This window comes from Mytilus edulis, chromosome 11 (genome assembly GCF_963676685.1).
Source record: "Mytilus edulis chromosome 11, xbMytEdul2.2, whole genome shotgun sequence".
NCBI classification, from domain to species: domain Eukaryota; kingdom Metazoa; phylum Mollusca; class Bivalvia; order Mytilida; family Mytilidae; genus Mytilus; species Mytilus edulis.
Genome location: NC_092354.1, coordinates 73672752 through 73742090, shown reverse-complemented (window position 1 = coordinate 73742090; position 69339 = coordinate 73672752). Strand labels below are relative to the sequence as shown.

General features: G+C 32.8%; 1 long non-coding RNA gene and 1 pseudogene across 1 annotated transcript; both read right to left on the bottom strand.

The window, feature by feature from the left end:
• Positions 1-35144: 35144 nt before the first annotated feature.
• On the bottom strand, positions 35145-48138 carry LOC139494575 (ficolin-1-like; annotated as a pseudogene).
• A 172-nt stretch (positions 48139-48310) lies between these two features.
• LOC139494980 (uncharacterized) lies at positions 48311-54092 on the bottom strand. The gene is made up of 3 exons (XR_011657228.1): positions 53999-54092; positions 53650-53721; positions 48311-48439 (listed from the first exon to the last, which is right to left on the bottom strand). It is a non-coding gene; the product is annotated as an uncharacterized lncRNA (long non-coding RNA).
• Positions 54093-69339: the final 15247 nt, after the last annotated feature.

Sequence of the window (69339 nt, the reverse complement as noted above, 5' to 3'; positions counted from 1 at the left end):
TTTTGAGTCTTTAATCTCACATTAAAAAATTAAATTATAATCCATATACAGATCATAAAAACAGTGACCATGGTACTTAAATTTTTAACTAGAGAAGTACATGTATATGAAGGAAACTATAAGTATATAAACATCTATAATATTGCAAAAATAATAAACAATTTAAAGTCTTGTTACATTTTTAACATATATGTGCCTATTCAATCATATTATCTAAAGTATGGATAATTCCAGTCATAATTGTTTTGATCTGATATCCAACTACCTTGAGTATTTCTATTTCTCTTAATATTAAGTGCTTCATATAATGCATATTTGAGGTGTGTGACAAACACTTTGGTTCCTTCAAAGTTGAGGTGTACCTTGTCAAAATTTAGAAAACTATAGTTTGCATTGCCTCTGTACCCCCAAGGAAGAATTATCACAAAAGTGTATGTACTTTTTATGCATGAATATGTGCTGCAAGATTATATTGCATTCTTGTATTTTTTGGTTCAAGATATAAGAGTCTCCTCGACATATTCCCAATGAGACTACTATAGAAGCAGATGGCCATTTTACATGTATGCTATCAACTAGGGAAGCGAATTCTCCACAGGCGTTCTCCATGTTTTCTTTGTTTCTTACATCATTTGTGAAGATGTGCAAGGCTATACAATCAAATACCTCAGTACAAGATTTAATATATGATTTGGTTTTTTCAATTGTGTAACATAACTGTTTTGATTACTGAGTAGCTTCTAATAAACTCATTTGTTCTTATTGGTCTTAGGTGAGAGTTTCCTAACAATGAAATCTTTCTTTGTGTGTTTTGTTTGTTGATGTTACCTCTTTTATTGGTTTGTTTATCTATACTCTGCCTTGTGTGATCAGGTTTTTTTTGTTGTTTGACTACTTTGGCCTGAAATTCTGTTTTGTGTGTTGCCTTTTGGTGAATTACCTACAGAATTTTTGTTTTGTGTGTTGCCCTTTGGCGAGTTTACTACTGGTGTAAATGTATCATTGTGCTCATTTTTTTCATTAAAATTGGTACAAAGATTTTCATCACTATTACAAATTTTATCAGATACCTTTTTAACATCAATATTTGTACATAATTTTTCTTTTTCTAACAATTCAAATTTGTTTTAAACTTTGCATGCATAGTTTGGTTTAGTTGTATTTTCTGATAACGCGTGCATGGTATCATTTATATCTACAAGCTTGCTCTAAGGTTCTTCAGATGACGTTTTGATTTGATTGCGTAATTTTTGAACTTGTTGTACGACTCCGTCCATTTTCTTCCTATCTTTTTGGTAAGTCTTGTGTTGCATTCTTAATTATAGGGATCATCATACAGCTTTTCTCTACTAGCTCGTAGAGTGATGGCTCTTGTAGTGAATTAAGTACTTTAATGTCTTTTTGAATTTGATCTAGCTTCACAGAAGTTTGTTTTACTTTTTTACCCATTTCTAATAATGAAGCATCACTTTGTGCTCTATCTTCATTTGAGTGACTTAACATTGTTATGATTGTTGCAAGTTTTTCTTTTAGAATTTGCTCTATGTTGTTTACTTTCTCTATGGTTGCTGTCAAGTCACTTTCACGATTAAGCAAGTCTCTATTTAATTATTGATTGATGTTACTTATGATTCTTGAAATCTGCTAGCTACACTGTCTAGATATGAACCATCCGGTTGATTGTCTATGGATGTCTGACATGAAGCGTTGGTGGTCGATGTATTTTTTGTTGTTTTCCAACTTTTGAATAAAATCTTCAGGTATAACAACGCATTTTCGGCGCGTGTATTTGCTTTGTGTTGAGCTTAAAGTAAAAAGGATATAAGGTGAAAAGTTTGTACATGAGTGATGAGTCCATTTGTTACAAGAATTACAGGTTATCATGCTTGAGTCGTCTTGGGTATGGCATGTCTTGGCAAGCTGAAATACTCTTTTAAGCTCTGTTTGCTGTGACTGAAGGTCATCATGCTGTTTTAGTGGAGCTGTGTTATTGTTATTGTCAGTGTTGATTGAGATAACGGTGTTCTCGAGGTCATCCTGACATTCCAGTTCTGATATGTTGGAATCTGTGTCAGAATCTATAAGCTCAGATGTTGAATTACTCGTTATAACAGAGTTAATATTATGATTTCTTGAATTTTCTGATTAATCATTTACGATTTCTGTTGACAATGATGTATCACAATTACAGCATGTATGTTGGTATTCTTTGACATTTTTCCTTTTCCCAAGGTCGTCATACACTGGTGTTGTTGTGCATTTGAAGGAGTAAGGTGACAGGAAGTCAAGGGCACTATTGATGTCAGGGAAGCCTTTATATATTTGTCCCTGGAATTTATCTACACTTCTACTACACAGGCTCCAGGAGGTGAAAATGCACGTAGTATGGCCTTTGGCAACAGCGTAAAAGTTTTTTCTCACTCAACTAGATTTTTTTATTTCTGAATTTGCCATTTTCCATTTATATTACAGTGGACAGGACCACGAATCACGATACAAAGTTTATGGTGTCGATAATGGTGATGTGCTTGCTTTTCTGATGCACTTCGTACGTGTTATTTCTTACAAACCCTTTACATATATGTAGCTGAATGTTTGTATGTTGATTTGGTTCATGTTTAAACCTAATTTGGCTGGTTCTTTGTGTATTTTTGGCTTATTAAATGCTCATTTTTAAAAATATTTTGTTGGAGCTAAAAATATGCTGGGGGCCGCCATTAGCTTCGGTTTCGTGTCGTGTATTTGGTCTTGCACATCGATGTCAACATGCACCTGAACAGAATGTACACATATTTAGTGTGTTTGTTTGAAAAAGCAATGACGAGTTCAGTTGTGAATATTTGACTGGATTAATACACTTTATCGATTTGTCCGCCATTACTGGACATCACATAGGTTCCCGTAAAATATTGACGTCATAATACAAAATATCTGACGCCGCAATGGAAAAGTGATTGTTGTATGACGTCAATAGTTCAAGCGATACCGATTCTCGGGTCAGCCGGGAATAGCGATAAGCTGTATTATAATTCTCTTTAATATCTTTTATAAGTGAAATTGTTCACGTTAACTAATGCCTCATTTAGAAATAAACGGTTATTGTTTTGTTTTTATCGGATTTCAGTGTACGACAGGAAAACAAATTATGTCAATAAAACTATACAAGCAACTATTAGCAATCAAAAATAAAATGTATATCAGTAAAAGATGTAATGCCTTACCGTTACTGCTTTGTCTATTGGTAAATTCAAGAGTATAAACAATTCTCTTTATCGTTTACTTTGACAGATATGTGACACAACAAAGTTTTCAGGAAACCGTTATAGATTAAAAATTTCTAAATATATTATGTTAAATATCTAACCACCCGTAGAAGCGCACGAGTAAACTTGATCAATAATTTGTTTTAACTTTAGAAAATATATGCGGATCTGTACGTAAAAGGTGAAGATTTAAATCTTATTGGTTAAAAGCTAGTTGCACTTAATATCATGCAAGAAAAAATAAAGATAAATCAAGTTTATACTACTGGATATATACGTAAATGGAAATTGATTAGAGAGTTAGCCGACCATCCATAATGATAAACACAAAATTTACTATAGCAACGTGTAAACAAGTTTCACCTGATTATTTACAATATTGGATCAATAAATATATTTATTGCTAGTTACGCGATATAAACTCTTTTGCTTTTGAACTGATCACTTTCATTTATATGTAAATATTGCGTATTTCTCACAACTTTATCATTTATATGTTCTGTTATTAATGTTTTAATGTATTGTTCATGATTATATAATTCATGTAATCTCTGTAAAGAGGAAATAAAGATATGAATGAATGAATGAATAAAAAAAAGGATCAATACCCAGCCTATAAAGACTTACGAGACACTGTATATACAAATAAAAGCTATAACAGTTATACTGAAGGAAAATGTTTTTATAAAAAGGCATAGTCATGCATTACATTATTTAAAAATCATTAAATATGTACACACAATTATAAAATATCTATTCATGAATGCTTCAAAATAATTTTATAGAACTTACTAATAAAAATCCATAATAAATACATAAGAAGTATAATTACAGTTTAGTTCGCTTTAAAACGCCACTAGGGTAAAGGTTATAAAAAAAAATCAGTAAGAATTCAGTTATAGTTCAGTAAAAATTTTAGTAAAATTTACAGTAAAAATACAAAAAAGGAAATTTAAATCAATACATTAAGTTTAAACAATATTATATAAATTTTTTACGTCTCATAAAACATTTATGGAGTGTATTAGCCAAAAGTGGTTGGATTTCATCACATTTCATTAAAGATGTAAACTTGTGTGCAGTTGTTAATATTTCAAAATTGTCAATCAACTGTTAAGCATTTTGAAAAAGTTCAAATTTAATGTCCGAAAAGAGCGGACAGTTCATCATAAAGTGTTTTTCATTTTCTACGGTTGAATGGTCACATAGTTTACATAATCGTTCATTCAAGGGTATCTGCGGTCTTGAATATCGTCCCGTTTCAATAGCCAATGGCAACACTCCACTTCTGAAAAGTGTCATTGTTCGTCTTACGGAACGTGGGATGTTACGCTGTATGTATTGTTCAGTTTTAACATTTTCTTTGTGTAAGCGATAAGTTCGTAGTTTATTTCCGTTTGGCTGATTTCTGTCATTAAAAAGTTCTGATAAAAATTCATCATTATCTAGAATTGTCAGTTTGTCTTTAATTAGATGTACTGCTGTTTTTAATGATATTTGAGTGTTATTGACTAAATCTGCACATTCAAAGGAGTTTATAAAACCGGTCACTTGCTTGTGCCATCCTTTCCGACGTCTTGAGGCCCAGTCCGACACCGTTGAAATAGGTCTAGTATCGTCTGTGCGTTTCAGCCTACATAATAGACGGATGCATGACAGTTTTTGTTTATTGAAACACGTTATCAGTCCTAAATCGCCACGTACTGCGGAGTTTGATGTTCGTTTTCCTACAGCTAGAAATAATTTGCAGGCTTTGGTTTGAACGTTTACACTGTTAATCACACCATATTGTTTTGTTCCCCATATACCACTTGCATAGAATAGGATAGGCTCAACTGTTGATTCATACAGCTTGAAGAAAACACGCTGAGTCACACCTCCACTACTTATAAATTTTCCGTATATGGCGCCTAGTGCACGACTAGCCGACTTGGCCAATTCTCCAACAGCTTTTTGCATGTTCAAATGTTCATCCAGCCAAAGGCCTAGGTACTTATATGAATCAGCATATCCGATGTTGGTATATTAGAGCACGTAAATAAATAGTTACTACGACTAATTGATGGGTTTCTAAAATGGACAATCTGCGTTTTGCCTGCATTAATATGAAGTTTCCATTCATTACACCAAGATGTTATTACGTCCAACATTTGTTGTAGTTTCGATTCGTCAGGTGCAATAAGCGCAATGTCATCTGTGTAAAGCAAAATACTCATGATAATGTCATCTATTTTGATACCACACTGTAGATCGTTAATTCGTTGGGTTAAGTCATTTATATAGACGACAAAAAGGTTCGGAGAAATCAAACAGCCTTGTTTAAGTCCGGCGTCAACATTAAACCATCGAGTGAACTGATAATTTACTCTAACTGTACAAGATACGTTGTCATATAGCGACTGTAAAGCTGACATAAATTTTCGTCGTATGCCTGCATTTGAAAGTTTATACCAAAGTAGGTTTCTTTGAACCGTATCGAATGCCTTATGCATGTCCACAAAGCAAACGAAAAACCGTTCTGTTCGTCACAGAGAATATCATTAACATCTAGCCATGATGAGAGTCTTCCGTTTAAAACATGACAATAAATTTTACTCGGAACAGAAGTAAGTGTTATTCCTCGGTTATTCAGAGGCTTGTTTCTCGTGTCTGATCCACATTTGAAAATCGGATTTATTATTCCCTTTGTCCATTGATCCGGCACTTTCCCAAGTTCGAAGCACCCATTGCATATTAAGTGCAAAAGATCTATTGCTGTTGGGTTTTCAGAACTTCAGCAGGAATTTCATCAAAACCAGTAGCCTTACGAAGCTTTGCTCGTTCTACTGCAACAAGAATTTCTTCGCGTGAAACTGGTTCGTTCAGCTCTGTGACATCTGGTTGATTTTCTCTGGTTTCGTTGTCATAAGCTGGAGGTCTGACATTTGCATTAACACTAAATAATTGTTCAAAGTCATATTTCCATTTTCCTAGACATACGTCTTTATCTGTTTTCACTATTCCTTCATCGTCTATAATTGATCATGGTATACTTTGGTTACGTTCATTGGACATGCCTAGTTTGCCAATAGATTTCGAAAAATCTCTTTGGTTTGACGCCATAAGTTTTTCTTCGAGTCTGTTCTGCTTTTCAAGTAGGTGTTTCCGCTTAAATTTCCGGTTAAGTCTGTCAAATGTTTTCATTTCGGAGCAGTAGTTGGCTTTTAGACTTTTCTTTTGACGACCTGGACCTGTACATTTGAGCCACATTTTCTCGAGTGAACACACTTTTTTCCACTGGTTTTGCAGTAGTCGTTCCAATATGGCTTATATCTCGATTTACCGTACCTGTTGAAATCTGGTTTCGGTTTCATTTTAGGAAGTTTATTATCCATTTCATCCTTCAACAATACACACAATTCGTCAAATGCTGACTGAACGTTGTTTTCGACGTTGATTGCATTTTCAATACGGTTTATAGCTTCGTTTATTCGATCTCTAATAGCATTATCCAAGAGAAAATTATCAGGAATATTATTCATCCTGTATTTTCCAGAATTTGACGTTGTTTCGTCGATAGTATGTGTATTTCTCTCAATACATACTTTAGGGACTCTTATTTTACAAAGTGATATTGAATGATCCGGAATTTTTTCCGGGTTGTAATTCACTTGATTAATTATGTCTATCAGTTTCAACACTTTAAAATCTAAAAAATCATTGAATTGCTCATGCGGTACACGCATATAATCCACAACGGATTTGCCTTGTGGCGATATATAGGTAAAAACATTAAATCCAATTCTTCCGTTTAACATTGCGAAATTTATATTCGTGAAGAAATCAATAAAAAGATCACCGTTATAATTTTCATTCACATCAATTACTGACCTAGGGCTTATTTCATCAACTCCTTCTATGTAATCCGATTTATTTCCACAGCGAGAATTGAAATCACCGCATATCACAATATTTTCGATCGATTGATTACAGTAAACCTGGTTATCGAGCGTTGTTATGTCGTAAAATTCGAATAAATCGTTCTTTAAAAAGGCACCAACACCACCTGATCCACGTTGAGCATTTATGTGCAAATTTTCACGAATATTTCCAATCCACGTATAGCCGTCGATGATTGGTTTCTCTGATCCTTTAAGGAAAGTTTCACAGACAGTAAATATATCGCAGTCTGTGTTTTGAAGCACAAGTTTCCGAAATCGAGCGTTGTCATTATCTTTTATCGACCATCCGCGACAGTTCCATACTCCACACCGCAATCTGTCCTATTGGCGTTTTTGAACGAGTCTGTTTCCGACAAAGACCAACTCATTTTCTTTTCCGATTTTTTTTTAGTAAAGTCCTGGCGTTGCCCTGGAACATTTTTGTTTCTACTGGTAGATCATTGTCAATATATACTTTTTTATAAGCTGGGTTATTCTTTAAGTTACGTTTGTTTATGAAAATGTCCTTTTTCTGTTCGTTGTCTTCAAGTTGGACTACCACTACTCCATTAAATCTTTCGTTTCCATTCTTTCGGGTCACTTTCTGAATTTTAACATTTGGAATAGAAAGACCGTCTCTGAATAAAGTTTGTATCTTGTTCATTGTAACTTCTGCATCGCCGATTTCGACATTCCAGTCGAATAGCTATAATAATCTTTTAATTATCAAATCGCATTCGTGTATGAGGCACGGACTATTCGATTTTCGTGTGGAGAGGAGTTCATTGACAAATGGTCGTGGCTCCTACGAGTACTGAGACTTGAAAATTGCTAATCAGAGGATTGATTGTACCAAAATATCAAGAAATGTGACAAATACTTGGTTTCATTGTGAATAACATAAAAAATATTTTATTCTATCATTAAAATTTAGAACAAAAAAACAAAAGCACTGAAAAAACATTATCACTCACACATCTTATTGATATTTATAATACAGTCATTTAGATGGGATATTTTGGTGCACATATTTCTGAAGAAAACAGAAATATTTACAACATAATTAAAAAAAAAACACCAGTTTTTGACATTCTTTATCTTTTAACATATTTTATATTGATTGTTCTCATTTTCCAATACTCTGTAATAATATGGGTTTTTTTTTATAAACAAATATACTACTTTTTTAATATATAAAATATAACCCATGCATCACAAGAAACAATTAAATTGGACATCTGTTAATTGTTACTTGTTTGGACCTAAAAGCGGTAATATCGAAATAAAAAAAATAACCTAATTACAGAAATTTTACAATTATTTAGTTTATGTACAGCATATTTGAAAACAACAATAAAAAATATAGGTCACCGATGAGTTAAAAAAGATATTTCAAATCTAATGCGAAAAAATGGCATTTTTGCACCAGAGCTTTTTCAATGATATAAACATTTTAAAAGTCATCTGGGGCTAAACTGAATCAATTTTGTGGGTTGTTTTTTGTACCATATCATAAAGTAATAACTAAAAAATAAATGTTTAATTTTTTTCTGAAATTTTTGTATCCACGAGCCACCTTAAGGATGTTTGCTCCTCTACTTTTTGATTTTTCGCCAGATTTTCAGAATCCTCTGGTTTTATCCATGTATTAACATTTAAAAAATTTGCCCACTTACCCCTACTTTTCTTTTCGTATTTTTATTACATATCATTTAAAAAGCCATATTTCAAAATCTGTTATACTTTCATAGTTTTTTAAACAAAAAAAGTGTCAATGTTACGTGAAAGAAAAATCTTGAGAGAATTATTTCCCGCAAAATTTTCAACGGCTTATGTCTCGATAACAAGCACACGGACCCTCCATTTTTTCTACTTTTTTAGTTTCTTTATTTATATACTTTCAATTTATAACAGTCTTTTAAAAAGCTTGATATTTTTAAACAGAGTAGCGAACATCCTTAAGGTGGTACCTTACACTTTTACTAAAATCAATTTGGCTCGTTTAATTTTCATAAAATTTTTAAAAGTATTTACTTTGACCTTTTGACAAAAATATAAAAAATTCAAAAAATTTTAACCAACCATTTTACACTGGTTATGTAGCAGTTTGACAAACACTAATTTTGACCATTGAGAAGCTTAAAATTCTCTTAACAACGCAACGTAATTAAACATATATATTATACATTAATTAAGTGACTCATTTAAAATAATTTTTCATTCAGTATGTTATGCAAAGTACAAATATGATATAATGAAACATTTTTTTATCTTCATTACTCAAGAGCCAAATAAATAAAGATTGTTCGTCCATTTGCTTCTTGTATTAAAACGGTTTTACCGCATCATTACATAATTACATTCTTTTCTGAAATTTTCATATTGAGATTATAATATTAAGGAATACTGAGTGTCAAACCATTTCTCCCATTATACATTTAGTTCAAAAGTTACGGCCCAGGACACTATTAGTATAAATTTTCCAGCACCGTCTTATATTTCATGTATTTAGTCTTATTTTGAATATTTCCTGACAAGTGACAGTAATATATTTGCGAAGTTGATAAGGAAGCCCGTTCCAGCGACACATCCATGATACCTTAATACAGGAAGTGACACACCCCATCTCAGGTTTGGTGACCAGTACAGTAAACACACATGTTTATTCGTGGTCACCTCTAAATAAAAGCGAGACCCTGGTATATATGCCATATATATACATGCAATACATTTTAGCAAACATATTGAAAACCCTGATGGCAAACCACAAACCAAAAGTCATGCATGTATGCCATAGGACTAGTTAACTGTTTAATCATCAAATATATGCATGTTGTCTAGTCTAGTAAGGTAGCTATTTTTACTAAATATTACACCAATATTAATGCATTTATCATCAATGTTCATTATTTTGATTTGCCCCCCCCCCTTTTTTTTGGAAAAATTTGGTTGATTATATAGAGAATCACTGAAGCATGACGAGAGAGGCCCCCCTCTTAAGGCGGTCAATGGGCCCCCACTTATGAAAAATTCTGCATCCGCAACTGCATTGGCACTCATACCACATCTTCTTAAATCTATTAATAATAAGCATATATACATGTACATGTATAAATCTTTATGATTTGGTAAACCTAGACTGGAGGAAAAAATTTGACGCTCAGTCATTCCCGAGGTTTGCCAAATATGCGGCAATATCTAGTAATAAATGGTTTGGTCCAGTAAAATATCATCAATTACTGAAATAAATTACCAGTGGAGATTTGAGACTTTTGAAATAGTCATATAATGTATTAGACTTCTAAAACACTGACTGGACCAGAAATGCTTTAACAATTACTAGAGTAAAGACCAGTGAGGTCCAAAAAACCTTCAGAACCTCTAGATGCTTAAAATTAACAACTTTTCTCCAGTATCTCAGCCATATGCACACCTGTATACTGTAATTAGATATATATATAGTCCGTCGGAAGGGGACGGGGACGATAAATGGCTGACCCGTGTTAAGAGAGAGCCCGTTAAAAACACCCTTGTAGATTTCGAAAAAGAGCAGGCTAATGCCGCTACAAGGCAGCACTGGCACCCGCAAAGTGGAAAGGGATTAATATAAGTTGCAAAAATATGTTTAAACTAAACTAATTAGATATGAGAATATGTGGTATGAGTGCCAATTAGACAACTCTCAATCCAAGTCCCATTATAGGTCAAAGTACGGTCTTCAACATGAAGCCTTGGTTCACACATAACAACAAGCTATAAAGGACCCCAAAAATGACTAGTGTAAAACCATTCAAACAAGAAAACCAACGGCCTAACCTATATAAATAAATGAGAAATGAGAAACACTTATAAACCACATCAACAAATGACAACCACCGAACATCAGGTTCCTGACTTGTGACAGGTGCTGACAAATAGTTATAGGAAGATGTGGTGTGAGTGCCAATGAGACAACCCTCCATCCAAATAAAAATTTAAAAAAAAGTAAACCATTATCATGATTATAGGTCAATGTACGGCCTTCAACACGGAGCCTTGGCTCACACCGAACAACAAGCTATAAAGGGCCCCAAAATTACTAGTGTAAAACCATTCAAACGGAAAAAACCAACGGTCTAATCTATATAAATAAAACGAGAAACGAGAAATGTATAGTATACTTCTTATATATACCTATGTTGTGAATATCTGTGTCATTTGGTCTCATGTGGAGAGCTGTCTCATAAAGAATATAAATTAAAAAAAAATAGAGAACAATGGACAAACAAATAATATAATAAAGAATAAAGAAAGATTAAAAAAATATAAAGAATAAATGTTGTCTGCTAATCTGTATGGAATAGAAAAATATACGGCTGCTAAACTATAAGAAATAAAGAACTATGGGCTGTAAAATTATATAAAAAAGAATACAAACAAATATGAATAGTATGCTGTAATATTTCTCTTTACTTATCCTTTTAGTTGTTGTGCACGTGAAGGAATTATGACTGTGCAGAGAAACCAGAACCGGTTTGAACCGAGTAAAATAAGCAGATACTGGCTCTGTAGGTGGGCGGCTCAGGCTTAGTATACGGTCCTATCAAACAATTTTGATCTCTATTATATTCCTCTACATAAAACTGTGCTAGAGATAACAAAATGCGAAAGAAGAGAATAGGTCAGGACGAGTACAGAAACGATAAAAGTTGTCTTTATAAATTTTTTCAACCGTATAGAAGCTAAATTCGTTTACTGTACTAATATATTTATCCACAACACAATTTAGCCTGTTAACAAAACATTTGTCTCTATCCAATGTATCCTCATTTCCCGGTAGTCCAAATTTCCCTCGCTTTATCACAAGACCTATACCTATTGTATTCATTGTTAAATTGCATGAAATATTTGCCACTGGACGTTCAGCAACCAACTACTTTTTACGTTTAATTCTTAACTACGGGGTTAGGTTGAATAAAGCTATAAGAGAGAGACTAAAGGTTAAACTGAAATGAACATTATGGACCAGTTTTGTTTATTTATTAATAGCGAAGACTCGCTTTCAACATTTGCAAACAATGTAGGTGGCAATTTCAAAGTGCGGCTGCCCAAACGCTATACGTTAGATGGATCGTGGGAATGTGCATTATTGGAGGTGTCGTTCATATCGGAATTAGAAGCCTCAACGAGACGTATGCATTTCTGTTCCGATTTCGTGCACCAGTCGTACGTGAGGAAAACGGCTCTCCCTATTCTCCAGTCGATACGGTTATTGAATGAAGATATCACGGAAGTGACGTTTGAGAAACCAATCTATTTTCTGGTCACCAGGAATGAATTGTATCACATCGAATTTGTGTTGAGAGACGATCATTTGCAAATATGTCGTATAAAAGATGACCACGTATTTCTCTTACTACATTTTCGCAGGAAGAATCTATAAGAGGAAACTACACATTCATATTTAGGACATTACGAATATGTTTAATTGCAATATTTGCCGTAAAGTATATGTGTGGCCGCACGATCTTCAAAGACATATGAGAAGTAAGCATTCTTCCGATGAGTCACTATACCACCCAGATGTTACCCAGCAGCAGCAGGAGGCTTTCGTGTTTAGACACCATTTTACCATAATCGTGTCCGGTCCCACCTCCTGCGAAAAAAAACATTTTATGAAAGATGTGCTTCAACACATAAAAAGACTGTGTAGTCCTAGTCCAGAAAGAATTGTTTGGTTGTATAAAAGGTGGCAACCTCTTTACCAGGCAGAAGCTAGCGAACAATAGCTGCTAGCGAACAATAAGCCAGCGAACAATAAGGCGATATATCGAGAAACCAAAAAACAGAATAAGACAAAAACGGCCGTTAAATACAAAAATATTTAAAAAGGCAGAAAATCAGTTAAAATATAGCAATTTAAACTCAATTTTGAAATGGTTTTTATCCAATCTATTGATTTAACAAGTCGCATAACTTTTTAGGCTAATATTCAGTACCACAATAACTATGCATCTATCAACGGATTATTTGTAGGTGTAGGGCCACCTATGCACCCTCTTCAATTTAGAACGTAAAAGTAGTCCTACCCTGTAAAATATAGCACCTTTTATGTCATTGTTTAATCTAGAGCTCAAAATTTGAAAAAAATGTCACGGGGTATGACTATATAGGTCTTGTAGAGGAGAAACAGGCGCTTCTTTTGCGCTAGGTATCGAAGGGTGCTATGTTCAAAAATCTGAAACTAGAGCTCAAAATTTGAAAAAAATGTCAAAAAATTAGGGGGGTCGGTCTATTCCAGGGCTTCTAGAGAAAAATAATGAGTGGTGTCACGGGTAATGACTATATAGGTCTTGTAGAGGAGAAACAGGCACTTCTTTTGCGTTAGGTATCGAAGGGCGCTATGTTCAAAAATCTGAAACTAAAGCTCAAAATTTGAAAAAAATGTCAAAAAATTAGGGGGGTCGGCCTATTCCAGGAGTTCTAGAGAAAAATAATGAGGGGTGTCACGGGGTATGACTATATAGGTCTTGTAGAAGAGAAACAGGCGCTTCTTTTGCGCTAGGTATCGAAGGGCGCTATGTTCAAAAATCTGAAACTAGAGCTCAAAATTTGAAAAAAATGTCAAAAAAATGAGGGTAGGGTCGGCCTATTCTAGAACTTTTAGAGAAAAATAATGAGGGGTGTCACGGGGAATGAGTATATAGGTCTTGTAGAGGAGAAACAGGTGCTTCTTTTGCGTTAGGTATCGAAGGGCGCTATGTTCAAAAATCTGAAACTAGAGCTCAAAATTTGAAAAAAATGTCAAAAAATTAGGGGGGTCGGCCTATTCTAGGACTTCTAGAGAAAAATAATGAGGGGTGTCACGGGGTATGACTATATAGGTCTTCTAGAGGAGAAACGGGCGCTTCCTTTGCACTAGGTAACGATGGGCGCTATGTTCAAAAATCTGAAACTAGAGCTCAAAATTCGAAAAAAATGTCCATAAAATGGGGGTAGGGTCGGCCTATTCCAGGAGTTCTAGAGGAAAAATAATGAGGGGTGACACGGGGTATGACTATATAGGTCTGGTAGAAGAGAAACAGGCGCTTCTTTTGCGCTAGGTATCGAAGGGCGCTATGTTCAAAAATCTGAAACTAGAGCTCAAAATTTGAAAAAAATGTCAAAAAATTAGGGGGGTCGGCCTATTCTAGGACTTCTAGAGAAAAATAATTAGGGGTGTCACGGGGTATGACTATATAGGTCTTCTAGAGGAGAAACGGGTGCTTCCTTTGCACTAGGTAACGATGGGCGCTATGTTCAAAAATCTGAAACTAGAGCTCAAATGTCGAAAAAAATGTCCCAAAAATGGGGGTAGGGTCGGCCTATTCCAGGAGTTCTAGAGAAAAATAATGAGGGATGTCACGGGGTAGGACTATATAGGTCTTGTAGATGAGAAACAGGCACTACTTTTGCGCTAGGTATCGAAGGGCGCTATGTTCAAAAATCTGAGACTAGAGCTCAAAATTTGAAAAAAATGTCAAAAAATTAGGGGGGTCGGTCTATTCCAGGGCTTCTAGAGAAAAATAATGAGGGGTGTCACGGGGAATGACTATATAGGTCTTGTTGAGGAGAAACATGCACTTCTTTTGCGCTAGGTATCGAAGGGCGCTATGTTCAAAAATCTGAAACTAGAGCTCAAAATTTGAAAAAAATGTCAAAAAAATGGGGGTAGGGTCGGCCTATTCTAGAACTTCTAGAGAAAAATAATGAGGGGTGTCACGGGGAATGAGTATATAGGTCTTGTAGAGGAGAAACAGGTGCTTCTTTTGCGTTAGGTATCGAAGGGCGCTATGTTCAAAAATCTGAGACTAGAGCTCAAAATTTGAAAAAAATGTCAAAAAATTAGGGGGGTTGGCCTATTCTAGGACTTCTAGAGAAAAATAATGAGGGGTGTCACGGGAAATGACTATATAGGTCTTGTAGAGGAGAAACAGGCACTTCTTTTGCGCTAGGTATCGAAGGGCGCTATGTTCAAAAATCTGAAACTAGAGCTCAAAATTTGAAAAAAATGTCCAAAAAATTAGGGGGGTCGGCCTATTCTAGGACTTCTAGAGAAAAATAATGAGGGGTGTCACGGGGTATGACTATATAGGTCTTGTACAGGAGAAACAGGCGCTTCTTTTGCACTAGGTAACGAAGGGCGCTATGTTAAAAAATCTGAAACTAGAGCTAAAATTTCGAAAAAAATGTCCCAAAAATGGGGGTAGGGTCGGCCTATTCCAGGAGTTCTAGAGAAAAATAATGAGGGATGTCAGGGGGTATGACTATATAGGTCTTGTAGAGGAGAAACAGGCGCTTCTTTTGCGCTAGGTATCGAAGGGTGCTATGTCAAAAATCTGAAACTAGAGCTAAAAATTTGAAAAAAATGTCAAAAAATTAGGGGGGTCGGTCTATTCCAGGGCTTCTAGAGAAAAATAATGAGGGTGTCACGGGGAATGACTATATAGGTCTTGTAGAGGAGAAACAGGCACTTCCTTTGCGCTAGGTATCGAAGGGCGCTATGTTCAAAAATCTGAAAATAGAGCTCAAAATTTGAAAAAAATGTCAAAAAATTAGGGGGGTCGGCCTATTCCAGGGCTTCTAGAGAAAAATAATGAGAGGTGTCACGGGAAATGACTATATAGGTCTTGTAGAGGAGAAACAGACGCTTCTTTTGCGTTAGGTATCGAAGGGCGCTATGTTCAAAAATCTGAAACTAGAGCTCAAAATTTGAAAAAATGTCAAAAAATTAGGGGGGTCGGCCTATTCTAGGACTTCTAGAGAAAAATAATGAGGGGTGTCACGGGGTATAACTATATAGGTCTTGTAGAGGAGAAACAGGCGCTTCTTTAGCACTAGGTATCGAAGGGCGCTATGTTAAAAAATCTGAAACTAGAGCTCAAAATTCGAAAAAAATGTCAAAAAAATGGGGGTAGGGTCGGCCTATTCCAGGAGTTCTAGAGAAAAATAATGAGGGGTGTCACAAGGTATGACTATATAGGTCTTGTAGAAGAAAAACAGACGCTTCTTTTGCACTAGGTATCGAAAGGCGCTATGTTCAAAAATCTGAAACTAGAGCTCAAAATTTGAAAAAAATGTAAAAAAATTAGGGGGGTCAGCCTATTCCAGGAGTTCTAGAGAAAAATAATGAGGGGTGTCACGGGGTATGACTATATAGGTCTTGTAGAAGAGAAACAGGCGCTTCTTTTGCGCTAGGTATCGAAGGGCGCTATGTTCAAAAATCTGAAACTAGAGCTCAAAATTCGAAAAAAATGTCCAAAAAATGGGGGTAGGGTCGGCCTATTCCAGGAGTTCTAGAGGGAAAATAATGAGGGGTGTCACGGGGTATGACTATATAGGTCTTGTAGAAGAGAAACAGGCGCTTCTTTTGCGCTAGGTATCGAAGGGCGCTATGTTCAAAAATCTAAAACTAGAGCTCAAAATTTGAAAAAAATGTCAAAAAATTAGGAGGGTCGGCCTATTCTAAGACTTCTAGAGAAAAATAATGAGGGGTGTCACGGGGTATGACTATATAGGTCTTGTAGAGGAGAAACGGGCGTTTCCTTTGCACTAGGTAACGAAGGGCGCTATGTTCAAAAATCTGAAACTAGAGCTCAAATTTCGAAAAAATGTCCCAAAAATTGGGGTAGGGTCGGCCTATTCCAGGAGTTCTAGAGAAAAATAATGAGGGATGTCACGGGGTATGACTATATAGGTCTTGTAGAGGAGAAACAGGCGCTTCTTTTGCGCTAGGTATCGAAGGGCGCTATGTTCAAAAATCTGAAACTAATGCTCAAAATTTGAAAAAAATGTCAAAAAATTAGGGGGGTTGGCCTATTCTAGGACTTCTAGAGAAAAATAATGAGGGGTGACACGGGAAATGACTATATAGGTCTTGTAGAGGAGAAACAGGCACTTCTTTTGCGCTAGGTATCGAAGGGCGCTATGTTAAAAAATCTGACACTAGAGCTCAAAATTTCGAAAAAAATGTAAAACAATTAGGGGGGTCGGCCTATTCTAGGCCTTCTAGAGAAAAATAATGAGGGGTGTCACGGGGTATGACTATATAGGTCTTGTACAGGAAAAACGGGCGCTTCTTTTGCACTAGGTAACGAAGGACGCTATGTTAAAAAATCTGAAACTAGAGCTAAAATTTCGAAAAAAATGTCCCAAAAATGGGGGTAGGGTCGGCCTATTCCAGGAGTTCTAGAGAAAAATAATGAGGGATGTCACGGGGTAGGACTATATAGGTCTTGTAGATGAGAAACAGGCGCTACTTTTGCGCTAGGTATCGAAGGGCGCTATGTTCAAAAATCTGAGACTAGAGCTCAAAATTTGAAAAAAATGTCAAAAAATTAGGGGGGTCGGTCTATTCCAGGGCTTCTAGAGAAAAATAATGAGGGATGTCACGGGGTATGACTATATAGGTCTTGTAGAGGAGAAACAGGCGCTTCTTTTGCGCTAGGTATCGAAGGGCGCTATGTTCAAAAATCTGAAACAAGAGCTCAAAAGTTGAAAAAAATGTCAAAAAATTAGGGGGGTCGGCCTATTCTAGGACTTCTAGAGAAAAATAATGAGGGGTGTCACGGGGTATGACTATATAGGTCTTGTAGAGGAGAAACGAGCGCTTCTTTTGCACTGGGTAACGAAGGGCGCTATGTTCAAAAATCTGAAACTAGAGCTCAAATTTCGAAAAAAATGTCCCAAAAATGGGGGTAGGGTCGGCCTATTCCAGGAGTTCTAGAGAAAAATAATGAGGGATGTCACGGGGTAGGACTATATAGGTCTTGTAGATGAGAAACAGGCGCTACTTTTGCGCTAGGTATTGAAGGGCGCTATGTTCAAAAATCTGAAACTAATGCTCAAAATTTGAAAAAAATGTCAAAAAATTAGGGGGGTTGGCCTATTCTAGGACTTCTAGAGAAAAATAATGAGGGGTGACACGGGAAATGACTATATAGGTCTTGTAGAGGAGAAACAGGAACTTCTTTTGCGCTAGGTATCGAAGGGCGCTGTGTTAAAAAATCTGACACTAGAGCTCAAAATTTCGAAAAAAATGTAAAACAATTAGGGGGGTCGGCCTATTCTAGGACTTCTAGAGAAAAATAATGAGGGGTGTCACGGGGTATGACTATATAGGTCTTGTACAGGAAAAACGGGCGCTTCTTTTGCACTAGGTAACGAAGGACGCTATGTTAAAAAATCTGAAACTAGAGCTAAAATTTCGAAAAAAATGTCCCAAAAATGGGGGTAGGGTCGGCCTATTCCAGGAGTTCTAGAGAAAAATAATGAGGGATGTCACGGGGTAGGACTATATAGGTCTTGTAGATGAGAAACAGGCGCTACTTTTGCGCTAGGTATAGAAGGGCGCTATGTTCAAAAATCTGAGACTAGAGCTCAAAATTTGAAAAAAATGTCAAAAAATTAGGGGGGTCGGCCTATTCTAGGACTTCTAGAGAAAAATAATGAGGGGTGTCACGGGGTATGACTATATAGGTCTTGTAGAGGAGAAACGAGCGCTTCTTTTGCACTGGGTAACGAAGGGCGCTATGTTCAAAAATCTGAAACTAGAGCTCAAATTTCGAAAAAAATGTCCCAAAAATGGGGGTAGGGTCGGCCTATTCCAGGAGTTCTAGAGAAAAATAATGAGGGATGTCACGGGGTAGGACTATATAGGTCTTGTAGATGAGAAACAGGCGCTACTTTTGCGCTAGGTATCGAAGGGCGCTATGTTCAAAAATCTGAAACTAGAGCTCAAAATTTGAAAAAAATGTCAAAAAATTAGGGGGGTCGGTCTATTCCAGGGCTTCTAGAGAAAAATAATGAGGGGTGTCACGGGGAATGACTATATAGGTCTTGTAGAGGAGAAACAGGCACTTCTTTTGCGCTAGGTATCGAAGGGCGCCATGTTCAAAAATCTGAAAATCAGTGATCCGACTGACACGAGCGAACTGACATAACACCTGATTAAACAATCATAATTTCTTTTTTAATGTAAGTTACAAAGTTCCTTATATTATCCATTGTTATCAGAATCGTATGTGTTAATTGAGAGCAAAAGATATTATTTTGTCAGAAAAATTTGATTCGTACAAATTAATTAGAACTACCTAAGAAAATGACATTTACTAAATAATCAGTAGAAAATTTAAACATTTGTAATACCAAATACTTCATTATATACTTCTGAAACGACTTTTCGTCCTAAATATGAATGAAATTTTTGCCACTGGACGTTTAAACAACCACTGAGTAATCAATTTATCAAATTTTGCTCTCAGTAAAAATGACTTTTTTAAACAATATAAGACACAATTGGTGTCTGTTGTTTGTTTGTACAGTAAACATACTGAATGTGTTTATATTCCTTATACAATTTCAAGTATGTAAGAAAATTTATACATATTTTCAAACATCCTGACACTTCAAATTTGTAGGAGGTGAGATTTACGGGATTTTACCTAAAACTCTTTGGGAAAATGCAATTTTTAATTTCAATTTGAAACCAAACGGTAATAGATATCCCCAGTTTTTTTTTAAATGCATGTCTAATTTGATAAGGAGATTTGAAAAATCTATCTCAATGGTAGTTGAAATTATTCAGTGCAATCATTTTGTGTCCGTCGTTGTCTTTCATACATATCAATGAATTGGTGTATCCACTGTTTGCTGTTCGTAATCTGTTGTTTATGGCAGTCAGGCCTCGCGATCGGTGTCCAAAATTTAAGCTCCCACTTAGGTAAATTAATGATCATTTATAGAGGAGGGGCTATTTTTCTCGATGCAAACATTATTTTCCTTCCTGAAAAAAAAACCAGCTTAACAATTTTCTATATTTTTTCATTAAATCATAAACCGATGCATATTAAATGATTTTTTAAAAATTTAAAAACATATTTTTATGGTAAATATATCTAAATGTCTGGGTAATTTTCCTCTCTAAATAATTATTTTGTTCATTTTTTAAGGTATTGGTGTTATCAGTTATGTAATTTGACACGTGTCTTATAGTTCAGTGATTTTCGGATAAATTAACGAAAACCGGCACAGGCATTGTTCAATTATTATCAGTGATCTTTTATTGATTAAATTTGAATGTATGCATGAAATATCAATCTCTATCTAGATAAGAAATTTGTTTACATTGCTCTTCACTCTTTTAGTCCTAAGTAGCATATTATAACATATTAGTGCACTTAGGAGTCCTTAGCCGTGTTTAGACGCACCATTGTCTGCTCTTTGGTAGGATTGTTGTCTCTTTGACACATTCTTCATTTCAATCCTCCATTTTATTCAATTAGTTGTGATTCTCTTTATCTCTCTGTTTTATGTTTTTGCAGACAAAAACAATTCGCAGAATTAATCTAAAATAGTAGACATTAAACTCTTTCTTCTAAAAACTTTTAGCATTTTAACATTTTTTCGAGATTTATCCATTAGCTTAAGAGCATATGTCCCTTCTTTTTAGAAATTTGGCTTGATACCGTATGGAGATTTTTGTTCCAACTATTATGAAGAAATTAACGACTGTTTTTAACTAGATAAATATTCAACAAAAATACCGTTTTTTCTTAAATCAATTTCTTTTAACAAATATCAATTATTAACAAAGAATTGTTACACAAATGTAGTAAGAACCCAATTTTGTAACGAAGATATTCCTTATCTCTTTACCGAAATCTGCATATCTTTGTATTTTAAACATAATATGTTAAGGGTTCTGCTCAAAGGACAGAAATGTCCAAGAAACCGAAATATTAAGTAAATGTCGAATAATTCAAACCCAGTTGTCTTTTAAATTTAGCACATGAAGATATATCTTTTAGCGCATATACACATGTACAAATTGATTTTGTAAAAAAAATCTCTGTCGGTGGTCTAAAACTGTATCGCATGCCCATAAATGTCCTAAAGCTTTAAATGTTACATCATGAGGGTCTGAATGGGGATTCAGTATTTCTGTGTTCTATATTTTTAGGCAATTTGTTTTATAATTCGTTTTACCTTTTGCCGATCAATCTTTATTCCATATATTCTAGTACCTCATCATTTTCTTTTCTATTTGTCTAGTTATTTTTTGTATTCTTTATTTTTTTATCTATAGTTTCCTTCTATAAACCCCCATTCACACCCTCATGTATAATGGAAGACGATAAACATTTTAGTATACATACCACCCGTTGTCACTTTCACCTGACATACAAATCACATAATGTTATTACGGCCCGTTATTTCCACCTGGACACAGGCCTTATATAATATATATATTACGTAATAATAACGGATATAGTAAATTCAGTAGAATATAACATGTATCATCGCACTGACTTCTTAAATGTATTTTGAACTGACAATTGTAAATAGTATTTTTAGTTATTTTAAAAACTAAGAATGAAAATCGGGAATGTGTCAAAGATACAACAACCCGAAAAGAACAATTACTAGTATTGACAGCCGAAGGCCACGAGTTATATTTGCTAATGTTTTAGTTTCGAATAAGGCAAAAACCATTGTATTTTCAGAAAATCTCTAAACGGATAATGAGAGTTTAGTGACCTTGACTTGCTAACAGCCCTAGCACTGTCTCTAAACATTGTCGAATTTAAGAGCCTGTATCATTTAAGGGATATGCTACCTAGCTTTTGGTGTTTACAAAAATATACATTTCAGAACCCAATTGTGGCTTCTTTATATTTATACCAAAATTGAGTTCAAGGCAGTATTTTGTCGAAGAGAACTATTACCCAAAGTGCAACATGCGAGAAGTTTCATTTCCCTTATTGTTTTTAGTGGTGTGACTAATCTTTCGAGGTTACGTCACGGAAATATATCTAAAATGAAAAGGTGCAACTGGGTGCATCCCTCAAAAAAAAAAAAAAATCTAAATATATAAAATGACGGGTATTCGTCAATCTGACAGCAATCCAAGAATAAGAGGTTTAAGCATACATGTACCCCGCGCTGGTATCAACTTACTGAGTTGTGAGTAAAATTCAATATACATGTAAGACTGTGAAACGGGAATTACACGAAAGATTTGTTTTTATACGTACGATTGAGTATCATTCCTTAAATACATACGGGTCCACAAACTATTCTTATGATTATATAATGGTAAATGAGGATCTCATTAGAGGACCAAATTAAGTAACGATACATGTAGAAGCAAGAATAATTTCCACTTGCAAAACTTCAAATAGGACGATCTCTCAATAAGAACGCAGCAACTTGAACTATAACACCCATAGGCAATAACACTATAGTAAATGCTTTATATACTGACATTGAAACAAATATACTGCTCATAATAATTGCACATATGTAGACTTTAATTAAGATATCCCGCGTTTTATAAAACATCGCACTCCATTGCGCCAAAGTCTGCTGGTCTGCGCCGAAGTGTGCTGAGCTATTATTTCATTATTCAACCCAATGTAACGCAAAACGAATAATACCGTTTTGAGCTATAAAACAAAGGCAACCCTTTATACTAGTCAAAAATTGCTTGGTCTTGTTAGATGCATACGAAACTTCAATTAATTGTTTGTGTTTTATTATATCCGATAAAAATGAACAAAAATTGGATAAAAACTACCGATTTTTCTATGAAACAAAATTTATCCTTATTGGAGTCTTTGTCATATGGATTCATAAAGGACAAAAAATCTCCTCAGTAACAGAACAAAAAACACCCCGTGGTAAAAAAAAACCACGGGTGCGTCTAAAGGAGTCCTTAGTGCACTAAGAACTTATAACATGCCACTAAGGACTAGATGGGATTCTGTTACATGTAATTTCTTTTCATATTATGGTATATATCGATATTTAATGCATAAATTTTATATATCGATATTTAATGCATAAATTTTATAGAAAAGTAATAATAAATAAACAAGATATTCAACATTATCAAGACACGCGCCTGTTTTTCTTTGATATGCCGAAAATCAATGAACCGTCTTACACGTGTCAAATTACATAACTGATTACACGGGAATCCTCCTATCTGATGTCTTAACGTTTAATCGACAAGATCGGTAAAGTTGGATACTTATAAATGAATAATTCTTGAGAGAAAAAAAATCAGAACGAAGAAGTATTTTCTCAAGTGTATTTTGAAATCATTTCAAGTAAATGATAAAGTTGTCAACAGAGTAATAGATTTAATGTCGGTTTTTAAAAGACCGCATACAAATTTTGCGTTCGTATATTGGTATCACTTTGTCGTCGTCCGTCGTCTGCTTGACTTCTTCGTGGAGCGTTTTCACAAATTGTGGTATACTTTGTTGTTTCCAGTTAATCGCCATTTTGAATACGTGTTTTATAGATTTGCAAATGATACTTGTCCACACATGAACATGTTGAAGCTGGTTACGAGGTTTCACTGAATACATATTCGTACAATCGTTCTTAAAGTTTTTGAAAATACATGTTGAAGTTTTGATAACAAGAAAAAGATGTGGTATGATTTGGGATGAGACAACTCATCGCAAGAAATAAAATGACACAGAAGTTCTCACCATAAGTCACCCCACGGCCTTCAACAGTGAGTAATGAACACACCACAGTAATTATTTCATAAATTATCTCATACAAAATGTTAAACAGACAATTTGTTAAAAAAAAAATCGTAAAGGTTCCGCGGAATCCAGTGTCTCGCCTATTCTTTCTATTTTCGCTATCTGATAATTATAGCCGCGGGTTAAAATGTTAATTAAAATGTATAATATTTGTCTTAAAACTACATATAATGGGCATTTAAGAATGACATGAAGTTCATCTTCAATAGTAAAGCTACAACACATGTCATCTCGTGGACTACTTTTGTTTCATACTTTCCAGTTTCTTATTTTTTAGTGGAGCTACCCCACATTTAACTTTTGCAAAAACACATTTGTTTTTAATTGACAGAATATTTTTTAACAAATAACAGTTGGCCAACAGTATATTTTTAAGTCCATTTTCGCTCAGTTGAATAGAAATTCCAATTTTAGCTCGTCTGTCGTAGAAATGTCAATATCATGTTATTGTTTGTACGTACAACATGTATCGTTATATAAAAATGTGTCAGTCCCAGCCAAGATTCACCGAATAACCACAAAATATTTACAGATGATCAAATATTTACACAAAAAGGCATGAATCTGTATGAACGTTATGTACGATGAAGTTAATTAAGTGTCTACAAGAAAGTAAGTATGACTGTAAATTTTATTTAAATTATTTATATGCATATACTTTAACCGTAAGAAAAAATATAAGCTTTGGTGAGCTCTATAACCGACTATCATATAAAAACCGCAAAATATGAACGTTACACAAAACCGACCGTGCGAGGGCTGTATAGCCAGTCAAGGTCGTTAAGGGCATACGATACAGTTACAGGGAAGGTAATGACGTTGCTAACGTAAAATGTTATTTTCGCGACGTCAAACTGTGACATAAAGGGAAAGGATGCATTTTTCGACTGATTTAATTTTTTATCATTCAAACTGATTTAATTTGAAAACGAGTGCATGGACTCCCATTTTTTAAAACGACATTTTGTTTCATTTTGCAGGGAGATTATGTGGACCAAATTTTATAAAACTGTAAATAGTGCAATTTTTTTAATATTAATAAATATACAGCAAAAATTGACGTTTTTTTCTCAATTCATGACCATTTGATAAATATGAGTTATTTCTAAAAAAAAAATGCATAAATTTTTAAAATACTTATAAAATACAGAAATTACAAATTATTTAACAAAAAACAATTTGTGTTTATCTTTTAAAACAAAAAAAGTTATGTCTGAATGTTCAAGCAAGTGATAGTTTCTAGCAAAAGCAAAAGCAGGACATGCGTGAATGAAATTGTGTAATATTTCAGAGTCCTTCTCACATAAGAGACATGTTGGGTTGATGTCAACTTTGTTAAAAGCTGCTCTATTACATTGGAGAATATATGTACCAGTAAGGAGTCGAAGTTTGATGGGGGACGCTGGAGGTCTTTTGTGGAAGTTTGGACACTTGCTAGAGCATTGTATAGATGACCAGTTTTATAATTAGATGTTGAAATAAATGAAATACTCTTGAAGTAGACAGACATGGTAACTATGTTCAAAATCGATTTCCTGATATTTCTTCGAATGTGGTTCATCTAAATCATTTATCAATTATTTTATACAGAGGTAAATGAAAATAATTTTGGTACTAAGAATATCTCTTCTGTTTGTATAACCTTCCGTTTAGGAGCACCAAGAAATTTCTTGTATAGCAATACAACTCTTCTAAAACTTGGTACATATGGGTTGATATCAACAATAAAACTATAAAAGAGGGACGAAAGATACCAGAGGGACAGTCAAACTGATAGATCGAAAACAAACTGACATCGCCATGGCTAAAAATAAAGAAGACGAACAGACAAATAAAAGTACAGAAGACACAACATAGAAAACTAAAGACGTAGCAACACAAACCCCACCAACAAACTGGGGGTGATCTCAGGTGCCCCGAAAGGGTAAGCAGATCCTGCTACACATGTGGCATCCGTCTTGTTGCATATGTTATTACAAATCCGGTAAATACTAGTAGTCTAATTCGGTAGGTCACATTGATCATGTTCATGAAAAAGGAAGGGTATTGAAGTTACGACATAAGGAACATATCCGATATCATCTGTGAAACGGTTATTGCGTAACGGTCAACCAACTCGTGATGGCGTCCGTTAAATTTACGAAGGGATGATTTCAACTTCACCATTTGGAACTCTTGGTGTAATAGCTTTCTTGTGAGCAGCAATCCTCTATCAAGGAAATCATGATCATAGGAAATACAAGCCCGGGAATATCGTATCAAATGGGAGATATATACTCCGTATGCAGGCGCTGCTGGAATGTTGCTAAATAGAAATGGAAAGTTCACAATTGGGAAGTTAAAATCATCTCTTTTGTCGTAAAGATTTGTTTTCAACCTACCCACATTGTCAATTTAAGATGGAAGTCAAGATATGAGGCAGAGTGATACTTAACTGTATATGAAGTATCCTTTAGTTTACACATATTTATTTACAGTGGATTGGGAAACAAGTTTTGCAACGTATATTAATCCATATCCACTTTGCGGACGCGAGTGCTGCCTTGTAGTACGGGGCGCCGAATGGGACTCTTGTGGTTTTGTACAAAATTCAATTCTTTCATATCAAAGTCATTTTTGACTTACAAAACTTGTAAGCAGACTTGTTTTATGAGAACTTCACTTTTGTGATGACGAAATTAATTTTTGTAGACAAAATTCATGTTTGTCAAGACAAAATTCATTTTTGTAGACAAAACTCCTTTTTGTCAAGACAAAATTCATTTTTGTAGACAAAATTCATTTTTTCCATAACAAAATTCATTTTTTTCATGACACAATTCAATTTTTTCATGACAAAATTCAATTTATAAACTTATTTGCATACAAAATTGACTTTAGTGACACAAAATTGACTTTTTTGTCAGCAAAATTTTTCTTTTAAACTGATGACGTGAGAAGGAAATACGTCAAGGATTCGAGTTCATTTGCAAAATATCTAACACAAGGTTTGCGATAAAGGTCATTTATTCAGAAACCATAAAAACATAATACAACTGAATGTTATGAACAATTATGTAATAAACCAAAACTGAATAAATGACAATAATTTGCAAAGGTGGGTAATAAATACCGCCACAATCCCCAAATCACAGAGTTGGGGAGCCGCAACCCGAGAAACCTTGGAGATAAATTTTATAAGAGTTTAATTGATTGAAATAAATGTTTGCTTTCTTTACATCCAATTGCAATCATTTCATTCAAATTAAGGACGACGAGAAAGAAAAAAAATATGTGTATAATATAAAGCATTGCTCCATGTCTGGATATTAAGGTTATAAGATTATAAAAAAGCAGAACAAGCCATGTTGACCTCTACCTTTTATGTTTGACAAGTACACATGCCAATGTAAGGCAAACTCTTTTGATCCCTCCCTACATAGCATAATGAATAAAAATTACAACTTCTTATTGCATTCAACCTATAAAAGGTTATTAAATATATATTGAGAAAAAAAATTGATAAAAATTAAAACAAATACCTTGACGTCATATATTTGTGTACGGAATGCAGAATGTAAAACAAAAACATTAATTGAAAACAAAATACATATGCATACATGTTTTACATGCAGATACAAGATAAGCAAAACAGATTTCAAGAACAAAACAATAATTTGTACATTGTTGTAACTATCATCAAAACAAATTAATAAAGTGATAGAGCAAGCTCTGCTGACCTCTATCCATCATCACATAAAAAAGAGTGATTGCTGGTATTCTTAAAATCTACTTAACTATTAGAATGTAGAGCAAGCCCTGTTGACCTCTACTAAGAAAATTACTTTTTGGCAAAGCAAGCCCTGTTGACCTCGCCTAATACATGATATAAAAGTGTACAATTTAATATAATTTAATCGTGCGTTTATTTAATGATAACATTCTTTTAGCTGTTTAATAATGCAGCACCTATTTTAAACTATGATCCTTGTAATATTCTGGGCTTACGGTTTTAAAAATAAAAGGGACTTCAACAAGGACTTAACGGAAAACGCCCAAATGATGTACAACATGAGAACTGAAAAAGGGGGTAACTTATAAAATATTAATTCTGCTTTCTATTTCCACAGTTAAAACCATGACTCTTGGACCAGCTCAATGATAGTTTCAACAATATTATATGAAACTGGCGTTTATTCAAGTTGTTTTCCAAAAGTAACATCGACACTTTCTCTTAAATAAAAGATTGGTAGTGAATTAACACGATTAAGCAAAAAAAAAAAAAATCCACTTTCCTTTTTCTTTTTCTTTTTAGAAACCAGACCCAAGTGAAAACAAATAAACAAGCAATATGTCCTCGTAATCTGCCTTTATCATTTTTGCATATGATCGACTTGTGAGTGACCAGCACAGGATTTTCCTTGCACATTTATTGTTGGAGGGAAATGCTAATCTTTTTTAACAAGACTTAGTTATGAAATATTTTAAAACTTAAACCCGTGAATTATTTCTATATTTTGGTTGAGAAGTACGTAACTGTCGGGTCTAATACAGAATTGTCAATACCTAAAGTTCGATCTTCTTACATTAGGGTTGCTGTGAGCATAAAATGTGCTGAAACATATCGGTCTGATGTCACAGCATTCAAGAAAACAGTGTAGAGCGTTAGCTAATGTTGAAGGCAACATTTCTGTCTCTGTTTTTTTTAATCCAGGCTGTGTCAAACTAATGTTGAAGCTACACATGATGTACAATCTGTAATCTGCCAATGATGTCAACACGCTATCAGTTATACGAAAATAAAAACCAACACTTGTCCATTCAACTGAGCAATCACCGTCGCTTCCATTTCTTTAGCTGTTGGCTGTGTTATAAATTAGGATAGTGAATAGACCCTTATTATTTCGGGTCTGTTTTCGTCCTTTTCATTGAATCATACAAGCTGCAACTCTAAATCTCTCTGTCACATCTGTAATAGCAGTAATTCCTCTATCCCAGCTCTCTGATATAACATCTATAAAGGAAACGAAATAGTGGCCCAATAAACAGTATTAATGACAAATACAAAATAACCATACTTGAAAATAACAATATCATAGACCTCATGATTAACTTGAACAATATACAAAAAAACTGTATGTATAGTTATGGAAACCTGTATATTATTAAAAATAAATCAGTGTAATTATTTATAAAATAGGAGATTTGTTATGATTGTAAATCCAGACGACAACTACCCAACAGTGTCAAAATGAATAGAATTAGAGCATTTACACTATCGTACGACCATCAACAATGAGAGCATTAACCATATGTAAAAATATACAAATATAACCACAGAAAACCAAATGTATATAATGATACATATATAAAATATAACCTATATGTATAGAGATGTGATACATATATAACCATATAACACCATATGTATAGAGATGTGATACATATATAACCGTATAAAACCATATGTATATTGATACATTATATAACCATATAAAACCATATGTATAATGATACATGATATAACCATATAAAACCAATATGTATAATGATACATATATAACCATATAAAACCATGTGTGCATGCATATAATGATACACATATAACCATATAAAACCATATGTATAGAGATGTGATACATATATAACCATATAAAACCATATTTATAATGATACATAATATAACCATATTAAACCATATGTATATAATGATACATATATAACCATATGTATATAATGATACATATATAACCATATTAAACCATATGTATATAATGATACATATATAACCATATGTATAATGATACATATATAACCATATGTATAATGATACATATATAACCATATGTATAATGATACATATATAACCATATGTATAATGATACATATATAACCATATAAAACCGTATGTATATAATGATACATCTATAACCATATATACTGCAGCTGTCCTATTTGAGCAGTCAAATTTCATTGACTGTATATTCATATGTGATATACAGTCACTGACCGTATATCACCTTGTTTATGACGTTGACAATACGTTTCCGTAGAGTTTTATTTATGACGTCAATAAAACATACAGGTTCGCGGACATTTTACGTCGTCCGCTCCAAATTAAAAAATGATGGTTTTTACCCGAAATACTTCATTTAGAACACTTATAAGAGTTGCAGTATATAAAGAATAACCATACATTGTCTCAAAATATCAATCGGTTATTTGTACTCGGCTCGAAACAGGTAGAAACGCTCGGCACAGCCTCGCTTTCTACCTGTTTCTAAGCCTTGTACAAATAACATTGATATTTCGAGACAATGTATGGTTATTCTATATATAAAACCGTATGTATATAATGATACATATATAACCATATGTATAATGATACATATATAACCATATGTATAATGATACATATATAACCATATGTATAATGATACATATATAACCATATGTATAATGATACATATATAACCATATGTATAATGATACATTATATAACCATATGTATAATGATACATATATAACCATATGTATAATGATACATATATAACCATATGTATAATGATACATATATAACCATATAAAACCATATGTATATAATGATACATATATAACCATTTATCATATACTTAGTACAAAATACAGCAATTTTGTATATCTAATAAAGGGTCTTTTTTCCAGTCTGTATCACATACCCTGTATCGCATACCCCATATCGCATAGCTAAACCCGTATCGCATAGCCCGTATCGCATGGCAAAACCCGTATGGCATGGCTGCGTGACGTCATAATGTGAAGAACGTCAACTTTTGACCTATGACGTCCAGTTGCTGTATTTCCTGGCATGAAAGGAAAAAAAATGAGTTCAAACTAACAAAAATGTCCTAGCATTTCAAATAAAATCAATATTTTTCAAAAAAAATAGTACCCAGTGACTTCACGAGCGATTTTCATCTATATAAAAAAAGACACAATAAGATGGAAATGTCTGAAGTTTTATTGTTTAGTCTTATTTTTTATGAAGTCTCTTTTCATTACCTGATGGGTTAAACACAAATGAAAATTTTTACGATTTTAATTTGATTAGAAAAGATAGCAAACTTTCCAATAAATATTTTTCTTGGTGTTCACCTCGCCAGAAGTTAAAATGAACCAGATCATGAATAATATCATCGCCAAATAAACAGTAAAACTTTAAACATTCTACATCTTACGATATTTATTTTTTGAATGTTAATTTTTGTTGAAATATTAGGATAGTATCGTTGGTGGATGCATTTTAATACATTGTCTTAAACGTATATTGAGAATAAAATTTGGTTATAGGGGATATTACGATGTGGATATTAAGCAAATAAGGAAGTCTATTAAAAAAAAATTCAGCTGGGAAAATACAGCACAATCACAATGTTCTTTTCTTGCTTATAATTTCGGACGATTTAAAAAAAATGGATATCCCATGAATCTGATTCCATTAAAATATATGATAAACAGAATAATACATGGCAAAATCCGTATCACATGCCGTATCACCCTCGACCAATATCATCCCTTGGGCCTAAAGGCCCTCGGGCTGATATTGATATCTCGGGATGATACGGCATATGATACGGATTTTGCCATGTATTATTCTCTATATAAAACCGTATGTATATAATGATACATATATAACCAGATGTATAATGATACATATATAACCATATAACACCATATGTATAGAGATGTGATACATATATAACCATATAAAACCATATGTATAATGATACATATATAACCATATAATACCATATGTACATAATGATACATCAATAACCACAGAAAACCATTTGTATAATGATACATATAACCATATGTATATAATGATACATATAAAACCATTAATGTAGATGATACATAATATAATCATATAAAACCAAACGTATTAAAGATAAAAATTCAACCACAGACTGTAAACTGAAAAATGATTTGTCTAATGACATGGAATACATAACTAATGATTAAACAAACAAATAATGTTTTTGGCAAACTTGTACTTAATCAAATGCTAAAACCTCGAACGATTATGTTGTTGTTTGGTTTTTTTTTTTTTTACAACACAGACGATCTGCACTGCCAACAGCTACACACATATTAATTGTTGGTGTGCGTATTCAGATCTGTTTATAGAAATCTGTCCATTTCTAAAACACAAAAAAATTATGTTTGTTACACGATTTCAAAGTTGAAGACCATAAAACCGACCTTTCGGAATACCTCGACACTTATCACATTCATTGTTCACGTAATTACATCATACATAATACATTGTAATATGTAGTCCGTGAATGATGCGTATATCTCGCGCCAATTTCTCTGATGCATTCCCGCTTACTAGATACCACCAATTTTAATTAATATCGATATGGCTATGAATTAAAGCCTGTCAGTGTATTTTGACTCGGACGCCATGTACCTCCACATAATATAAACTTGCAAATTCAACCTGAATTTTGGAATCATCGAAACCAAAATTTTATCGGTCTTTGTCACTTTCACAATATGTATAACAAGATCATAACTCATGCACAATTGAATGAAAACTTTATAAATACTCAATGAACCATAAATTATAATGCACAAAGCTATAAAATGATTACGTTATAAATTAAATAAAGTATATTAGAGTGTGTCTATAAATTTATTTCAGATGGCTTTTACTTTTTTAGTTATCTTTTATATTAAATGCGTATGTACATTCCAACATATATAATCGTCTGACAAAAACTGCTTTCTGTGTGTGTCATTTCAGCATACAACATCGTTGTTAAAATTAAAAATCTTCACTTTTCTTGAGAAAACTAAAATGGCGTCCGCTAGCATTCAGTGCAATTGCGAGAATGCTGGCTAATCTAAACACATGTGAAGAGATAACATGCACCTAATCCTCAATGGTCAATTAAATATCATTAAACAATCATTTAGTAATTAATCTTGACCCAACGTTAACTGATCTTTGCCTGTAATCAAAAACTTAGACAACCCCATGCAAATTTACAGTTTCATATTACTCTTGATAAGAATAATTTCCTGACAAAAATGTTTTTATGTACCATAAAATGATTTTGTGACAATAATGAATTTTGTGTTAAATTTTCAATTCTGTTTAACAAAACTCAATTTTGTCTTCACAAAAATAAACACGAAATTGAACCTTATCATGAATAAAATGAATTTTGTCATTACAAAATTCAATTTTGTCATTACAAAATTCAATTTTGTGTCAAAAAAGGAATTTTGTGTCACAAAAGTCAATTTTGTCAACACAAAAATAAATACAAAATTGAATTTTGTGTGAATTTTGTCATTACAAAATTCAATTTTGTGTTTATTTTTGTGTAGACAAAATTGACTATTGTGTTAAATTTTCACTTCTGTTTAACAAAACTTAATTTTGTCTACACAAAATCAGGACAAAACTCACTTTTGTCCGTACAAAATCGAATTTCGAGTACAAAATAAACTCACCATAGATACCAGGACTAAATTTAGTATATACGCCAGACGCGCGTTTCGTCTAAAAAAGACTCATCAGTGACTCTCGAATCCAAAAAAGTTAAAAAGTCCAAATAAAGTACGAAGTTGAAGAGCATTGAGAACCAAAATTCCCAAAAGTTTTGCCAAATACAGCTAAGGTGATCTTTGCCTGAGGTAGAGTCTGATTCGGCGCCCCGTATGTAGCGGCATTAGCCTGCTCTTTTTCGAAATCTACAAGGGTGTCTTTAACGTGCAAGAGATATGGCTCTCTCTTAACACGGGTCAGCCATTTATCGTCCCCTTCCGACGGACTATCATCGTTTCCTCAAGACCATACTCGCAAATGGTGTCAAGGGAGAACCGAAAATTGAGTCCCTGAAATTTTCACTCCAGACGGGAATCGAACCAGGAATCTTTGTGTTAGTAGTGTGATGCTCTAACCACTACACAACGGCTCCTCTCTATCTCCAGTTGCTCGATAACACTTGTCTTCTTTATGTACAGGTTCTAGAAGTGTGATGAATGTGTGTATATATGTATATACTGGTAAATGTCTCCGTTATCCGAAGAAACCCTCGAAAGCTGCAATGGTACAGTGGCATTCATGTACAATCCCTATCGGGATTAATGAAGATGTGTCTCTAACGCATATTTACGACAATCATTTTCAAGGACAATCAATCCCCAACCAACACAAAGGGAGTGTGAGGACACCGGCTATCTGTTATTGTGGCTGAGGTCTGGTTACCAGAGAAGTGTGGGAGGGTGAAAATCACCCTTGTGATGTACTGAAATTTCTAGCGCCCCGAGTCAGAATCGAACCCGGGATCTTTAGCACTGAAGACATCGGTCCATTAGACCACGAACCAACAGTATAAAAGAAGAAAGTAAATAATTTTGATGTTCATAGTACGAAGAAGTGTTTATAGTAATTCAAAACACTTATCAAAGCTGGTATATATAGTACGCAAACACTAAATAACAAAAAAAAACAACATTACAAGGTGTATCTTAAGTTAGAAATAAACTGACATGGTAAATAAAGAAGAAGATCAAAAGACGATACACACAAAACACAGCATAGAAAACCGAAGACTTAATACGTGTTCCATTGATATACTTTTTATGCCCCATTTATGAGCATTATGTTTGCTGGTCTGTGCTTCCGTTCGTTCGTCCGTTTTCCGTTCGTTCCGCTTCAGGTTGTTGTTTTAGTCAGAGTTTTTGGTCGAGGTAGTTTTTGATGAAGTTGAAGTCCAATCAACTTGAAACTTAGTACACATGTTCCCTATGATATGATCTTTCTCATTTAAATGCTAAATTAGAGATTTCTCCCCATTTTCACGGTCCACGGAACATAGAAAATGAGAGTGCGGACGGGACATTCGTGTACAGGGGACACATTCTAGTGTGATTATACAATGATTGATTCTTGATTTTTTCTTTAGACAATTGGTTTGGGTACATAGCATAATGAATAATATAATTTGACCTGCGTTCTCGTTATAAGAGTTTTAACCAATGCGCCTATAATAATAATGATAATTTGTTTGAAATCATGACGTTTACCAAGCTCATTAAAACTAAAGACGATCTCAGAAGTAATCAAACAGAACAATTATAACGTAGCATTATTGTATAATTTGACACTTACACAAAGCTTGAATACTGCTGCATTGAAGACCTGTTGGTGACATTCTGCTGTTGTCTGTTCTATGGTCGGGTTGTTGTCTCTTTGACACATTTCCCATTTCCCCATTCTCAATTTTATTGTTCACATTCCCTGGTGGATATCTGTCTTAATGACAACCATACCAAACATTTGTAATTTGCAAATCAATATATGTGAATCAAGGGAGGTGGGAAATGCAACTACCAAAATATCATGGTGTATTTCCCTTTTTAATGTATCTCAATCCCTTCGTATCATCATCGTTGTTGATTTGAGGCAGAAGTAAAAGCTATTGTGGATGGTGCTTCAAATTATGCCTGTACCATATGGACAGTCAGCTGTCAGGGAATATTTCCCATCCAGGTTTGAATTATGACATGCCTCATATCACCAGGCTCCATGATAATGCGTGGCACAATTCCATCCACCGTAAGGGTAATTATCTCTGTCATATGTCGTGAACTTTTGTCCGTTATGTCTGGTAAGAGAATCACCTGACATATATAATAAATATTATTCTATTCTTTTAGATACGTAAGCTCATACACAAAAACAAATTGCTCACGTGAATTAAACATAATTCAGATGAGATTCAGGTGAAACTCATATGAACTGATTTCACTTGAATTTACATTCACCTGTCAGAAAACTCATTATAGAAATTTTGCCCTAGCCGAGTGTTTCGTCTACAAAAGATTAATATCAGTGACGCTCGATTAAAAAAAAAGTTAAAAATGCCAAATAAAGTATAAAATTGAAGAGCACTGAGGACCGGCAACAAATCCTAAATGTTTATCCAAATACAGCTAAGATAATCTATTCCAAAGGTAGAAAAACCTAAGTGTTTCAAAATTTTTAACTTTTGTTAACAGATAATTTATAATTATGACCATATCGATGAGAATTCATGTCAACACAAATGCTGACTACTGGGATGGTGAAAAGACTACATCAGGAGTTGTATCGACCTAGTGGTTGTTAATATACTCATCATATATATAGGAGGATTGAAATTTTGTATTGGCGCAAGACGCGCCTTTCGTCTTGATAAGACTATATCTTATAAAAAAAGTATATGACACACGATATTCACAATATTGTTCGAAAGATTTGGATATTTTTTTTATCCATCTTGATTTGAAGATGAATTTAAAAAGAAGCATAACTTTTGGTCTACGTGTAGGAAAATGTTTATACATTTTTAGATTTCCATTTATTTACGTTTTTTGGCAAACGTAGATCCAGATAATGCGGTTTTGCTGTATCAGCAATTAAAAAGTTGTTGGGTTTTTTTCTGACGCGGGTCAAGGACCTTCTGCTATCGTAGGTATCAATATCTCAGTAGTCCAGCCCTTGATACTGACATTATTTGCAGAAAAAAAAAGAAACCACTTTCTAAACTATTATTTAACGAATTGTTACATACAAACTTAAGGTCGACATCTGTAAGGAATAACATAGATTGATTTGGTTATTCACAATACGTCACTTTCCAGCCACACTACTCCTCACACATATGTCATTGGCTTTCATATAGATGGATTGAAGTTAAATATCGGCTATCTGTATTAATAAGTTACCTGCATCTCCGCTGTAACGTCCAAGAGAAAGTGTATAGCCATTTGTCTCATTCGAAACACTAAAGCTGTCATAGTTTGCGTGATACATAACATTTGAAAATTCTGTCATAATAATCTTCAATCTGTGGTTTCCATTTGATGTTAGCTGATGTATTATATCGTTTCCTAATAAAACAATTCTTAAAGCATGTATCTAACCCTTACTTTTTGTGTTAAACAGTTACTGCATATAGTGATCTATAGTTTACAAAAATGCATGGCCTTTAATTGAGCAGTATTAAAGAGGCATTAGCTTTCAAATTCATGTATTCCAATAGACCACTTTCGAGTTTGTCCTTCACCAGAAAAAAGATCGCCTGTATCCCTGTATGGAACGCCAACACTGTCTTGTTATGACCATTTTCATTATATGATGTGCATTTACCTTTATATGATGTGCATTTACCTTTATATGCTGTGCTTTTACCTTTATATGATGTGCACTTGTCATTATATGATGTGCAAACACCTTTATATGATGTGCAAATATCCTTATATGATGTGCAAATATCCTTATATGATGTGCAAATATCCTTATATGATGTGCAAACATCATAGTATGTGCAAACATACTTATATGATGTGCATATATACTCATATAATGTGCAAATATACTTATATGATGTGCAAATATACTTATATGATGTGCAAACATTCTTCTTGATGTGCAAACATTCTTATATGATGTGCTAACATTATTACATGATGTGCAAATGTACTTATATTATGTGCAAAGATCCTTATATGATGTGCAAATATACTTATATGATGTGCAAAGATCCTTATATAGTGTGTACATATCCTTATATGATGTGCAGTTTCCTTTATATTACGTGCAAACATCTTTATATGATGTGGTTGTGTCATTATATTATGTACTTGTAATCTTATATTATGTGGTTAGGTTAACTTCATTATATGATGTCGAAACGTCATTATATGATGTGCTTTCATCGTCGTTATGGTCAATGAACATGATTACGATTATATAATTACTGTCTACGTCATAACTGATTTCGATCTGCTTCTGTAAACTATTAACCCGGCTCAAATATGTGTCTATCGCTAGCGAAAGTGCAATTTATAGGGAGAATGAGACAAAGCAATTTAACAAAATCAACGTTTCAACATTTCGGTTGAAGATTAAAATCAGTTAATACAGGAGCTAGTTGAAGAAATCTCCGCCTGTGGAGAAAATGATAACAAATTTAAGAGCCTTTTATAACTTGCTATTCGGTTTAAGCATAGGCTCCGTGTTGAAGGTCGTACTATGACCTATAATTGTTTCCTCTTACAAATTATGACTTGGATGGAGAGTTGTCTCGGTGGCTCTCATACCACATCTGCTTATTTCTATTCATTGCAAAAGACACCATTGAAATCACAGTCTGTTTCAAAAATATTTCATAACAATAGCTATAAAATTATCTACTGATGCATACTATGGCGAGATGGTTTGTTTTATTAAATGTTATTGAATAATATTAATCTGTAAATGGTAAGATGTATAATGTAGTATTGAATATGTACAATGATATTAAATCTAGTATATCATATAATATATGCCACTAAAGGAGTAGACCGATTTCATTGAGCCGCAACTCCTCTAAAACCATACCAAGTCGGAAATATGTGTGATAGGACTTTTAATTTGTCATTGAACCAATCTTTTTTTTCCACAGAAAACGCCAATTATGTGAGAAAATACCCAATTTCGAAGACTGCAAGCTTAGTCGATGTAGTGCCCACAAAATGCGAAATGGCTATGTGGGTAATTATAAAAAATGAAAAAGTGGTATCTTTGCTAATGAGACAACTCTCCACAACAGACCAAATGACACAGAAACTAATAACTATAGGTCACCATACGGTCTTCAACAATGAGCATATACAGATTGTTTATTTTCAACTTATTCTAATGGAGATTTTTTTAATTGCTTATAAAATTCTGAAACATTAGTACTAGTATGTCAACAGATTTGGAGTAGCGTCAACGATTTCTGAGATATAAGGGGTTGATTCCTGATGAAGTGTTTTAGATTTAATTTTTCGTCCGATTAGATCGGATTTTACCGTTGTGGTACTTATTTCGATCCTTTTCGTTAATAGCAACGGATTTTACGTAGACGATACAGTTATTGAGTTAAAAGGGGGAAAAACCCACTGAAAATCACACTTTGCCACACTTTTTCCAATTTAGATGAATGGGGTGACGCCCGTCTTTTGCATTTTGTTCCTCTTTATCGTCTCTTTAAATTTTTTTTTAGAATAAAACGCATTAACTTTGTCATTACTGTGTCCACCTTATTACTGTGTCATCACTGTTTCAACACTTGCCCACTCGCTGGCGTCTTCTTGTATCATCGGTAGAGCGGATATAGGTACTAACCAAGGGGTCGTGATCGATTTTCCTTCTGACACGGTACGAAAATCTTTGTTTTGTTTACATTATATCAATGTGTAACAGTACTTCAATCTAAACATATTTGTTGTTTTAAGAAATGATTTGGTCGTAGTTTGGTGATAAGAGAAGTCTCACTATTTGCCCAAAACAAGAATCCTTACTAAAATTTGTGCAAATACTTGTCAAAGAAGTTGGCGCTCGTCTCACCCGATATGATTCTATATTCATTGCAACTCTGTTTCTGATAGAAGGCCCACTGTTTGTGCGTAATAAGTATAGCTGTTTCAATAATTGGCATTGAAATATTTTGAACCTATGTTATTTTTCGATATTTTATTCCGACAAGAAGCGTTGTGTATAGCTGACCACATGAATCCTTCTGTACGGTGCATAGTTAAATGAATGTACGGTATATAGCTTTTCATGCTTCGAAGTACCTACAAAGCTATATCCACTGTACCGATGATACACGATAGTAAACATAATTCGGAATACTTTGCTTGCTTGTGATAATGGTGTTCGACAAGGAGAAAACTTATCACCTTTCCTATTTTATTTACTTTTGATTGACTAATATAATTTCTTAGTGACTAGAAGTATTACATGACTTAACAGAACTATACCAGAAGATCTGGAAAGAAAATTAGAAATATATCTTAAGTGTTTTGTTATATTGTTTGCAGATGACACGGTGTTGTTGGCTGAAACAGCACAGGACCTGCAGAGTCAACTCAATGCTTTCCATGATTATTGTAAGGCTTGGAACTTGAAAGGAAAGTTGTCAAAATTAAAGTCTTAGTGAGGTTTTTCTTTGGACGGAAGCCAAAAAATCTCCGATTTTCTTACAATGATACTAACATTGAGATGATAAAACAATATAACTATTTTGGAATTGTTGTTACTAAAACGGGAAATTTCAATATGACAAAAAACATTTATCCGATAAGGCTTTAAGCCATGCACGAAAACTTGAAGGAAACACGTGCGTTTGTCCTCCAGCTGGCTTAGTAATTTTGAAACCTCTCTCTCTTGTTTCGTATATACTGTAAATAGTTATTATTTTTATCTCTGTATACTGATGTCATACATTGACATTGCTAATATATAGATTAAGAGGCCATAAGTATACCGGTATGGATGATTGATTGACTGTTATTTAGCGCCACTTTCAACACTTACATGCTATTTCGTGGCGGTGAGTTTATATTGGTGGAGAAAGCAGAATTGCCCGGAGAGACCCCCGGACCTTCGTTTAGAAAACATACAATTCTGATCAATTAAGATTGGAATCGAGCTTACCTGCCACGTGCGGGATTTGAAATCGCACACCTAAGTGTTGACATGCTAGAGATACAGCAGTTCGACTACTTATAAAAAAGAAGAAGTGGTATGACTGCTAAAGAGACAACTCTCCACAAGAGGTCAAAATGACACAGAAATTAACAAGTATAGGTCACCGTACGGCCTACAACAATGACCATAGCCCATACCGCATATTCAGCTATAAAAGGCCACGAAATGACAATGTAACCAATCGACCACCGAGCGCCCTTCACTTTCACCCGAAATGGATTAAAGGAGATATGGAATGAACCTGAACTCGGTGTATTACATTAACGTGCAGCTTTTTATCATGTTTTTGTGCATATATTTGACAGTTTCAACTATAGATGATTATGGGTGGATTCTTGAGGTTCAGCGGCAAATTGATATATACATATTCGTACAAGAACATGTTAATGTGGGATGAATATTAACCCTGTTTTGTACTAGACCGACACCCTGAGCCGGATTTTTTAACATGTTAGTTCAAAAGGTAGCATTCCGAAGGAAGACATGTATGTCACCTTTCCCGGACACATTTTTCTGATTCCGAGCCGACCAGCTTTTGCTCTTAATCCTTAATCCCGCGTGCTTATATAATTAGCTGGGAAGCAGCATGTAAATAAGAATTTTAAAGTCTTTGGTTTTGACCCGGCCGGGGTTCGAACCCACGACCTTTTCACTCAAGGCAAACATGCTACGACGAAAGTACCACCACTACGTACCGACCATTGATATTTTTGTGTGAGGGCGGGGGGGGGGGGGGGGGGGGGGTTGGATTCCAAATTTCTTGAAAGAGATTTTATCTATTTCAGAAGGGAAGCGAAATAGTGTGTTTCTATTTAAAATGAGGAAAAAATAAAACAATGATGAAACTTTAAAAAAAAATAAACCATGTTTTTTTTTAATTTCGAAAAAGAAAATACACGTGCTCCTTCCCTTAAACTAGAGTCGGTGTCTAACACATTTATTTATTAATATATAATGTACAGATCATCTGTTTCAGCTTTTGATACAAGGATCTGACAACACGTCATTTTATTTTCTGTCCTTGTAGATATTACATCAGCCAATGACATTTCAGCCTTCAAATTTTTGCATTTTTTTATTTTTTACTGAGACCTGTTGTTCTCTTACAGATTAAGAGTGGTGTTTTGAATTTTTTAGAGTGAAGATTTACGGCAGCGGCTTTTAATATTTTGCGTTTATCCTGGAAACATAATAGATTAAAAAAAAAATAGTGCAATGTGTCTGAATATACTCTATAGTAAAGATACTTTTTGGGTAGTTTTGGCTTTTCAGAGTTTGTTGTTTTATTGGCTATTATCTTGATAACTAATAATAAAGAAACCTTTTCTTGCAAGGTATAGACAAGAACATATATAATCAAAGTACTGAAGTATGAAAATTGTTTGCGACTTCAGGGAACTAGTTTGTTCTTATGTTGCACTTTTATACCACTGTCCCAGGTTAGGGGAGGGTTGGGATCCCGCTAACATGTTTAACCCCGCCACATTATTTATGTATGTGCCTGTCCCAAGTCAGGAGCCTGTAATTCAGTGGTTGTCGTTTGTTTTTGTGTTACATATTTGTTTTTCGTTCATTTTTTTACATAAATAAGGCCGTTAGTTTTCTCGTTTGAATTGTTTTACATTTTCTTATCGGGGTCTTTTATAGCTTACTATGCGGTATGGGCTTTGCTCATCGTGGAAGGCCGTACGGTGACCTATAGTTGTTAATGTTTGTGTCATTTTGGTCTTTTGTGGATAGTTGTCTCATTGGCAATCATACCACATCTTCTTTTTTATATTAGTTTGGATTTGCCGTTTGTGGTTTCATTAATATTTACCACACCTTCATTCAATAATAGCATCAGATGAAAAATTCTCTGCTAGAAGAAATTGTTGAAACTAAATTTTCAGGTTTTAACAATTCAGATGAGCGAAACGAGTCGTAAAGATTGATGCCTACGGTTGACGAAGAATTCGCCATAACATTATACCGCGGCAAATTTATAACTATATAAAATTGAATGCCACTTTTCCTATCCCCTCTTTTTTTTTGGTTACAAATGACCGGTTACTTATATGAGCCATTACTCTATCAGAGTCCGATTTATTCCCAATTGTTTGTGTCTATCTTGAGAATATATTAAGAGAAACTCGAACAGCTAACATGATCAGAAAGGCAATATTTACATAAATGAAAATACAAAACTTCGTGTATTATCTTCTTATAGAAAAATTGCTATTTCTAGGTATACCGAAATTGACAAATATAATGCCTTCCCTCGTCAAAACGATCATAAAGCATGACATAAAAGAATTATTTATTCAATTCAATAACCTTAACCGTATTGTTGACTCCGTATGTTTATGAATAAAGATTTGCAATTCATATATATTTTTACAATTTTCCAACAATATCAGATGTGAATTTTTTGTATCTTAAAACGAGGTACTACATGTAACATGCCAAGGTTTATTTCAAGTCTCAACCATTTTCCAAACGGTAGCAACAGATTTGATCCTAATTAGTAGTAGCGGTTACTCCGCAGAAGCAGATCGGAATCAGTTATGACGTAGACAGTAATCATTATAATCGTAATCATGTTCATTGACCATAACGACGATGAAAGCACATCATATAATGACGTTTCGACATCATATAATGAAGTAAACCTAACCACATAATATAAGATTACAAGCACATAATATAATGACACAACCACATAATATAAAGATGTTTGCACGTAATATAAAGGAAACTGCACATCATATAATGACATGCACACATCATATAAGTATATTTGCACAGAATATAAGTATATTTGCACATCATATAAGGATCTTTCAACATAATATAAGTATATTTACACATCATATAAGAATGTTTGCACATCATATTAGTACATTTGCACATCATATAAGTATATTTTCACATCATATAAGTATATATGCACATCATATAATGATGTTTGCACATCATATAATGATGTTTGCACGTCATATAATGATTTTTGCACGTCATATAAGGATATTTGCTCATCATATGATGACAAGTGCACATCATATAAAGGTAAATACACATCATATAAAGGTAAATGCACATCATATAAAGGTAAATGCACAGCATATAAAGGTAAATACACATCATATAAAGGTAAATGCACAACATATAATGAAAAATGGACATAATAAGACAGTGTTGGCGTTCCATATCCCTGCACTATTAACATGATTAACCTTCATCAAGCGTCGCGGTGATCGTCATTGTGCAGGATAAACTAGAAATAATGTTTGTTCCGTAGGTACTTTAGCACAATTCCCGAATGACAGCAGTGCTGATTGTCAATTATGAGAATTCAATTTGCCGAATAGTTCGTGCAATATAGCGTCATAGTTTTCCAACCACTTGCTCAACATTTAAACGGAAGTGAGGACGCCAATAAACGCACGAATGATGTTCACTAAACCCAAGGTTTTTTTGTCGGAAATGCATCGAAAGTTGTCTATTGGACTCAAATTCTCATATTTGATTTCTAACATACTAAAACGCTTATCCAAATTATAAAGACGCTAAAGACGGTCATATAACCCGATATAAACAAAAATATAGATATAAAAAGATAAAGAAACCTCTGCAATTGGATTTTCCCCGGTCTGTTTGATTTCATAATGTAGGTTAAAAATATGTTAATCAGCAGTTTTACCTGTATACGTGAGTTTTCTTGTATAGAAGAAGTCAGTCAAACGGTTTACCCATGTTTCACTTTGAATTCAAAGTTGACTCTCATTTCCGTTTAATAAATGAACTCGCCAAATTCATGCGTAACTCAGCTGCAGCTAAGGGGATACATCGAAGGGTACATGAATACGGATTCAAAGAGGTCGAAATATTCACTTTTTAACATTCATTTATAATGTTTGAACAAATAAATCATATTTATTTATATTTCGTAGCTAATGCCCATTTAACTTTAATGAGTAGTCCAACTAGATGCCAGAACAATATAAATAAAAACAATGTTAATACACTACAAAAGTCAAAAAGTCTGAAAAGACGAATTTTTGTCTGAATTAACATGAATTTTTACTCGACATTCTTTCTTTGTCTTATTTTAAAAGTAAAAAATTCTTAATATAGTAGGAATTTGTCTAACTAAGTTCTTAATTTTTTTAGGACAAATGTCTTGACAGTATTATGTATTGTCTAATCATTTCTGGACATTTTCTGTTTTATCTGATAAGTCTTGATTAGTCTCGATCAATTCTTGAATGTCTTCAATTTGTCTCGATCAGTCTTAATAATTTCAGAATATGTCTTGACATATTCTTGATATTCTTAATAATGTCTGAATATGTCTTGACATAATCTTGACATTCTTGATGATGTCTGAATATATGTCTTGACATATTCTTGATATTCTTAATAATGTCTGAATATGTCTTGACATAATCTTGACATTCTTGATGATGTCTGAATATATGTCTTGACAGTCTTAAAGCTATCTGAATTTATCTCGACACATTTTAAAGGGTTTTAAAGATGTCTTGACACCATCTCAACAGTATAAATTTTGCCTGAATTTTGTATAGATACATTAAACACTGTTTAAATACTTTCTGTAACTGTTATATACTCATTTTTATCATCGCTAAACTAAACTTATGGAATTACGATACCAGAATACTAGTACTTTGCTAATTAGAAAAATCCACATTTTGGCACAATAATTGTTTATTCACTATATAAACATTTAATATTATGCATGAAGAATGAAATATGTCTACAGTATGATTGGTTTTAACCATTCAGCAATTATTTATAAGATTTATGAATAACATTTGTAAATTTTCAAACCCACACTAAAATTGGTTTATATCAACATAACCATATTTGTATCAAATATTTATATACTCAAATTTTTAATTATAAAAATATTCACAAGCCTAGCTTTTATTTTGTTGTAATAAGTGTAACTTAAAACAACAGTATATTATATAAAGAGATTTAAAAAGATAAAATTATATCATGTATATTGGTCATGATTTGTTGAACTCAGAATCGTCTAGTAAATGTAAGACACAATTAAAAATGTTCAGAATATGTCAAGCCATTCTGAGAAAAAATAAGAATACCGAGAAATTTCAAGACAGTATTCAAATGTCAAGAATTTGTCAAGAAATTTTAAGATCATTTTCAGAATGTCAAGAATTAATCGAGTAAGTTTCCTACAAAAATATAAATCAGAATTTGTCAAGAAAAATTAAGACGCATGTCATACTTTATGAGAATTTCGAAAAATTGTTTAAGCAAATTAAGACAAAAATTAGTCTTTTCAGGCTTTTGGATTTTTGTATTGATAGTTATCACTGCACTTACTAATGCACATTATATTTTAAACGTAAGTTTTAACAAATACCGAAAATACGGTATATTCTATGAATTTCTTGAGACGTTTAGCATGTCGCCACATCCAACCTGACTCCATATTGTGAGGTTCATGCAATTCCCTCTGTGTTAATTTAGGTAGCATAGCTTCATGTAGTCTGACTAGATTTATAGTGGTCAAGGTAGAAACATGTAAAAACGTACAACGCGTTAATAGGTTAAGTCTTTTTTCTAACGCATTAAAAAGATTGATCACGATCAAATTCAAATATTCAACTTGAGATCTAACAATACTGATATTTCAATTATATGCTATGTCTTTTCATAATCAAAACTGATCCTTTTAACACTTATGGAATATTTGAAACGTTTGATAAAGGGTTTTTAATAGATAATTTAACACCGAGATATGTGGAATTACTTCGTTTACGTATATTTTACCTCAGTCTATACTTTATCTAGAATGTTTTGTTCATATATATCAAAAATACAAACCAATCCAATATTCGCCTTGTGGATTACCAAAGCCATGTTTGTAGTCAGTCCAATTTCTATAGAAATCAACAGTGCCATCGATTCTCCTCTGTATATCCTTGTATTGGACAATGTAATTTATAGAACACATGTATAAATTGTATAATAAAAGGATAAAAAAGAAAGAAAAAAAAGAAAATATCAACAACAAAAAAATAACTCGAAGAAATAGTCAAATCGAAAAATCCCTTATCAAATGACAAAATCAAAAGCTCAAACAAAAGATAGAAATGCAATAACCAGAAAGGTAGACTTTCAGTATTTATTCGAAATGGTGTTATGACGAAAGCGATGATTTTAAGTGATTATTAACTTGTTATTGTCATTGAGATATAGAACATGAGAAATACATTTTGTGCACACAAACCGCTTTTGTGGATCAATCTTTATCATGTTTATTGAAGATCACTGAAACCCAAACATTTTGGAAACCAAGGATGCAGAAATACATTACATCGTGAGGAGCTATATAACCACCGGGGACACAAAAATAAAGCAGAATTCGTTTTTTGTCAACTTTGCCTTATGGTATTAATATAAGTTTCTTAATTCAGCATTAAAAGGTATTCAAATACGTTTAACAATATAAACTTTCAGAAATACTCAGAACGTCCAATTTTGTTTACGGTATATTTAATTTTTTTAAATCTTATCTTTAATGATTCTATTGGTGTGACATTTAAAATGCTGAACAAACAAAATAAAATAACATGTATTGTGGACGAACATTATGTTGATATATCAACAAATATAATGATATATATATGATGCTAGAATTCAATTAAGATGTAATCTATAATTCTACAATATCATTTTTTTAGAGGCATTCTTGTGTATAATATATAAAGCTCACCGTCAAGACATTTCCTTTTCCATCAATTTCACAGAATACAAAAACAAGTGGCGTTGGTTGTCCAAATGGATAAATTGTATACACACCACTTTTTGAAATACCTTTAATGTCCGAGCATTCTCTTGGAAATGATGAATCTCAAAAAATCAAAAAAATTAAGTGATATTTCTTATTGATTTGAAATTAAATCAAAACCTTGAAAATGCAAGAAAAGAGGAGCGACAGATATCAGAGGGACATTTAAATTCATAAATCGGAAATAAACTAACAACGCCTAGCTTAAAAAAGAAAAATGATAACAGACAAACATGAAATTCACCAAAAACTAAGTGTGATCTCAGGTGCACCGGAAGATGAGCAGGTCCTGCTCCACATGTTGCACCCGTCGTGTTGCGCTCATGTATGTAGTGAATTACATTGCTATGCAATGCATTATATAACAATAAATGTGACAAAACCATGCACAAAAATACACTTAAAATCACATGCATTTATCAAAGTAGCGCATTAGATTACAATTATTTTTGCCAAGTAATGCATTGAATTAAATATTACTGTTGTACATTTTATTATCAAGTGAAAAGAAAAATTAAACATTTTGAAAAACTACATGAAGTCACAAAAGATTCTAGCATATGCAGTAACTGTTCCATTTATCGAATTTAAATTACACGATAAACATACTATTGGAATTAAGTTGCTTTGAGTAAATGCATTAGAGAAATAACCAAAGCAAAAGATCGTTGATATTTGCTCTTGTGCTATGGTAAATTTTTGTATTCTTGTCTGTCATTTGTGCTCATGTGCTTTTTCTATATAACATTTTGTGTTGTTGTTGACATTTATATAGTGATTACGATTATAATACAAAGTTGACTGCTGTATCCCTATTTTGACATTTTTTATTTTTTATGTCTGTTTTTATTGTTCACACTTTGTTTGTCAATATAATGGAATTTTATGCGACTGTCATACAAATGAGGGGTTTAGCTTTAGCTTGATATAAAACCAGGTTTAGTCCATCATTTTCTGCATAAGAAAATGCCTGTACCAAGTTAGGAATACGACAGTTGTTATCCATTCGTTCGATGTAATGGTGCATATATATAGATGACCGGAAAGACATCAATATTTACGACCTATTAAATATTCCTTGTTTGTCCATGATAAGAGTCTCAATAAGCAGTATAGAACAACTGATTGATTAAACAGAAAACATATTTCATGAGTGCATTATTGAAAATAAACGTACGTTGTAAACTGTTCTGGTTACATGTCAGATTTTGATTACAGGAGATTGTGTCATTACAACACTTGACACATTTTACGTGATGGCCTTCTGATCGTCTACCAAAAATAGAACCAATACCTTGTAGACAGATCTGAATAGACATAACAAATCAAACTACTTTCTTATACAAATTAATACACAATTAAATTCAAAACAGATTTCATAATTAGTACCTACAGTATAATAGTTTTCAGTTTTAAATATCTAGTTTATGAAATCGTCTTTTGTAAAATAATAATTTATGAGGTAATCTTATAGTTTTGGTGTGGTAAATGTCTAGCCACTGATGACGGCATTTTTCATCTTTGTAAAATTGAATGATAAAAAGCGAAAATGATCTATTTTGTATTCATGCAAGCGCGTAAAAAACAAGAATCGATAAACACGTGTAGGAAGTAAACTATATAGTATTATTTAGTCGACACTCAACCATTTTTAACAAAGGAACATTAGAAAATGTCCAAAACAATAATGTGTCCAAAGTACACGGATACCCTACCCGCACTATCATTTTGTATGTAAAATGGCGTGAAATTGGGGTCAAACCTCTTTAGAATTGGAAACAATCATAGCAAAGGGAATATGTGTATTAAGTTTCAAGTTGGGTAGACTTCAAGTTCATTAGAAATTACCGTAAACGAATATGTTAACCAAAAACATTAAACCTGAAGCAGGATAGACGAACGAACGAACGGACGAACGAACGAACAGACGAACGAACGAACGGACGCACAGACCGAAAAAACATAATGACATTTGTATTAAAGATTAAGCATCACTGATGAGTCTTTTGGAGACGAACCGAGAGTCTGGCACAAATACAGAATTTCAATCCTGATATTTATGATGAGTTTATTTACAACAACTTGTTCGATGCCACTGCTGGTGGAGTATTATCCCAGGAGGCCATCACCAGCCCAGTAGTCAGCACAACTGTGTTGACATGAGTTTTCATTGATATGGTCATAATTATGAATTAACAGTTTACAAAACTTTGAAGTTTGAAAGTCTAAGGCTTTTTATACAAGAGGAATAAATTACCTTAACTGTATTTGGCCTAACTTATAGGAATTGTTGGTCTTCAATGCTTTTCAACTTCGTATTTGATTTGACCTTTCTAACTTTTTGGACTCGAGTGTCATTGGTGAGTATTTTTTAGACTAATCGCAAGTCTGGCGCAGATACAAAATTTCAATTCTGATATCTATGATAAGTTTAATCCTATTTCATCCAAAATAAATCTGATGCTTGTCTTCAACAGCAAAATAATCAAAAACTTTAATTACCAACAAGTTATTCTGACAGGAGATTTTAACTTAGTTCAAAATCAGGCATTAGATACATATAACTATCTAAATATAAATAATCCAAGAGCAAGAGAAAAAATCTTTGAACTTATTGAAACTTATGATCTAATTGATCCCTTTCGAGAATACTACCCAGACAAGAAACGATTTACATGGAGAAAAGTTAATCCTCTGAAGCAAGCTAGGCTTGATTTTTTTCTTATATCTCGGAGTTTCTATCAAAATGTAAAAGAAGTAGAAATTCAAAACAGCTATAGATCTGACCATTCACCAATAGTTCTACATTTTAAAATAAGTGATTTCAATATTGGGAAGGGTTTGTGGAAATTTAATAATAGTTTATTATATGATATAGAATATGTTAAATCTGTTAAAGAAAAAATAAAACAAGTAAAAGATCAATATGCAACTTTAGTATACAATAGAGACTCACTAGACCAGATTGATTGCTTAGATATTCAATTTACAATAAATGATCAGCTGTTCTTAGAAACATTAATGACAGAAATTAGGGGTAAAACAATTTCCTTTGCATCATATAAAAAGAAAGAAAAAAATAAATTGGAAAATGCTTTAGTAAATGAAATTCAAAAATTAGAAGAAAATATACAAACAACAGAAGCTCTTGAAGATCTCAACCAAAAGAAATCTAAATTACAAATTTTAAGACAAGAAAAAATGCGTGGTCATTATGTTCGCTCAAAAATGCAATGGATAGAAGAAGGAGAAAGATCCTCAAAATATTTTCTCAACTTAGAAACTAAGAACTTTGTTAATAAAACAATTCCAAGACTAGTCAATAATGAAGGCTGTTTAATAAACAAACAAGAACATATTTTATTGGAAGCTAAAAACTTTTATAAAAATTTATATTCAAAGAAAGATACAATAAATAGTGTTGATCTCAATAAGGAAATTCCATTTTTAGACGTTCCCAAGTTAACAAATGAAATAAGGGATACCCTTGAGGGAAAAATCTCCTATTCAGAATTAACAGCTGCTATTAAAAGAATGAAAAGTAACAAAAGCCCAGGATCTGATGGATACACCAGTGAGTTTTTTAAATTCTTTTGGATAGATTTAGGTAAATTTGTTCTTAGATCAATCAACTATGGGTATAATATGGGTGAAATGTCAGTATCCCAAAAAAGAGGGATAATTACTTGTATACCAAAGGGAGATAAACCAAGACAATATATGAAAAACTGGCGACCAATAAGTCTTTTAAACACAATATATAAACTCGGGTCTAGCTGTATAGCAGAGCGTTTGAAGTCTATTTTATCACTTCTAATAAATAATGATCAAACAGGGTTCATTCCTGGAAGATACATTGGTGAAAATACTAGACTAATTTATGATATTTTATTGTATACAGAAGAACATGATATACCTGGTATTCTCCTCCTTATTGATTTTGAAAAGGCATTTGATTCAATTTCTTGGAGTTTTATTGAAAGTGTTTTAGACTTTTTTAATTTTGGACCTTCTATTAAACATTGGATCACTACTTTTTACACCAAAACTCAATCTGCAGTAACTCAAAATTGCCATCTCTCAGATTTTTTTGAGATTCAGAGGGGCTGTCGACAAGGGGATCCCCTATCACCTTATATATTTTTACTATGCGCAGAAATACTTGGTATACTTATACGAAATAATGACAAAGTTAAAGGAATCACTATAGATGACTCAGAGTATCTCATCTCACAATATGCAGATGATACCTCTCTTATACTTGATGGATCACCTGAATCTTTGGATGCATCTCTCCGTACTCTAGATAAATATGCAGAATTATCAGGTCTTAATATAAACTTAGACAAGACCAAGGTTGTTTGGATTGGGAAGAAAAAGTTTAGCCAAGAAACTATGTGTGTTAAGTGGGGATTGGAATGGGGTTCCAGCAGATTTACACTTCTTGGGATAAATTTCTCAGTGGATATTAGTGAAATTGAAAATTTAAACTATAACCCCAGGTTGAAAGAAATTGAAAACATTATAAAAACTTGGACTAATCAAATACTCTCACCAATTGGAAAAATAACAGTGATAAAAACACTTATAATATCAAAATTAAACCATCTATTCCTGTCCATACCTAGTCCAAATAGCACAAAGCTTAAACATTTTACTGAAAAAATATTTTCCTTTATTTGGGATAATAAACCAGATAAAGTCAATAGAGACACCTTATCCAAACCGCACTGTTTAGGAGGACTAAAAATGATTAATATTGAAAACTACATAAAAGGTCTTAAACTAACCTGGATAAGAAGAATAAATAGAAATAATTCAAAACTAGTAAAACTATTCCTCTTTTCAGAAAATCTGAATTTTTCGGAAATGCAATTTCTTGGTCTTTATAAAAAGTTGAATAATCCATTTTGGAAAGAAGTATTTGATGCTTGGCAAGATCTTCAAAATGTACAAAATAACTCTCAAATTAAAACATGCCCTTTATGGAAGAATGATGGAATAAAGATTGGTAACCATTCAGTATTATATAAAGATTGGACAAAAAAAGGGGTTTGGCTGATCAATGACTTGTTACAGGAAGATGGAAACTTTATGACTTTTGATCACTTTAATAATGTATACAATATTAAAACTAATTTTCTCACATATCAAGGCCTAATTTTGTCAATAAAAAAGTATTTAAAAGAATATCAAATATGTCCAAATGACTTAAAGAGAGAAAACGGTCCAGTTTTGCCCTCAGTATTAAAGGTTTTTTTTAAATCCCAGAAAGGTTCAAAAGATATGTATAATATTTTGAATGGTAAAAAGTCAAATCCTAAACAAAAATGTGAACAAAAATGGTCATTAATTCTCAATGCGAACTTCAATTGGAAAAATATCCATGTATTACCCTTTTATATTACAAAAAATTCAAAATTGCAGTGGTTTCAATACAGAATAATACATCGAATTTTAGGCACCAATGAACTTCTCCTTAAAATAAAAATTAAAGATACAAATATTTGTAGTTTTGGGTGCGGAGGGGTCGAAACAATAGAACATATATTCTGGACTTGTCCATATATATCAAAATTATGGGAAGACCTTGACTCCTGGATATTTGAGAAGACAGAAATAGAACTAACTTTAAATATTGATTTGGTTTTATTTGGTATTTTAACAAAAACCGATAAAAATGACATAAGAAACATAATACTTCTGTTAACAAAATTCTACATTTATAGAAGCAAATTAGCTATGGAACAAACCAATATAATAGCACTTAAAAATTATTTAAAGGAAAACTTATTAATAGAAAAAAATATATTCTATAAAAATAAATTACTCAGTAGGGCAGAAAACTGCTGGAACCCCTGGACTCCTTTATTATTATAAAAACAAAAAACAAAAACCAAATAGACTCCACATATAATGTATATATTTCATATCCAAACAACCTCTGTCTTAAAATCATTATCTGCAATGTATCAAACTAAAACTGCTGTGTCTATTAAATAATATATTATATATCTTCTTTTTAGTGTATATAACTATTATGCATACAAAAGTGTGTAACTTATTTTGTTTATGTGCAAATAAGAAAAAAAGAAATTTAATACAAAAAACAATATATATATATATTTTTTCTAAACCTGTGCATTTGTTATACAGATAATTATGTTTGAAAATCTTAATAGTAAACTTCTTTCTTTTTGAAATTACTGACATGGTATATTTTTTTATTTTTTTCCAAATATTGAAAATTGAATGTATAATACTAACAAATACTAACAACTGTATAAATATGATGTTTACTAATGTTAACGAGGCCGGGATAAGGTACCGGTACTTGATGTTTTAAACTAACAAATGTACAGATTTCAATAAAATATGATAAATTTAAAAAAAAAAAAAAAAAAAAAAAAAAAAATAATCAATATGGTATACTAAGTACATGGTCTCAAAGCAATCTTTTTTTCCAAACTGATTGGAGAATGACGTGTGCGGTTTTAAAGTGTGTAGATTATAATACCTGTGGAACAGCACATCCATAATCAAACAGGGACTTTCCTGATTATGTGACGTAATAATGCACGGAACACACCTTTAATAAATGAAAGTTTATCTTTCACATTGTTATCTTTTTCCTGGTTATCAATATATGTTTGTGTCAATTAGAATGACTGTTATATATTCTAACCAATATGTGGATGCACGCTATGCTCTAAAATGTGTTCAATTATCAGAAAAGCATATTAATTTAAATACTATGTAAGAATATTAACTCATATTGTTTAAAATTTGCGTTGAGTGGCTTTATTTGTTTAATTTGTAACGATACACTCGTAAAAATATCTAAGACACAATAAATTAGTACTAACCTCATTGGGATCACATCTAGTATTGTGTTCACATTCACTAGAGGTTTCTACACCTGAACATGAAGCACATGTTTGTCCGTATATTTCATGACATTACGTAGGAAAGTGTCGTTTAGAGTTTACAGTTTGGCATAACAATTTTTTATAACTGAAAGTGGATGATGCTATTCACTTCTAGATGTCTTTTGGCATTTTGCATCGTTGAGTTATTGTTCTATTGGAATATAGGGATAATGATTCTTTAATCTATCTGATTTACAGAAGTCAATAGAAATTGATTTCAAAAGATGGTAGTAAGCGTTTCCAATAAACATGATGAAAGAGTCTTTTCAAGGTATGTAAACTCTCAATGTAAAACTTTTGTGGGATTTATCCGTGCTTTTATTTTACACATACTGGTATGAAATAATAAGAATGCACCAACGCACACTAAAGCTCTCACATCTGACACACATAGAAAGACACACGCACATTTTAAGCTTATGTTTAAATTTCTTAAAATATTATAATGTATTTTGATGCATTTCAAATGATTTCAATTTTAATGTTACAAATTGGCTCTTAATCTTATACTATTTTTTTATAAATCAAAAAATGAACTTACCTCCTACGGTCGCTTCTGAAACAAAACTTTTAATGAAAATAAAAAGTGTAGCAAAAATAATCATGCATTTCATTTTTGTCCAATTTGGTCTGTGTTGTAGAAATCTCTGATTTATCCAATCTAGAGCAATTTCCCATCCACGCATAGTATCAGCGATAAAAGGTCAATGTCAGCAGATTAACACATACTTGTGATGCCTTACATTATATATGATAAAGTACAAAATGTACGATTAAGCCTATACAATATTGGAAATGAAAAAGAAATGCGATTTATATGATCTTTAATCTACAATATGAAACTTCAAAATACATTTGTTTAAAAATTCCAACTGAATGCAAAAAGAGAAGATCAACTCGTCATAGATACCAGGATGACAATTTACTCGCAAGACGTGTATTTCGTTTACAAAATATTCAACAATGAGAAAGATATAATAAGTTATTACAACAATGGTGGTCGTGATTTGAAACTTGAAATGAGTAAATGAGGGTCTGTTGGGCTAAAGACTTATACATAATGTTTAAGATTAGATAATTTTCGGAACAATTGTCAAACAAAATTGGCTGACAATCCCAAATGCTTAGTTCACATAATAGGTTTTAATATGATAAATTAAACGTTTCCATGTTCAACCCACCATTTTTCTTTAAATGTCCCGAACAAAGTCAGAATATTGCAGTTGTTATCAAATCTTTCGTTATTATATATGTTGGCGTTTAATTTTGTTGAACTTCGGTGTGCTGTTGTTCCTTTGTTTTCCTCTTATAGGTTGCATTTCTGCAAATATTGACAATGCAATTTCCCATAGGAACTCCTTTTACGCCTAAAACTGTACCACTTTTACAATGAAGTTTTGAAAAAAATCTTATCCTAGAATTGAAAGTTCATATGCAACACAATTTTTTTCAAAGGTCAAAATATAGGGCTGTGCGGCATATTTTCAACGTTTATATGCCCTGAACTTCTCAGAGTTTAAACTTACACTAATTTTGTTAACTACCCCTACCTCGAATGAAAGGTTACCACAGATTTCAATGTAAACAATATGCACGTGTTTATTTACTGGTAACATTCCCAAGTTCTGTCTCTGCGATATGGAACACAGAGAGCATAACTGGGAACCAGTATGTAAACAAAATGATTTTTCTATGAATATTCAATTACTCCCCAAAAGAGGCGTGTTTTGAGAAACAGCTGTATTTACAAAGTGCAACCTATAGTTGATCTGTTTCGTCGGCTTGCCTTTGTAACCCTGATTCGTTTTGTCTGAATCGATTTACCGGTAAAATATCACTTTTAAACAGCGATATATTACGGTTACCTTTTATTTTATTTATTTTTACTCAGATATGCATGTACAACTTCTTTCATTATGTAACTCAGATCTCGAGGTATATTCTTACCAATCTTTCATCATCCCCCATTAGTTACTAACAGGTATAATTAGCTAGGGACTTAATAATGGTATTGGTATGTTCACAGTCTCAACATATTTCATATAATGCAAAATGGTGAATGAAGGATGTACTTGTGTGAACAATATCTATATTTAAAAATTGATACTACAAGTCAGATAAAGCATTCGAAAAAATAAGCTTAAAATGAAACTCTTTTTTATTATTATTTATTTTCAAAAAATGGCGGGAAAAGGATGAATCGGACTTTTTCCCTAAATTTGAGTTGGTTTCATTAGGATCTCAAATCGATAGAAAAGAAATCAAGAATCTGTTTAATTTGGTAAAGGATTTTTTATAAGCTATTGAAGTCTTATATGAAAGGAAATATATAATGCAAAGGCGTAGGCAAAAACCTGAACATCTAACATAAATGTCCAAACCTTTCCCCAAGTACATCCTTAACAAGAGTGCACACGCTGCCTCGCCTTCTTTCCAAACAATTGATATTAAGTTGATAGTCCTCAATATAAAGCTTTACTACAACTATCAAATATGATCCAAGAAAATTAGGTCAAAGTCATATAATCCAAAAGAGAAATGCATGTATAACTTGCAATCATGCTATACACTAAATACATTTGCCCTATTGCTTATAGATTCTAAAAAACAGACTAAACCAAGAAAACTAAACATTGACTAATGAACCATGAAAATCAGGTCAAGGTCAGATGAACCATGCTCTAAAAAACAGAATTAAGCAGGAAAACTAAACATTTACTATTGAATATTTCCATCCTATAGTTGACATATTGCTTATAGTTTCTTAGAAACAGACTAACATGTAACTAAGAAAACTAAATATTGGCCAATGTACCATGAAAATGAGATAAAGGTCAGATGAACCATGCTCTAAAAAACAGAATTAAGCAGGAAAACTAAACATTTACTATTGAACCATGAAAATAAGATCAAGTTCAGAGGCTAAGCAGACATGTACAGCTTACAACCCTTCAATACCACAAATATAGTTTGCTTATATTTTTTTCTTAAAATGTCCTGTATCAAGTCATAAAAATGGTCTTTGTTATATTATAGTTCGTTTCTATGTGTGTTACATTTTAATGTTGTGTTTCTGTTGTGTCGTAGTTCTCCTCTTATTTTTGATGCGTTTCCCTCAGTTTTAGTTTATAACCCTGGATTTGTTATTTTTTTCTCAATCGATTTATGAATTTCGAAAAGCGGTATACTACTGTTTCCTTTATTTAAGATAAACAGACCAAAAAACATAAACTAAACACTGAGCAATTAACAATGAACATGAGGTAACGGTAAAATTGTTTTAGACTGAGATGTACATCATAAAATATTTCCATACACCAAAGATGATCTATTGCAAAAAGTATTATATAAAAAGATCAAAACACACAAACTTAACGATAATCACTGAACCATGAAAATATTGTCGAGGTCAGATGACACCTGCCACATGGACATGTATACCCTACTATCTATCTATGCGCCAAATATACTAGACCTATTGCTTATAGTATCTGAGACATGGAAATGACCACCAAAACTTAACCTTGTACACTGATCCATGACATGAGGTCAAGTGAAAACTGTATAACCAGCATGGGGACATTACAAGATACGCACATACCAAATATAGTTTAATAAGAGAGAAATTAATATTGCAAAACATCTTTACATTTTTCAAGTAGTCACTGAACTATGATAATGAGGCCAAGGACAATGACATGTGACAGTTGGAATGCATCTTTATTAAAAGTATGAAGCATCTAGGTCTTCGATCTTCTAAAATATAAAGCAATTAAGGTGTAAGTTAACGCCGCAGCCGCCACCGCCGCTGGATCACTATTCCTATGTCGAGCATTCTGCAATACAAGTCCCAGGCTCGACAAAAACTATCAATGTGCATATATTAAAAGAGAAATAATGTAAAACAAGTAGTCTAAACATATGGCACCCATTATGATCATTGGGGTATATAGTTTAATAACTCTGCTTATAACTCTGAAATCAAAGCTTTTAGAGAAATTTTGATATGGGTAGAATTGTTAATCAGATAAAACTGCCCTGAAACTTTCAGACAAATAGGACAATTTGTTGTTGGGTTGCTGCTCCTGAATTTGCATTTTTAAGGAAATTTTGCCTTTTTTCGTTATTATCTTAAATATTAGTATAGACAGAGATAAACTGTAAATAGCAATAATGTTTATCAAAATAAGATCTACAAATAAATCAAATGACCAAAATTGCCAGTTATTGCCAATTTTGTACAATTTTTTGATAAATGTTTTACAAAACACTTTTCTGAAACTACTGAGAAAAATTAATCAAACTTTGCAACAATCACCATTAGGATATATAGTTTGAAAAATGTGTCCGATGACGCGACCAGGAACCAAGATGGTTGACATGGCTGCAAATAGTGCATAGGAGTAAAATGCAGCTTTTGACTCATATTTTTCAAAGCATTAGGAGCAAGTCGTGAAGGTGGAAAAGTGTTCAACATTTCAACAGGTCAAGATCTATCTACTCTGCAACCCGTTATGGGGTTGCTAATTTTAAGAAAATTTTTCAGTTTTTGTTTATTATCTTCAGTACTATTATACTGTAAACAGCAATTATGTACAGAAAAGTAAGATCTACAAATAAGTCAATTTGACCTAAATGGTCAATTGACCCCTTTATGAAACTACTGGGGTTCGTGTTGTTTTTTCTTTAGTTTTTTATGTTGTGTCGTGTGTGCTGTTCTTTGTTTGTCATTTTTTTTATTTTTAGCCATGGCGTTGTCAGTTTGTTTTAGATTTATGAGTTTGACTGTCCCTTTGGTATCTTTCGTCCCTCTTTTATGAGTTATTGCCCTTTATAGTCAATTTTTTACTATTTTTTGTAAAAATATTTTCCTCTGAAACTATTTGCCGAAGTTTATTAGAGATAATTGTAAGCAGTAAGAATGTTCAGTGAAATAAAATCTACAAACACATCACCATCACTTAAACACAATTATGTCATGAATACATGTTTGTCCTTACGTGAGCGACACAGGCTCTAGTTTGTTTAAGCTTTTTAACGAAAATCTACTATAAACTAACAAACTGTTTTGTACATTGACACTTGCACATGGATAACATTAGTATTCCATTCCTCTGCAGCTAAGTTATGAACTAAATAGAGCAACAATACCACCATCACGCTTCCTTTTTTATCAAAAAGGCACTAGTGTTAATTCATCACACATCAATGACCATCTAGGTTAGGAATTCCATTGCGTACCAGAATCCTGCATATACAGAAATAAAGGTATTTTCTTTGTTTTGTTTACTTTCTTATAATATCTACTTTTAAAATAAAAACACAAACAAATATTTAGCATCTATACATGTTATTAGTAAACATGTCATTTTGAAAAACTAAACTTTTGTATTGATTGCACATATAATAAATTATTTTGTCAAAATGGCAGAAAGACAAATTTAAATTGTTCTGTCAATAGAATAAAATTTACAATATAATCTATAAATATTCCATTCAAAACAATTAAGCGAAACATTTTTAGGCACACAGATTTTTTTCTTCTGATTGACTGCTTGACTGATTGCTGTTTGTTGGCTTTCAGTCGCCAAGATGTCATGCATTTTTAAGACGCAAACAGTTTATAATTTGTTTGGATTATTTCTGTAGGGGATTGACCCGGATAAGGGACAGAAATTTAGACTACTGCTTGCAATTAGAAATGTAGGTATTTTTGATGGAGATAGAATAGGTCACCTGCAGATAACCCTAAATAAAAAATAAAGAAGGTAGAGTTCTTAACGTTAAGAGTGATTAGCAAACTCCCCTCTTCAATATGTGTTTCAACATACAAGGCTGTGTTTTTGGTTGCGTTGCACATATATGGTTTGCAGTGTCATCGGATACATTTTTTAATCAAGATAGTATATTGCAAATTGTGGCTACGTTTTAAATTTATGTGTTCCAGTATATGAAGTGGAGAAAATGTTGTAAAAGATTGCAATATTTTGTTAAATTGAATATAAAGGGCAATAACTCCATAAGGGGTCAATTGACAATTTTGGTCATATTGTCTTATTTGTAGAATGTAGTTTTCTAAACGTTAGTGCTGTTTACAGTTTATCCCTATAGACTATATGAGAATATCCTAAACTGCAAAATTTCCTTAAAACTGCATTTAACAGATAAGCTTGTCCTGCTAAAGATGTTAACCCGTCATGGGCAGATCTGCTTTAATCCGTGAAAAGCTATAAGCCAAAAGATATGTCAAACTAATCATGATATAATGTATTTTAATTTTTGGAACCTTTGAAAAAGAAGATATGTGTGACTTGTGTGCTGATTGCATACCATAATAGTTTCGAAAATGAAGTGTTTGTCATTAAAGGTGATGAAACAGAAAAATGTATCATTTTACGCCAAACAATGTATTTACAAAAAATCAGGACAAATATTGTGTAACAGTTCTGTCATCCAAACATTTTGAGAAATGATAAAGAATTGTACAGTTTTTTGGAATAAATCAGTAAAATTTATTTTTGATTATTTAAACTCTTTTTTTTTAATTCAGTTATTATCATAAATAAACCGCTCCGGTGTTCAAAGCTTTTAATTGATTTTTTTTTTTTCAACATTTCATTCTTAAAAACAAGTTCAGGCATTTTGTAAAATGTCTTTCAATTTTTCCAGGCATTTTGTAAAATGCCTAGAAAAATTAGTCATTAAGTATAATGACTGAATCTTGCAGGTATTTGAGAAAAGACCTAAACTTTTCAGGCATTTAAAAATAAACCTAAATTTAGAAAATGCCTGTATTATATATATAGGTGGGAAAAAAGCAAATTAAAAAAGATTGAACTCCGAGGAAAATTTGAACACAAAGTCCATAACAACTGTCATATTCCTGACTAGTACATACAACTAACGAAATTTCATGGTTTATTTCCATTTTTAATATCTTAATTCCTTCGTATCATCATCGTTATTGATTTGAGGCAGTAGTAATAGCTGTTGTGAAATGTGTACCAAATAATGCCTGTACCATATGGACAGCCACCTGTCAGGGAATATTTCCCGTTTAGGTTCGAGTCATGACATGCCTCATACCACCAGGCTCCATGAAAATGTGTGGCACAATTCCATCCACCGTAAGGGTAATTATTTCTGTCATCTGTCGTGAATTTTTGTCCGTTATGTCTGGCTAGAGAGTCACCTAAAATATAAAATCAGTATCAATCTATTCTTTAAATCAGTGTGCTTTTAATTGTGTTAATTTCTGGCTGAATTTGTTAGTATTTAATTCCTTTTTTTAAAACCATACGTTCCTTTCATCACTGTAATAATTGAACCATCGCTGATTAAAATAAACGTAAAACCAAATTTAATAATCTTTCTTTTAATGTTTAAGCATATTTGACTAAAATTTAAGTTATTTAAAACCAAATCAAGAGTAGCATTTAATACATAAATCACAAATTAAGTATGACAAGAGTTGAACAATATTGTTTAAAGGCTTGGTTATATATTGTTGATCATCATCTGATGATAAATTACAAAAGAGGCATCATGTGATGTCAAAATTGGCTACAGAGAACTTCGTGTTTGCAAATATTTATACATTCTCGGCTTTTAATTTTTTCCTGCTTCAGTCCCCGATGAAGGTAGAATAAAGCATTGACTGCATTAAACATATTTTAGTGTTTTTTCCCTTTTTTCTATAGCAGTTACATATTTTACTTTATGTTTGTTATTTATTCGTAGCAGTCAAATCTTTGGTACAGACAATATTTATTAAAAAAAAAACAATTTCTACATCATCGGTTAATAAATTGTAAGATACAAATCAAGTATCGACTTTAGTCAGAAGAAAATAAGGTAAGTGCATTCAGAGTAAGTCGTTTCCGGTCACATACACTCCTACGCAATAGGCTTTTAGATTTCAGGGTTTGAAGTATAATCTAGAAAAGTGCCCTGAAGAACCAGAATTTATACATTGATTGCACCACAGTTGCTGTTTAATGCTACTTTCGACATTACTTGCATTGCTTTATTCAATGTTATTTGACGGTCATTTTTATTTTAATTGTAGGAAGAATTAAGGAGTGCTGAGAGAATTACTGATCTTCTGCATGAAACTTAAAATCATTGCAAAAAAGGTTTTACTTGTTCGGGATTAAAACTATTAACCCTTATCCCTTGTAAAATCTCGAATAACATATGACCTACATCGGAAAGAGATCTAAAATATGTAAATGAGTATCAATTAATCTTTTTTACCCTTTATCTGGTTGTAAAACAAATCTCAACGAAAAGTTTGTTGTATATAAAGATCTATTTAAAAAAAATAGTTGTTTCAGACAATCTTTTATTTCGTATTTGAATTATCTAAAATCAACCAAAGTCTTATACAGGTATAAGTATGCGTGCACTTGCATAATGTCGATTTCAATCCGACGCAGCTCATATCATATCTCAAAATCAAATCAAACATATGAATTAATGAGGCACCTGCATCTCCACTGCAACGTCCAAGAGAAAGTGTATAGCTATTCGTCTCATTCGACACACCGAAACTGTCATAGTGTATGTGTTTCGTAACGCTTGAAAAGTCTGTCATAGTAATCTGTAATCTGTGGTTTCCATTTGATGTTATCTGATGTATCATATCGTTTCCTAAAAAAATAATCTGAAAACATCAATCGAACCCTCATTGATTGTGTATAAATAATTACTTAATATAGTTTACAAGAATAAATCATGACTCTCAATTCGATAAACAATACGTAGATGTTAGAACGATATAAGTAAAAAAAACCAACAGATAGTTATCACTGCTCTTAATGTACAATATAACTGATCATGAACGTAACTGAAAACACATATTGAAGAACCTTGCTTATGTTTCGATTGATGGTGGTCAATGACGATACATGTAAACGTATTTTGCGTTTACCATGAGAACTATTATTTCTTAGTCGTTTGTCGACAATATTGATTAAAACATTTGTATCAATTTGGGAATGTCGCTAATTTTAAAGACGCAATGTCAAAACCGCTTGATTTTTCGAGTTTAAAGGGATCACGATCGGGTCTAAAACGATGGACAAACACACGACTCATATGGTTTACATAGACAAAGTCCCATTTAAACTGTATCAAGTTTGATGAATAAAGATTATTCAACAATTTTGAAACTCCAAGGATGACACAAGCAGTGAAACACTAAAACTGTTCAATTTCAAGACCAGAACTCTAGATAGCTTCAAGTAGTTAAACTCTTCAAGTAGGCGTATAACCTTTCAAATCGACTAAATAATGATTTGTGTATCAAAAACTTTCAATAAAATAGGAAAAAATCAAGACTTGTTTAATAAGACCTTATTGATGCATGTGCAGAATGTTATTTGAAGATATCGACAATCAACAATATAACTATGAAACGTTTTCAAGTGTGAACCTCATTAAAACAAGCATGGTAAGGTATGCAAACACTCATTATTTATTATTTTCTCCAGGCTCTTTGTCGTAGAAAACACTGTTCTTGAACGTTATAAATCAGACAGAGGAATCACCAACCCCACCCCAAGTGATAACTCAATTTTAAGGATCTGAGAAAAACAACCAATGCCATCATTCATTATATTATGTACTATCATAAGTGAAGCACACATGCACTAGATGTCTTGAATGTGTTCAGGTTCGATTTTAATATTGCGACTCATTTTACCTCTTTTTTTTCTGTCGGTGTTGACATGAATATCAATAATGTGGTCATTTTTGTAAATTAACTGTTTACAAAACTTTGAATTTTTCGAAAAACTAAGGAGTTTCTTATCCCAGGCGTAGATTACCTTAGCTGTATTTGGCACAATTTTTTGGAATTTTGGATCCTCAATGCTCTTCAACTTTGTACTTGTTTGGCTTTATAAATATTTTGTTATGAGCGTCACTGATGAGTCTTGTGTAGACGAAACGCGCGTCCCGCGTAATAAATAATAATCCTGATACCTTTGATAACTATTTATTACAAAACGCTCCTTGTAAAGGACATATATTCAGTATGGCAGTCAAAATGAACGTAAAAAGTCCCCCCTTAAAAAAAGAGTGATTGCTGGAAATTTGCAGTATTGAAGGGGGTTCATAGTAACAAAATATTTATTATAGTATCAGAAGTTCAATTTTCGGGTTTAATACACTCATCATAGATAAAATAAACCGAGTTTACAAATATATAGAAAAATACAGTAAATTGTTCATGCAAAGAACCTAATTTTATATTTGATCATTCTTTAGTGCAGATAATACCATGTGAGATAATTATAATTAAGTTGATTTAACAATTCATACAATTCCTGTTTTCTTAAGAACAGTTTGAGTTGTCTGCTGCAAACCAATTTGTCTATGTTTTGTTTTATTTTTAATGGTAAAATTTTAAAGAAGAAAACAAATTGGAAAACATATTTTAAGAAAAAACCAACCCCAATCTAACAAAGAACAAAACAACAAGTATGAAATTTGTAAGAAAATAAAATGCTCATCAGTGGTTTGCTCTACATAACATACATTATTTGTATATCTGTCATATCGGGATTTTCTAGAGGTTTATACACTTAAGCTTGAATCTATATGATCTCCGCTGTGGAAGATTATTTTGACAATGTTTAAAAGGTACAGGTAACAGGTACACTTTGGACGACATGTTGTCCGCAGTTAGATACACAAAATATTGATATGTTTATCACAATTGTTTTAAGAGAAATTAGTATTAGTTTTATTTTTGTTTAATTCAAAAGAGTAAAGAAAAACTGATTGCACCCATTAACGTTTTACACTTGAGGAAAACAAAACATATATAACTTTTGGTACCTTACACGTGTTTCAGGAATTCCATTCACACAAATTATTAGACAAAATAAACGAAAAACGCCAATATTTTCTAAAAATGTTGTGAATAGTAACCATTTAATTTCGAAATCTCCATTTCAAATCATTTCTTGCAACAAAACGAGTTTGTTTTCATTTAAGGTAGCACAATAAGATTTTATACCTCCAATTCCCAAGTTTTGAAATGTTGTAACTTTCTTCCTTGAGACTAAACTTTAGATAAACTTTATAATGCTTGAAAATTTATAAAAGTTGTATATATATGGACAGCTAACAGATTACTCTGTCAAATTAATCCAATGCTAGTATTATACAAAACATTAAGTAATCAATTATAATGTTCACTGTGGCTGCACAATTTTACAAGAAATTACCACTTTCAATTGAAATTAGCATCTTCACTGATTTTATTACATGTTGTTCCTAGAGTCATTTTCTTCAAAAGGTTGTGTCACAGGTTTTGGGTAGAATGCATAGATCACATTTTACACCTTATCAAACATTATCTACATTAATGTGGTAAGGATGTAAACACTAATTACAGATTTTTGAGAGAATGGAATACGATGGCGATAATTTGAGACACCCTGTTGTAGCTCCTGTTGTGTTGATTAAGATTTCGTTAAAATTTTCTGTATAGTCATAAAGATGGAAAGAGCTTAATTCATTCAAATGAAATGACCAAGATTCTTCAATAATTTTTTGGTAGGGGTGAGCAGCAGAGACATCAAGTATCCCATCCTTTTCATATATTTGGTTTATCAAAAATATATACCTTGTCATACATCAATTAACAAATAACAGACTTATAGGTATATTTGAATATTTTTCATCTTCTCGATCTTTTGGGGTCCCGCTCATCATCATGTTTATGTTCGAGAAGAAGCAACGCAATCGTAACAGTCACAATTAACTTTTCCGATAAATTCGTAAAATATTAAACTTTATTCTCTATTTGTCCATTTATATCTTTCAGTATGAAGAAATTTCTATTTCAATAGACAATAACATATGTTTGGTCAGATAAATGTAGTAGCACCCTAGAAAGTTACACTTTCACTGTGTTTTATATTTCAAATGAAAAACTAATAAAAAGTCACACAGTCGTTCCCACTTAAAGAGCGCTGACACTACAGATTTTCTTTTATAATAATTGTTACCCAGTTTCATGTATACAAACCTATGAATGTTTTAAAACTAGGTGCAAATGTCAAAATGATCAAATGTATAGCATCTATTACTAGCATCAGTGGAAATACCACATTGGAATAAATAGAAATTAATTGGTTTGACAAATAACTGATGTATTTACGACTTTGATTTAACCCATTAGAAATAAATACTGACATCTGATTAGTTTCAGACACTTATGATAAATCGAGCAAGTGATTATACCAACCTTTTGATATACATATTAATTTGAATTTCTCACCCTTTTCATAAATAATGGAGCATTAAATAGTGACCTATTCCAGCGGCTCATCCCTACCAATAATTACATAATTACATAGTAATTGTCTGCCCCCCCCCCCCCCGAGATTGCGTGGACCAGAGACTCCAAGAGTCGAGGGCCAATACAGCTGACCGACAATCTATAATAGGGCACATACAGACACAGCCAGTTCACTATAGGTACATGATTATAATTTAGTACGTCTACATAAGACTCATAAGTGACGCTCATATCAAAATATTTATTAAGCCAAACAAGTAAAAAGTTTAAGAGCATTGAGGATCCAAAATTCCAAAAAGTTGTGTCAAATACGTCTAAGGTAATCTATGCATGGGATAATCCTTAGTTTTTCGAAGAATTCAAAGTTTTGTAAACAGTAAATTTGTATAAATGACCACATTATTGATATTCACGTCAACACCGAAGTGTTGACTACTGGGCTTGTGATACCCTCGGAGACGAAATGTAACACTTTTATTCAAGTATTTTTAGAAAATTAAAAACCGGAAGTGAATATCCCGTATTAGCCCATGGGCCAATACGGCTTTTTCCATATTTGCCCGATTTTTTTCCGTTTCGAGACTTTAATACTTTTTAAAACATTGCACAACATTTAACCTGTTTATTTCATGATTTTAATTTAAAAGATATAATACAAATGTTTTTATGCATAACGATACCACCTAAGTTAAGTAATGGCGTACGAAAATTGAAACCGGTAGTGAACGTCCTGTATTAGCCAATGGGCCAATACGGCTTTTATCCGTTTTGGCCCTGTTCAAAAAGCAATATTAACTCTTGATTCATATCGACTGTGGCACGTTTTCAGTATTGAACATGCTGATTTTTCCGTATTAGGGCCGATATGCTCATATCATTTAATTTAAAGTAGCAGCATTTTAAAGGTTGTAGATTGGAAGTAAAAAAATCTTTATATTTTGCTACCTTAAAACCAGATTTCTTTTATACAAATATATTACAGATAAATTCCAAAAGTATTGTTATTTTACCTTTTGCTCTGCATGTTCACCAAAGTTTTACACAAATGTTCCAGAAGTTTTTTCCCTTCTTTAACCTTTAAAATACGAACATTTTACTTAATGCTATGTCAGCTATATGTAGACTTATTTTTGCGACAATATTCAATCATCTCTTCTTTTATGTGATCCTTATCTCAAATTTGTATTTAGATAAAGGGTAATAGTATATTCTTTTAAATTCTTTTATTTTTTTTAACCGATTTGTCCCGCATTTAAAAGACATCGATTCATTTTTGAAGGTTTTATCATGAATTCTTTCAAAATCTTTTCATAAATCAACTTTGAATACGCTAATTCTTCTTTTCACAGAAATATTCAAAAAAAAACCCAGGTAGTTGTTGTTTTCAGAAAATAGTATATTCTTTCATATATAAGGCATATAATTTATAGACACATATATACTTGATCATTGGTATACAAGTTAGGAGTTCTTACTGGTTCTGTTGAAGTAAAAGGTAATGTTGAAATTACATATAGTTATTCTAATTGTTTTGAATTTTATTCAATTCGAAAATTCAGACATTTTTTGTTGCATTGACAACCAGTAGTGAAAATTTAGGCTACAAAAGATAAATAACATTGTAATGGACTCTTGAAACCAGGTAAAACCATTTAGCTAAAATTCAGTTTCCATTGCTCCCAATTTACATAGAACCTGTACGTTGGTATCACTTCAGCTGGCTGAAAATGGGGGAACAACCTGACTAAGAATAACATAAATCGCAATTCCATATTTCATAGTATGAATTTCAGTGGGTACATTTTAAGCAATATTGACGTGTACATGTATAATCAATTCATGCTCTTAATCATATATTTGGTGTCTGACAACATCTGTGATTGTAAACTAACAGAAACCGGTGGTCCAAGATCTTAGACAAATATGCAAATTCAAAAGCGAAATACAAATAATTTGTAACACTTTTCATTAAAATTATGCGATTTCATATTTTGACACAGTACAGGCGGTGATGTCTCGATATCCCCATGTAATGAGTTGGAATCTCGGCGAGGAAAGAACAAATATTTACCTCCGCACATCTATGATGAGTTTATTTACCACCACAGCTGGGTTGATGCCACTGGTGGTAGAGTTTTAATTTCCCGATGATTTCCACTACCAAGTAGTCAGCACTTCTGTTCTGACATGAATTAAGGTCATATTCATAAATTAACTGTTAACAAAACTTTTAAATGTTTGAAAAACTCAGGCTTTTCTACCTCAGGAATAAATTACCTTAACTCTATTTGGCAAACTTTTAGGAATTTTGGTCTTCAATTCTCTTCAACTTCATACTTTATTTGACTTTTAACACTTTTGGATTCGAACGTCACTGATGATTCAAAACGAGACCAGGCATTATCAGCGACGTCACAATTGGGAGAGGATAAAGACCAGTTTTAGAACGATAAACAGATAATCGGGTTTTCTTCATATCGATATCGTAAAATATCAACCACTCGACACAATGTGCTCACTCGCCAAAAAGGTTCACATTGTGGCTCACGGCTGATTTATTACGTTATCAATGTGTACAAAACCCGATCATCAATACTTATTGTGCTGATATATTAGAGAAGTTTTGAATATACATTGTGTTTTCAGCCGTGCATCACCTTCACTGATGATCCAATGTATGGATCTGTCGTAGAGCTGTCACTTGGAGTACTTATCGAAATAAATAATTGCGTGACTGTGTCATACGATCCTTTACTGTATATATTTAGCTAATCGGCAACCGATTCCATCCTGCTGGCTTACATATCATATACTGTGTTTCAACCCTAAATTTTCCTCACGAAGAAAAGTAACACTAGGCCACCGTAAGCTTAGTGCAGGTGCTGTTGTTTCGATATTCTTATATCATTAGTTCGAACCCCGGCGAGGAAAGAACAAAAAGTTCCTTCCGAAAATTAGCAGA